This window comes from Balaenoptera musculus, chromosome 17 (assembly GCF_009873245.2).
Source record: "Balaenoptera musculus isolate JJ_BM4_2016_0621 chromosome 17, mBalMus1.pri.v3, whole genome shotgun sequence".
NCBI lineage: Eukaryota > Metazoa > Chordata > Mammalia > Artiodactyla > Balaenopteridae > Balaenoptera > Balaenoptera musculus.
In genome coordinates, this window is record NC_045801.1 from 4073016 (window position 1) to 4145104 (window position 72089).

Consider the following 72089-nt stretch of genomic DNA (forward strand, 5'->3'; position numbering starts at 1 on the left):
GCCCTTGGTTTCCCTTTAGCTTAGGATGAATCCAAGGTGAGCACCTCGGTGACAAGACCCCACGTGGCCTAGCCTCTGTCAGTGTCCTCTTACCTGGGCCCCTTCCTCCATGCACTCTCTGTTCTGGGACCCATGGAGGCCCTTACTGGTCCTTCTGCCTTGGACATTCTTATCCTGCAGGCTCGTTTCCGTCCTAGCGTCTCTGTTCACAAGCCACCTCCCCGCAGGGCTGCCCCAGTGTGTGGCCTCTGCCCCAAGCCCGCCCCTGCATCACTCTCCTTAGTTCCCAACAGTGGCCATCAGCTCAAGAAATGAACAAAGTCATGGGCCGATGGCAGGTCCTAGTTACGTCTGTCTCTCGCACTAGAATGTGAGCCCCACGAGGGCAGGGACCCATTTTTCTGCTCTTGTGTTGACACATAGTGAATGCAGGTTTGCAAACTTAGACTATCATCACTTAGTCACAGTGAGGGACACAGACAGGAGATGCAGCATCTCCATCCATCCAAGGCCCAGCAGCTACCCAAGTACAGTTTCCTTCCGCCCCTCACCCATTTGGGCGTGTCTGGGAAGAAAGCTGGGAGGGGGGGCGGTTCCCCCGGGCAGAGAAGCTCTGGCCTCGTTTTCTCACCAGCCTCTTACACCCTTCTGTCTAGTGTATTGGTCAAGGGTTACTGCCCAGATGCCACTCCCCGGCCTCGTGCGTTCCCTAGATCAGAGGCAAATCCAGCGCACACCCGTCCGCATTTATCAGAACTGCTTTGCGGGATTGTCGTGAGGGTTCAATAGCGTAATATGGGTATCGTGTGCGGTCCTGGGTAGCTGGCATGCGTAGCTGATTGACAACTAGAAGCTGATAATCAAGTGCTGCTCGTGGGCTTTCCAAGTCCGAGTCTGCGTGCTAAGGGACCAGAGGGTGGCTTTTAAAATGCGCTCCAGGACGCTCCTTAGAGACTGCGGTGGGCAAGACCATGCCCCAGCCCCTTGTCTGTTCTACATTTTGGACTTTGGAGAAAGGTTTTGTTTAAGGAAAATCTTTCTCTCCCCTGCAATGCCCCTCCCCATCTCCCCATCCAAAAAAAAAAAAAAAGAATGTTTAATTGTGTGCCATCACCTGTGTGGAAAGAGGTCTGCATGTGACTCAGGGGTCCTGGCTCTGATCCCAATTCTGTCTCGTCCGGGGGCTGTGACCATGGCCAACTCGCTTCCATTTTCTGGGCATCAGTTTTCCCCAAACATCAAAAAAAACTAATTATTTCATCTCCCTCTCTGGTATGTGAGGATTAAATTCAGTGTCTGCATCATTAGACAACCATTAATTAACCAGACACGTATCAGAAAGGAGCCAGCTCTAAAGCCAGGAGTCTGGTGCAAACACTCCTCTGCTGCTTCAGCTGTGTGATAGTGGATAAATGACTTCACCTCTCTGGGCCTCTCATTTCGTAGGTGGAAGATCACTCAACTTACAGAGCTGCTGTGAAAATCAGTTGAGCCAAGTGGGGGTGGGAGGGCTAAAGCACCTGAATTCGCAGCCGGCGAACCATACCTTGGTACTGAGAAATGTGACTTCTCTTCACTTTCCCTGTTTCCCAGGCTCCTACCCCAGGCTGCCTGGAGCTTTCTGAGGGCTGCCTGGGATGGCCGCCCAGAGCCCTTTTCATCCAGGGAAATGCTCTGCAACTCTCTTTTCTCTTCCTTCTCTTTTGATTCACATCAAAGGGCTTTGAGAAGCCGAAGGCACATAGTGATAATTTGGGGTCTTGACATTCTCTCTCTCAGCGGGGTGGAGTGCCGGGGCTTCATCCACTCACCAGAGAAGCGTTCGTTCTTCACGTGTCGTGTGCATCTGCAGCTGGACCACGCTGTGTACATGGGTGGGAGGAGGCGGAGCTGTCAGCAGGCAGCCCCCGCAGGGCCAGTCCTGGACCCCCTGCCTGGCCCTAACTTCCTCCCATCTCCAGGGTCCTGCTAACGGGTCTGCCATACATGCGGGCAGTGGGACATGTGATGGTCCAGCTGACGGGTTCTCCTCTGTTCCCCATGGCGGGGGCGGGGCTGTCTGCAAAACGTTTCCCCAAACCCAGGGCTCTGGTATTTGCTGCTGAGAAAATTCTGAGCTAGGATGTGGTCTCTCCTTTCTTAGCAATAGAAAGAAAGGGCATCAGAAAGCATCTGCAACAAAACCAAGCTCTGTGGCAGATCACCATGTACTTTTCCTTAATTTCCCCCAAATTTGGCAAATTGTGATCATTATGCCCATTTCTTGGGCACTTATACGTGCCAGGTTAGAAACTATGAGTAGTATACTTGTATAAGAGATTTAAGCCTGTGAGCGATGCTTTTTGAGCAAACTTGAGAATGCAGATTAGCAAAAAGAAGGTAAAAAGCACCCCAAGGGCCACCACTGTCGACATCTTCAAGTGTATTCTTCCGGACTTATTTTAGAACTTCCCTGTAAGTGGAGTGGTGTGGTGATATGCAGGAGAGTTCTGGAACTACACTGAGTTTGAATCCTGTTCCAATCACTTACTATCTGTTGACCTTGAGTAAGCCTCGCTCACAGCCTCAATTTTCTTACCTCAAAATGACAGTGTTAGTACAGTGTATCTCGGAGATATTACGGGTCCACTTCCAGACCACTGCAATAAAGCAAGTCACACAAATTTTTTTGGTTTCCCAGTGCCTATACAAGTTTTGTTTCTATTATATTGCAGTCTATTGAGTGTGCAATAGCATTATTTAAGAAAACAATGTATATACCTCAATCAAAAAATACTTTATTGCTAAAAATGCTGACCATCACCTGAGCCTTCAGTGAATTGCGGTAGAAGCAAAGATTGCTGATCACAGATCACCAGAACAAATATAATAATGAAAAAGGTTGAACTATTGAAAGAATTCCCAAAATGTGACACAGAAACATGAGGTGAGCAAATGCTATTGGAAAAATGGCACTGGTGGGCTTGCTCGACGCAGGGTTGCCACAAAACTTCAATTTGTAAAACAAAAATGCAACATCTGTGAAGTGCAATAAAACGAGGTGTGCCTGTCTGTCTGCAATATGGGGACCCTGTCAGCAAAGGAAATGGATGATACAGGTAAAGTGCTGGTTAGTGAGAGCTCAGTAAAAGCCAGCACAGATGTGCAGAGATGCATCCATTCAGAATATTGTTTGAGCCACTGTTACATGCCAGACATCGTGCTGAAGACTAGGGTGTAGGGTGTGTGTGTGCGTGTGAATTGTTTATCAAATTTGGATTTGACCCTTCACATTACTTGTCATTCTGCAGGTCTACCTGGGTGAGGGAAGCTTAGCCTGAAGAAAAGGGGACTCTTTTAATCCCTGTCAACAACCTTTGTAAGCAAAAGGGGGCAAACTTGCCCTCCCATTCTCAGTGTGGTACCCGATGCCTGGCAAGCATCCAAGAAATGTTTGTTTGGTGAAGAAATGAATGATTGAACAAATGAACAGATTAATTCTGAGAGTAGTATTAGATGAAAAACTCTAAAGGAGTGGGAGGTCAGGTTCAAGTTCTCAAAGATCTTGGTCCACGGCAGAGCTGTTCAAGGCGGGAATGGCAGGCAGACAAACTTGTGTTCAGGGGCTGCCCGTGCCCACTGTGTGACGTCAGGAAGCCCCTGTTTCGGAGCCTTGGAGCCTCTGCTTTCCCGTCTGTACTGTACTGTCAGACGGCGATCATCTCTGAGCCCCAGTCCCTGGTAGCCATCGTGTGGCTACTGTGATCATCACTTCTGACCCTCCTGCCAATCCCGGTGTTGGCTGGCTGGCCTCACAGCTGCGGAGGATCTGTGCCGTGAGTCTGCCGGGGGTCTGATTCATCTCTCTCCTCCTCCGCCTCTTCCCCTGCCCACTTGGAATGTCATCATCTCATCTGTGGTGAGCTGCACTCAGCAGCGACTGCCGGGAGGTGATGGATGGGCAGTGATTGTTTCCTGTCTGGTACCCAGCAGGGCCTTCTGGGCATCCTTCCTGAGCTTCTACTGGTCCCGTTGATCCCCTGCCTGGTCTCCAGCCTGCATGTTGAATGCACCTGAATTTTAAAATATGACTTTCCACTTGGCAGAATTTACCTAATTCTCTACTGTTTAACCTCCAAACTTTTTTTTTTTTTTTAATTTGTGCAATGAGAAAAGAAATCTACCCCTGTGATGGCTGTTGTCTGGAAAGTACCCATCCCAGTGCTCAGAGAACACCCTCTCAGTGCTGGCACTGCCATGTGACTATTAGAGGAATATCCAGGCAACTCAGAAACGGGGGCAAAGGACAGACCAGAGGCTGGGTGTGTTTGTCTGCTCTGCAGAAAGACTGTCTAAGGATGACTGAAGGTAGATGGTCTTCACAGACACCCTGTGCAATGCCATGCATCCTCCCACCTACACAACATGCACCCTCCCATTTTGCCACCAAGGAAAATGAGTCCCAGGTAAAATGGCTTGCTACAGGTCACACGGTTGACGCCAGATGCTGTAGGAGAGCCGTGCTTCACAGCTACAATAGAATTTTCCTCAGAGCAGCAGCTGTGAACAAAAGGTACCTGCCATCTGCTTGATTGCTTCTAGTAAAGGGGAGCTCACCCCTGAGTGGAGGCGTCTTTTTCTCCTCTGGGATTCCAGGAGGGTTTTAGTCATACAAGATCCGAGGGAAAATAAAGTAAGTGGGTAGAGAAAACTATGCAAGCTAAAGTAAATGGGTAGAAAACTATGGTCCTAGAAAAGGATGCTTCCTAGTGGCCAAGTTCATGGTAAGCAGATGCCTCCCTTTTATCCCTCATATTCGAAGGAGAGAATTCAACCCACCAAGAACTAATTAGATACAATCCTGAATCCTGATAACTCATCCTTCTCTCGGTAAAAGGATTATTTCTCTGATTGATCCTAAATGGTCGCCAGCTGGACCTGAGACTATTGGATGACAACAGTATTCTAGTCAGTTCCCTCCTCCTTCACCAGAAAACAAGGCATTTATTTTTACCAGACTCTCATTAACTGGTTCTAGAAATCCGGGAGGAAAGCCAGCACCCAGATCTATGCAATGGCCTTGGAGGTAAAGGGTCACGAGACTACCAAGCTGTTCAACTGCCAGAAACAGACGTCGCAACTTCAGTGATGTAAGCAAAGAGGTACTGGTAGGAAGAAAGAAAGGGGTCTATTTAAGGTGCTATAAGGTATTGGCTCACATGATTGTGGAGGCTGCGATGTCTGGAGATCGGCTCTCTGCAAGCCGTAGACCCAGGACAGCCCCGGTGGAAACTGTGTTCAGTACAGAGTTAACTTAGCAGGTGTCTGCATCCTGCACTTTCCAAAGTCAGACCTTTGCCTGCCTCCTGGGAGGTCACCTCTAAGCCCTCGGAATGTCTTGCCTAATAAGAACATTTTTGCTTACCTGGGACCCTATGGTAACAATGTGATTTATGGGGGGGCCTTAGCCACGTGATAACATCTTAGTTTCTGGAGGGGCTGGTCAGCCATGCCTACGTCTGGATTGACTCCCCAGTAAAAACCCTGGGTGTCAAAGCCAGGGCGAGCCTTGCTGGTGGGCTGTCATGCCTCGCCACTGAGAATTAAATGCTGTCCACACAACGCCACTGGGAGAAGACACCTGGAGACTAGTCCTGGAATCTCCTGGACTCTGCCCTACACGTCTTTTCCACTGCTGATTTTAATCTATATTTTTTCACCGTACCAAATTGTAACTCTGAGTTACAACTGGTAACTGTATTAAATTGTAACTCTGAGTTACAGTAATGGCTTTGCTGAAGTCGGTGAGTCCTTCTAGTGAAACACTGTGACTGAGGGTGGTCTTGGGGACCCCAAAACACAGCTAGTCTACGAGCTCCTGGTGGGTAGCCTATTCCCTGTTCACATTTTACCCCCAGAGACGCCACAGTCAATGTTTAGCAAATGCATGGAAAAGGAAGAGGATGGGTAAACATGGGCCCGTCAGCTCCCTCTGCCTTTGCTGTAGGAATAGAATGGTCCTCACACCGCATGCTGGGGGTGCCTTTCTCAAGGTGACAGTGAGTGACTTCTGTTCACTGATCTGCCGGTTTCCTCTTACTTTTCCCAGGTATGCTTTCCTCAGCATGTGGGTGGACCTCTTTCAGCATGCTGGTGGAGAAACCAAGGAAAGCACAGGTAAGAATCGACAATTCACATGTCATTTACCTCTGTATATATTTTTCCTGATTCTGACGTTAATTTTACCTGGATTTAGCATCAATAACCCTTTTCTCATCTTTGCCTTTGTCAGAAGTAATTATAAAACCATAAGTACTTTTCTGTGCGGGCTTTAACTCACTCCAGTGGACCATCTTAGGGTAAGCACAGGTCACATTTTCTGTTCAGAATTCTACAGAAGGTTTTTGTCTTAGGTTGGATTTTCCCAGGTGCCCCTACTCTGCAGGGAGCCTTGATGGTGCTTCAGGCCACTGGTATCGGGGTCAGCGTGGATTCTGTACCCAGAGCGGAGTATGGTCACCAAGCAATTGACCACAGTTCACTTTGGGAAAGGATGGAGAAATCATTACTGCAACTACTTGACCTGGCATTGCAGGACCTTTCTTCATGAGACCTGGCCTCTCCTGTAGTTGATGTGTTTTGGGTCTTTGAATTGTCTCAGTTGTAAAAACTGGGCAAGAGATTTTGACTTTCCATGGGGGTGGCTAACCCCGGTCTTATGATCATCCATCCTTGACCTTTTGTGATCAAATATATTAAACAATAGTTCTGCTAGTGGCCCATCTCTCTGGCCGCCAAGATCATATATCCTTAGAGCCATCTTCATAGCTGCCTGCAGGTTAGGCGGCCTTATACATTTCCAGCCTCACGGCCCTTTAAGGCAATGATGTCCAGCTGACTTCTGAAGGCTGATGCGGCTCCGGCCTCTGCTGCCCTGGGATTCTCTCATCTCTATTGCCACGGGAAGCCTAGCTCTGTACCAGCATCCGCTACTGTCACCCCAGCCTACAGTGGACGGCATCACCCAGGTCTTGAGCTGGGATCCTTCACGTCCCCCCTTGCCTTGCTGACGACAGGGGCCTGACGCCCCCTCAGGAAAATTGCCAGCCTGTGGATTTCCAAGTCTCGCGGGACCCATCCCTTCCATCATACCCACTTCTCCGAGCCTTTGATCTTTTCCTCTTCATCCGTCACAGCAGTTTTGGTGTCTCTGCTTCATTTAGGTGGGCTCTCGGTGCCTCCAAGCTTCCCCGTGGCACTCCAGTAGGATATTAGAATCATGTCCCAAGTCCCCCACAAGGGGGTTACATCCTGTGTTGACAAATTCTTTCTTAACTAGCCTTATTATCTGTGCCTCTCCATCCAGCACTCCCAGGCGTGTCTTCAGGGCTCCTGCTGATATGCGAGAGCCACGCTCCGCAGCCCCTTTGGAGTAATATAATTCTTCTCATCCATCAGCCCTGGTGGGCTGTGCCGTAGGCTCTACCCTAGAGGCAGGTCTGGTGGTTGGGGGCAGTGGTGGGACCAACCTGGAGAGCAAACATCGTCCCACAGGGGGCTCTGCCTTCTTTGAGTCTCTGGCACTGTTGGGCCGTTTCTTCAGGGACAGAGTGTTTAGAGGTTCTGGGAACTCAGGGTTTTCAGTACATCTGCCCAGAGGTCCCCACATCTCAATCTCAACCCTAACCCCTTCCCCATCAGGGCCCCCCGTGGTCATAGAATTGTCTAGGCTGATTATGATGGACAGAGAGAAGCTTGAATTAAATCCCGTGCCTGAGCATCAGCTCTGTCTGCCCTCCCGCTGCAAAGCGATGGATGGGTCTTCAGATGCTGCCAAGAATGCCGCTGACTCTCCCGCTCTGCTTTCAGTTGGCTGTTAACTGACCCAAGCCTGTTCCTTGCTCTTTGATGCCTCAGTTGCTCCCTGCACCAGCCATGCACTTTAACTCTTTCGTTCCTGATTATTTCTCCCAGCCGGTGCACACCTGTCCACCTACATTCCATCCCGTCTCACCACAGGCGAGGCTCTTAGCATCTGCGCCCCTACTGCACAGCATGCCAAGAACCGTACTCCTCACTGGCCTGAGGGGTCCTCGTGCCGTCTCAGTGGTGGGTGACCCCACCGCCAGAAGCCCATCTCAGTCTGCCTCTTGGGGTCTCTCCTGGTACAGCCATCCTGGGTTTCATCCTCTAGAAGCAGAGCCTGAGATAGAGATTTACGGAGGAAGAGCTCTTTAGAAAACAACTTGCAAACTCTTCAGAAAAAAACACGTAAGCAGAATATAGAATGGAATGCAGCTGGGCCAGGATATAAAAGTGGGGGATGTATTGATCCCCAGGGAAGAGTCTAGGCTTCTGACTTTTAGAAGACAAAGTCCATCCTGGTGCCCCTCACTGAGCTGGGGAAATACACAAGGACGATGGCATCGGCGAGGTAAAGGAGGGAACCTTAGTTCTGCAGTTTCTCGCCTGCAAAGCCGTTAGACCCTTCGAGCACAGCCCGCCTCCCTACCTTCCTTCTTGCAGACCTGCCACTAGAGTGGTTCTCCTCAAACCCTGATTTATCACAAAGCTCTCTCCTAACTGACCAGACCTCTTACCATCATGCTCATCATGCTTCCCAGCCCAGCAGAAAGGTCCTACCTCTGCTAAAACATCGTGTGTTTGGCAGCAGTGCAACGCCTACTGAGGCCAAAAGGAGTGATATCTGATTTTGTTTATTGTATTCTCTGTGATCTCTGTGTACTTCCTCGCCTTGTCCAGCCGGTGAACTCTTACTCATCCCTCAAAGCCCAGCTCAAATGCCACCCACTTAATAACCCTGATCCCACCATATCATGATTATTCACTTCCCCATCTGTCTCCCCATCCAGCATATAAGATGCTCAAGAGTAGCATCTACTCAGCTACATGCATTCATCTCTGAACTGGAGGCCTGGCCTGCCTGCCCTCCACAGTGAGCCCCGAGGGAACTCAGGATGAGAAAGCACAGGATACTGGCCCCAGATGGCTGAGAGGAATATCAAAGGAATGACTTCAGTGAGCCCAGACTCTTGCATCTTCCCATATATAGAAAAGCCCTAAATACCTTAAATTGAGATACCCGGTTTTCTTTCACAGTAATCTTTTGATGTTCCAACTACCTGGTCTTTGTTGCAGAAACTCCTGAAGATCCTGGCTCCCCGCCTTGCCTATCTAGAGCAATCCCTCAGAGCTCTCTGAGATGCTGGGTCCCGGCTTAAGTCCTCAGCTTTTTCTGCTGAATAAAACGTAACTCTCAACTTTTAGGTTGTGCTTTTTTTTTTTTCAGTTGACACTGGTAAGAATGAAATACATAAGCATCTACAAGCTATGCAATATCAATTGTGTCACTTTGGTGATTCTGCCTATGAGTTAAATGCTCTGATACTGGCGTTTAAAACTAGCATCGCACATTACAAAAAGAGTAAAATTCATGCTAATAGCTTACAGTTTTAGTTTTTATTTACCTGGAATGACATAAAAAGCAAGTAACAAACACCATAACAGGAGGAAACCCAGAGGGGAAAAAAGCTTCATTTTAGTATGTTGATTGGCACTTTTTTCCAGTTTTTTTTTTTTTTTTAAACAAGGGGCCCCATATTTTCTTTTTGTATTGGGCCCTGAAAATGACGTAGCTGGCCCTGCTCCTGGTACAAATAGGAGGTCAGGTTAAAAGATTCCACTCGAACTATTCACAGTTCTATGACTTCTAGTTAGTAAACATCTCATACAACTGGTCTGGAATGCTAATTATTTCAAGTTTAATTACAAATGTATATATGGTGCAAGTCTTAAACTTAACCACACACATCCTGGATCCTTCTTACCCTCAACCCTACATCCCATGGATTCTAATTCATTCTACCCTTTGATCTCTCTCCAAGCCAACTACTTGATACCACTGCCCTGGCCACTGCCCAGGAGAAAGTCACCGTTACTTCACAGGAGCTTCTTCGATGGTCTCCTAATGGTCCATTTCCAGTCTTGCCTTGCTCACGCCATACCCAGCTGGCAGAATGACATCCTACCATGTGGCTCTGGTCATGCCTCCTGCCCTCCACAAGCTTAAAATCTTCCCATGGCTCCCCACTGCCTGCAGAGGGTGGGAGTCAAACACCCCCATCTGGCCCCTCCTCCGCATCATCCCCAGGGGGTTCTGCCGGCCCTTCCACACCTGCCGTGAGTTCTTGCCATCCAGAAACAGCTGCTATTTCCAGAAGGAACCTGACCCACTCAGGCCCTGGGGCCTTTGCTCACACAGCTACGTAGCATTCCCCTTTACCTGATCAGCTTTGACCGATTCTTCCAAATTCAGATCAGGTCTTTACTCCTCCTGGAAGCCCTCCTTGATTTCTCAGCTGGGTGAGGAAAATAACCTGTGTGCTCCTACAGCATCTTGGACATCCCCAGCTAATCATTTCCCCATTACACCGAAATGATGGATTTACGTATTTGTTTTTCTCTCTAGATATTGAACTCATGGAAAACAGAGATTTTTGTCTTGTTAACTATTGGAATATGAGCGAATACAGGCACACCTCATTTTACTGCACTTCGCTTTACGGTGCTTTGCAATACTGTGGTGTTGTGTGTGTTTTTGTTTTTCATTTTGTTTTGTTTTTTACAACTTGAAAGTTTTGTGGCAACCCTGTGCTGAGCAAGTCTGCTGGCCTGATTCTCCCAACAGCATTTGCTCACTTTGTACCTCTTTGTCCCATTTTGGGAATTCTCACAATATTTCAAACTTTTGCATTATTGTATTTGCGATGGTGATCCGTGAGCAGCGATGTTTGATGTTACTTTTGCAAAAAGATTATGACTCACTGAAGGAACAAAGGATGGTTAGCATTTTTTAGCAATAATGCATTTTTAAACAACACTATTTTTAGACATAATGCTATTGCACACTTAACAGACTTCAGTATAGAGCAAACATAATTTTTATATGCACCGGGAAACCAAAACATTCATGTGACTCACTTTTTTTTTTTTTTTTTTGTCTGCATTGTGTCTTCGTTGCTGCGCGCGGGCTTTCTCTAGTTGCAGCGAGCAGGGGCTACTCTTCGTTGTGGTGAACGGGCTTCTCATTGCGGTGGCTTCTCTTGTTGTGGAGCACAGGGTCTAGACGACCAGGCTTCAGTAGTTGTGGCTCGTGGGCTCTAGAGCGCAGGCTCGGTAGTTGTGGCGCACAGGCTTAGTTGCTCCGCGGCATGTGGGATCTTCCCGGACCAGGACTCGAACCCATGTCCCCTGCATTGGCAGGCGGATTCTTAACCACTGCGCCTCCAGGGAAGTCCCATGTGACAAGCACTTGTGGTGCTTTGGAACTCGAGACAAGTTGTCTGAGGTGTGCCCGGAGTAGAAGGCATTAGTGGATGAACATCCACTGGATTCCTTTCTTCTGTCTCCACCTGCTCTCTATTCTCAATTTTCTTTGAACAAGAGTGCCTAAACAAACAAAAATGTACACTTTTAGGAGTGAATGAAACCCCCTTCCAGCTTACCATCTAGTGAGAGGGAGAGAAATGACCAGTGATGTTTCTGTACACCCTGAGTTGTTACAGATTTGAAGCAACTACCCCTGTGGGGAGTCAGGAAAGACCGTCTCCATGAGGACCTTCCAGGATGAGCGGAGAAGCACACGGTGGTGCCGGTCACAGAGGAGATGCTACCCATCAACAAGCAGTTAAACATCCCCCAGCAGGTCTCGAAGCCACGTGATTTGGTGACTTTGGGGCTTGAGTGAGACGCCTTCTCATCGTTTCTGCATTAAACAATTGCCTCTTTATCTCGCGGTGCCTCAAATCAGGAACATTTTTCATTTTCCTTCCTGGCCCTTATTTATTTCAGACAATTCATCTTTCTCTCTGTGCCCTTTGCTGCCACCTCGTTAATTGCTTGCTGTTCAAAGTTTTTCATGTTTAAGTTTACTTTTTTATTCGGTATCCAGGAAGCACAGCTTAAAAAAAATTTGTGGTAAGAGATACTAGAAATACAGCTTTTTTTTTTTAATACCTTTTCTTCTCCTCTCCATGAAAATGTTGAGGGGGAAAAAAAATCAGCCTAAGGTGGGGATTTCTAGTCCATTCACTGGGGGTGTGAAAGGAAGGGGCCCCTGTTTTGTGATTCTAGTGCCCACAGGCAGGGGCCTGGGATGTGTTTACACCCAGATCTGTAAGGAAATTAACTCAGCCCCCGTTTTGTTTTGTTTGGGGTCTCTGAAGGTCCCAAAGTTATTTAACGTGATGTAATAAGTTCCATCTGAAAAACGGAAAAATCTGGAAAAAAAAGATTATTTGAAAGGACCCCATATAGTTATTTTCAGAGAATCAGATAATAGACTGGGAGAGGCCCTACAGGCTCCAGTCTGCAATTCACCAGCAGCTTCACATCCCTCTGCCCTGAACCCTCTTCTGGGGACCATCACTTAATCTGTTCCTGAGAGGTTTAGGCCTCTGTCCAAAGCTCCCTCCCCAGTCAGGTCCACCTGACCATCTGATCATTCTCACCTGATCAATCTGCAAACCCTACTCCCACTGACTGATGTGGCTCTTGTTCCTGCTTGAAATTACATATGTATTTTTGTTTGTTTGTTTTTACCATGTTCACTACTGGTATCCCCCCCAATAAATTCTAAACATTCCATGAAAGCAGGGACTTTGTCCTGCTACCCACTTCATCTCCACAGTGGGCACTCAGAAATATCTGGTGAATAAGAAAGCAAAAGAATGATGTCTTGGTTGGAATTTAGCATCCGCAAATACTTCCCTATGTGAAAATGACAGTGATATTGAGAATAGTAAAATAATCATTTTTAAACTATGATTTATTGGCTATTAACTAAGTCTCAGGCACTACATAAAGGGATTTGTGTGTGTCATCCTACTTCAGCTTCATAACAATCCTATGAGTTTCACATCACTATTTCTCCCATTTTCCAGATGAGGAAACTGAGGCTCGGCAGAGTCTGGGGACTCACCTGAGTTAACACAGATATGAAGTAATGGGCACGGACCACAACCCACACCTGACTCCAGTGCCCCATCTTTTCACCCCGACGCTAGACACAGCCGCTGCCAGCCCCCCATTTCTCACACAGAGCGCAACGTGAGCCCTGCACCTTAGAGCAACCTCCCGGAACCGTCCACGGCAAGGGTGCATTTCACTGTAAAATAATATGTCTCAAAGGTCTCATCAAGTGCCCTCTAAACTACAAACAGCATCAGAAGGGGGTTTCGTGGGGAGGAAGCACTCAGGAGACAAAGCTGAATGAACTTCAGCTTGTTCAAGGGCAGCCTGCCCACCCCCCGCCCTGGGAAGGTCAGGACTGGTCTGGCAGATTTTGCAGCACCATCAGATGTGCAGGGAGTAATGACGATGACAGGAAGGTACAATCATAAGAAAAGCAATGCAGTTTTGACTTGTTGTGTGACGTTATGTGTTTTATGTACCTTATTTCAATGGAATCTCCCGACAGCCCTGGGAGGTAGGCATCCTCAGCCCCACATCGCAATGGTCCAGCCAGCTCGGTTGTGTTATGTAACCAGGCCACTCCCCCCAGCTAGGAGGAGACAGTGGTTGCATTCAAACTCCTTGCCACCCTCCCCAAAGACTATGCCGCTTCAATTACTCCACTCCCCCAACGCACATCATGTCCTCTGTTAAAATTATTTTTTTAATTACCTTTCATTTTATGCAGAACTGTGAGCACAGTTCTTTCTCCCGTTCCTCTGTTTAATGTAAAAGAATGACCCTTAAACTCTGCCAAATAATAAGAAAAATTCAAATGAATTTAAAAAAAAATAGAAAAAGAAAAGGAAAGTGGTAGGAAGGAAAACCACAGATTGTCATTTTGCTCCTATGGCCAATTCTCGTGCGCAAATAAATGTTAACAGGAGACTCCCTGACAGAGTAGCATGGCCTTGACCCTGACCCATGACCTCCACCAGTGGCTGCCCAAAATTTGTTGGCAAGCTCAACTTCTTCATTTCCCCCTCATGGTTTCCTAGAGAGAAATGGAAGTTACGTGGCTTCTTACAGTGTCATTTACTTTTCTCACTGAATGTGCCTTTGAACATGTCTATTTTCTTTATATATTTACAGCTTAATTGATATCTGTAGAACTGCACACATTAAATATGTACAATCTGAGTCTGAGCAAGTATAAATATCCATGATACTGTCATGACAATCAAGGTAATACACATCCTAACACCTCCCCAAGTTTCCTTGCATCCTTTTCTATTGTTTGTTTGGTTGGTTTTTTGGAAGCACACGTAACAGATCTACCCACTTAATTTTGAGATGCACAGAATTGTGTTATTAACTGCAGGCACTGCGTTGGCAAGTCTCTGGAACTTATTTATCTTGCACGAATGAAACTTTATACCCATTGGACAGCAACTCCTCCTGCCCCCAGCCGCTGGTCACCACCACTGTATTCTCTGCTTCTACGACTCTACTTTAGATTCCTCTTGTAAGTGGAATCATGCATTTTTGTCCTTGTGTGCCTGGCTTATTTCACGCAGCGTCACATGTTCCAGATTCACCCACGTTGTCACTAATGGCAGGATTTCCTTCTTTTTCAAGGCCGAATTCTTGTAATTGCCAAATTTCAGGTTTATTCTTTTTATTCCGTCTAATTGTCTGGTGAAGTCCCCCACCTTGTCGTGTGTTTTCTTACCCATAATGATTACAGTTCCTTTGAAGACCTTGTCCCCGGGGATTCCAACAAAGTCACCAGAGTCTGTTCCTATTGTCCTTCTTTTCCCTTTTGATGCTGTTTGTTGACACGCCTGGTGATGTTTCACAGTAACTGTCTGCCTGTGCGTACGGAATGTCATGGGCCTCCGAGGGTGTCACCTTTACCAGGTAGACCAAGTGAGGTCAAATCACCTGACATTTCTCTCTAGTGCTTGTAAGGCTAGTTCAACCTTAGATTCATCCTGACTCATGGGTTTCAGCTGATGGCCTGGTGATTTTATTAGGACCCATCCTCCTTCGTGGGCTGTGAACTCCAAGTTTTGTCTTCTCAGCACCTTGAGATCATGCTTAATGTTATCCCATTTCTTCAGTGGCTTATTCTGCACTTCGTAGACCCTTTTGCCTGTTCGCTTTAAGAACATCAACACCTTTAGAGAAACCAGATGAGTGTTGGGCCCACTGCTCTCTGGATCCTAAGTCCTGGCTGCCTCGACAGCCCCAAATTCCATTTTTTCTTTTGTCTCTCCTGCCCCGTGAGATTTCCCTTTCTGCTGGCTTCTCTGCCTTCTAGCAGCAACCCTCTGCCGGTTCTTGCATATGGGATTCTCATCTGCTCACCCTGAAGTATGAATCAGCAAATACACAGATGGAGAGGCAGGTACAGAAGGTGGGCTTATTTTTCTGCAGTTCCCTGCTTGCAAAAATCTTGCTCTTCAATCCTGAATGCTGCCGTAGCTGTCTGCCACCTTTGAGCAGATCTTTCAGCATCCTATCTGGATTTTCTATTTGTTCTTGGCTCGTTCACTGCTCTGTTTCCAGCCACTCCTTCATGGCTGGAAGCAGAAGTTCTCAGGAGAGATTTCAGTACAGCAGGTGGCATTTCTGATGAAGTCCAGAAACAGAGCTGATACAGGCAGGTCATTGGGCAGCTCCACAAAAGGAGCTACAAGAGGTATGTGGAGTAAAAAGCATAAATCAAATAAGGAGAGGAGAAATGGTGAGAACTGAGTTGGGAACAGGATAGTTCAAAATGAATGGAGAAGCTGGTACTTCCCAATGGCACTTGTAAGGAGCAGGAAATTACACTGGAGAAGTGGTCCATCATCCACATTGAACCATGTGATTCATGGTTCATGAACAACATGAACCATGGACCATGAACAACAAGGCAGCGTCTGGGCTTTTCCCCCATAATCAGAAGCAACCAAAGGAGTTTGACCAAAACTGGAATTTCTGGGAATAGTTCTTTTAGCAGAGAGACCCACTGGGCACTTCACCATCAGAACTGAGATGGGAGAGGCTGGAAGAATTTGGGAAAGTCAGGAGGTTAACACAGGGTTTCGAGAGTTTGCAAAGATGTATTTCAGGGGGTGACAGCAGGACTGGGTAGGAAGGGAGAAGTGGATGGGACCTTGGGGCTCCTGTAAGTTTTTCCTGAGCTTCACGCCGCACCATCCGTGAGTCATGTGGGTCTTAGGATGCACGTAACTCCTCCTGCGAGGGAAGGAACTGCCTGGATTTGTGTCCATGGAGTTTATAAAAGGCAGAGGCACACTCAGAAGGCCATTTCTCCTTTCTCATCAATCAGCAATTGCTTTCCTTTGAGACAATGGTTCGAGTGTGAAAGCAATTGCCTGATGAATGTGCATCTTCTCAGGAGAGACTGGCAGGCAGGAAGCCTTGCGAGGGAGCAGTCACGTGATTAATTCTCCAGCCTCCAGGGACTTGCAGGTTCACAGAGACGGTTTCAACAGCCCACAGGGGCTGTGTTTTGTCTCAGAGGGGCGCTCACATTAGCTAACCGCACAGGAGCGGGTACGTGAACCAAATCCACTTTATTACATTTCAGTGAAAAACAGCCCTTCACACTGGCAGACTCATGTTAGTGTGACAAGCCCATTTTCTCCCTGTAGGTGGAGAGGGAGAAAGCTGCCGAAATACCGAGAACCTTTGAACAAATCCATAGAAGTAGAATTATGAATTCAGGAAACAATCAGATACGTGCACACAAATATTTGCAGGCGCAAATGTTTCTTACGGTGTAATTTGTGAGTGAAACTGGAGACCATGAAAATGTCTTGCAGTGGGGGAAGTGGTAAAATTGTGGTCTAACCAAATAGTGGTTATAGCCTGCAATGATTTCAATTTATATTTGGTAAAATAGGTCATGATAGATAAAATGCAGACAATATTTTCATCTTACAAAGCAGACTGGAAAGTCTGTATCAGCATTGAATGTGTGAGGGCGGGCAGGGGAGACAGAGAAACTGGGGGAAAATAACTGACATTTTTAACATTATTTATCCCAGAGCGACGGTCCTTATATTATTTTAATTTTCTACTTATTCCACAATGAACATATATTATGTTTATACTTATAGGAAGTATATGTTTATATGTTTATACTTTTATACTTTATAAAATGCATGTTTACACATTTCATATTAAAATATGACAAAAGGATATTGAAAAAATTTGAGACAGCAGAGTATCCTAGAAAAAACACTTAAAACGAGGTAGACCTTGTTTAAATCAACACTCTGCCAATTTCTAACTCTCAGATCTTAGATTTTAAAAGGCAGTTCACCATTCTTTGAGTTCTGTTTATTCAAAAATGGGGAATCATGAGAACTCCCTTACACAATTTTCGTGAGATAAAGTGCAAAAGCCCTTAGCACATCATTAATGCTCAAATAGGGAGCTGTTATTATTACTGTTAGAGAACCATGATAATATTCCAGTTTTCTTCTCTGCAGGGACTCATGCAGATGTGACTTGTGACTCATAGCAAAGGATGCTGATTGGTGGCCTGGCCCCAGGGTGTGAGGCTGCTGGGGTCCCAGGGCTTGGGACGCCGAGGCCCGGGGCAGCACCCGCTGGCAGGGCCACCGTGTTGGCCTCTACAGCTCTGCTTTCCCTGTGTGCTCCGTGGACCAGCCTCTCCTGCTCTGAAAGTTCTTTCTTGTGCACGATGATGATGACGATGATGACCTGAGTCGAGATAGGCGGGCATCGTTTCTCCTTCAGCCGGAAGGGTGGTCTCTGTTCTCATCCATTCTCCATTCCTGGGGACAACTCCCCGAGGACCGAGGACCTTACCTTATCACCACATGCAAAACCCAGAAACGCAAACATGGCGCCACCTCTGAAACCCCCGCACAGGAAGCACATATTCTGATCCAGGTCCTGGCAGGACTGGCATTTGGACTCCGACTTCCAGTCCAGTCCTCAGCAACCCTCTCTCGCAGCTGGGCATCTATTTAATCAACATTTAAACTCAAGCTCTGCCTAGTCTTCGCTGATGATTTGGGGTGAGTCACTTCCCTGGGCTTGGCCTTTGCCGAGTCTCAGATCTCCCCACCTGGCAGGGCCTTTATGCATCATCTTGTCTAAACTCCTCGTCTCATCAGGTGAACAGTCACTCTGCCCCCGGCCCCATCGCTCTGCAGCCCCATTGATCAGCCTTGGCCCGCCCTCACCCCTCTGCCAGGGAAGTGGGGGCTGGAGCATCCGAGGCCGGGAGAGGTAGTGGTGACTCATGAGTATGGAGGGGGCCTCCCTTTGCTGAAGAGTCAGAAGTTCTCTCTGCCGAGGAAATTCATCAGCGTGGAGTCTGACTCCCCAAGAAATTATATTTCTGATTTTAGTTTTCTGTTATCAACCTTTATTTTGCTAATTTCAGCTATGAGTATCATGCATGGGATCCCCACTCTATGCTAACCAAGGGCAAAGTATGCTACTATTTTTATCTAATTCCTACGTCAATGCTTCAGGAATATTAATGTTATCCTCATTTCAAGGAAGAGGATATTTACTTTAGAGATGGGATTGAGAGATTTAGAGATGGCCAGCTGTCAATGCAGCTAGTAAGTGGGCTGTAAAGTGCAGTTGATGATTATTACTGAAATAAGCTGGAACTCTTTCTAAAGCCCATTTTTTTCCTATTACAAGTGAGGAAACTGAGGTTTCAAGATGGTGAGTAAGAGGTCTGAGGGTCTCACATTTGAGACCTGCTCTTCCAGATCCAGGAAGGATGCTGCCTTTCCTTGGCATCTTGGCATCTTTCATCACGTGCTCCGAGGCTATTCCTTGAGGCCATGTCACTGGGCCTCTGCCCCTCATTTTAGAAACTAGCCTCCACTATGTTCAGTGGTGTCCACAGATCTAGGCGTGTCCATCCATCATTACAAGGTTTCATAGGAGAAATCTGCCTCAATAGCAAGATCAGGGAGTGGTCCCCAAAGAGAGACCTGCAGCCTGAGCTGGGGATGTGGAAGCAGAGAAGAGGATGGTGTGGATCCAGGTGGCCTTGGTGAGAGGGAGGAAGCAGAGGCAGGCTGCTTTCCTGAGTACCTGCAAAGCAAGCTCCAGGTGTTTCTTTTGTTTGTTTGTTTTTTCGTATCTTGTTATTACTGGTCACCTCCCTTGCCCTCATTGCCTGTCTGTGGGAGTTACTCTCTGTCTTCTTGGTTCCCGACTAGAGTACTTGGAACAAACTTGGTGTGAGATTCGCCATAGTTCAGATCAGACTCCACGTCAGATTATATTGTCTGTATACTCAGAGTAAATGGGCATACAGTAGGTGCTAACAAAAGCAGTACTAAGAGGAAAGTTATAGCCATAAAGGCCTACATTAAGAAATATATCACATAAACAAGCTAACTTTATACCTCAAGGAACTAGAGAAAGAACAAACTAAGCCCAAAGTTAGCAGAAGGAAGAAATAAGATTAGAGCAGAAATAAATGAAATAAAGGCTAGAACAATAGAAGAGATCAATGAAAATAAGAGCTGGTTTTTTAAAAAATGATAAAATCAAGAAAAAATTGATTCACATAAATAAATTTAGAAATGAAACAGGAGACATTAGAACAGATGCCACAGAAATACAAAGGACGCTAAGAGAACACTATGAGAATAGAGTGGTGGGGGGAGGGGGGATTGTTTTTCAATGGGTATAAAGTTTTTGTTATGTGAGATGAATAAATCCTAGAGACCCACTGTACAGCATAGTAACTTTAGTTAACAATAACCACAGGTTAAAAGTAGGTGCACTTTAAAAATATGTATGCTTTAAAATATGTTTAGAGGAGAGATCTCATATTAAGTGTTCTCACCAGAACAAAACCAAAACGTGCAAAAGAACACAAGGACATCTTTGGAAGTGAGGAACATGTTAGTACTTTGGTCATGGTGAGGGTATCACAGGTGTAACCATATGTCCAAACTCATCAAGATGTACACATTAGACGTACGCAGTTTTTTGTATATCAGGCATACCTCAATAAAGCAAATAAACAATTTGTTGAATAAATGAGCAAATGAAAAAGAATCCCAACTTCCATATATCCAGATTGTGAGCTGAGGACCAAAAGGCAGCTCCATTCAGTATAAAGACCGCAGATTAGCACCAGACAGACTTGACTTCAAATGCTGGCTTTGACTCATGTTAGCGGCTCAACTCTTTTGAGTTTGTTTCCTTTTCTCTAAAAGAGGATAATAATCGTTCTTATCAATATGATTGTTGGGAAGATAAACGTTAGCTCTTGTGTATGTTATTCTGTGACTAGGATTTTCAGTATCATGACGACAGTGATTAAATCTGGTCAACAGTCCTGGCCTGAGTCAGCTGAGTCTGTCAGAGGGGCTGGGAGAGGGGCCAGGGGCTGCACTGGCCTGCACTAGACCCTCTCCAGACGTCTAGTCTTTGACCTTCAGAAATGCAACCGCATAAGCAGAGGCGGACGTTGGTGGAAGCCTGCCTTCTGGGGGCAGCTGACTCATCAGGGTTACAGCGATGTGGAGGGAGGATTCCACCAGGCTATGCAATCTGTGAGTAGACAAGGACGTGGGTGGTTTTGTTGCCTTTTCTAAATTGTGCTATTTCCACTGAGTTCTATTTCAGTGAATCCTGAGAGACCCTCTGCTCTAGAGACCAGAGCCAGACCTGATGGAAGAACGCCGGAGGGGAACGCCCGTGGCTGCTGCTTCCTGGGCATGCAGCGCCCTCTGGTGGCTTAGAGCCCAAGCGTTCACTCCGCTTCCTTTGTGCAGGTGTTGCGGCTGAGGGGAGGCTCCTGAGATTTCCTCCATCCTCTGGCCTGTCTTGCTTCCCTTGGGAGCCTGGAGATCTATGAGGGAAGGAGGACAAGGGGAGCCCTCTCGTTGTACTCAAATGTGGCCTCATGTAATCGATCTGGGCTGTACCATGAACTTGTTGGATGATTGATCCACAATTATTTGCCTAGGCTCTTTGAGTCTCAGTTTCCTCGGAATTGCGTTGTGAGATTAAAGAGGACAGATAATGCATGTGGAAGCACCCTGAGCAATTCCTAACACCCAGTAGATTCACATCAAACAATTAGTTACCTTGACTTCAACATTTTCCTTTCTCGGCTAGATGAAATTGCTAAGGTCCAGAAAAAAGTCTCAATCTTTCCACAGATGTTAGCTAAGTGCTGAAGAGTGATGGGTTCACAGATCTCTAAAACCTGCCCCCACAGGAGCTCATAAACCTGATGGAGAGAAAGAGCTGTGCAAGAAAATAACTTTGTTTTTAAGATGGTTGCGTGGAAGTTAATCTTAATGTATCGTTAAGCTAGCTAGGCTGTGTTCTCATTATAGTCCCATCCTTGCTTCAGAGATGGAAGAGGAGTTAATAGTTCTAATAACCACACCCGGTCCATAGGGTACCTATGGGAGGTAGGTGGCAGCAATAATCACACGAGCAAAATCCCTTAGGGGTTAACTTGAATCTCCTGCATCTCGAAAAGAACAATTAGGGAATTAAATTAAGTATGCCATGGGCTTTGACCCAGTATTACACTCCCAAGAAATTATTCTAAGCAAATAATTTTGATAAAAATTTTAAAAAGAAATTAAAGTCACATACAGACGATGTTGTTAACAGGACTTGGTAAAGAACACAAAAAGATGGACATAATCTAATGGTGAATAGAATTACATCAGTCAGAGGGACTATTACGCAGCCATACAAAGTTAGAATTAGGAAGACACTGAAAGAAATATGTATGCAATTAAATACAAATAAGAGCAGAGTATAAAGTTGCACATATTTACACCTAAAAAGCATGTATATACAAATAAAGAAACTAATATATTAGGATAATGTGATTTGGGACATGGTCTTGTACTAACGTTATAAAAAATGAGGATCGTACTTTTATATAAAGATGCATACAAATTTTATGTAAAGATCCTAATCCTAATACAAAGTGAATAATTTAAAACTACAGTTTATTCTCAATTGTGCAAGAGTGAGGACAGAATGTGATGTAACTTCAGAATGGTGACAGACCCCTTCTGGGTTGGGCGGTTTGTGCTGCCATCTCAGAGCTGGTGACACGTTCCCTGAATAATGAAAGTAGAAAAGCTGTAGTCATCCCTGGAGATGGAACAGCCCACGGATTAAGAACGTAGGCTTTGGAGCCCAAATGCCTAGATTCAAGTCCACACCTGGTTTGCTGTTCAACTTTCAGCAATACTTAAACCCTTGTGACTCAGCGTCCTTCTTGGTACTGTTAGATCATAATAGGACTTGACTTAAATGGTTCTTGTGAAGCTTACAGAAGTTAATATTACATACGGAAAGAGCTTATTATGTAGAGTTAGCGTTATTTGATGTCTTAGTATCATCACCATAATTTTCTCATCACCATCATCATGTAGTTTGAGTCGAGTGAGGGCTAGGAGAGGCTTTACAGACTGAAAAGGCTTGGATATGGGACTGCGTTAGCTTTTAACCAGTCCCAATTTCCATGGAGTAGACAGTAATAGGTGATGTTACAGAGCAGGTCTGGGGGGGGGTGTAAGTACCCGAGTGCCTGGATTTTATCCCATAGAGACCTTTGAGATTCACAGGGAAGTTGTGGGGACAGAAGGCAGCATGTCCCCTAGAGACATGCTTATGTAAGCCATCAGAAACTCAGATGTGGCTGGGAGCAGCATTACCAAGAAGCCACTTCTTCAGCATCTTCACTGAACTGCATGGAGCAATAAATAAAACCCCATATGGATTTTATGCTCCAATTTCACGCTTGTGAGGCTGGAAAAAGTTCAGTAAGCAAATAAAAGAAATTCAGCTGAATTTTATTGAGTTAGTTGACTCAGCAACTAACTGAGTTAGTTGGATCGCACATCCCTAAGTTCATTTTCCTTTATAGGACCATAAACATGGCAGGGGATGAGAGTGGGGAAAGGGGCGTCTCCAAGCTGAGACAACAGACAAGGATGTTCTACGTTCAGAGGGCAGCTACTTTCCTATGGCTTTTCCGAGTGCTCCAAAACAGAGTCCCAGATGTCTGGTGCATCAGGAATCAGCATATGTGTGTTCTACAAGCAAGCACCAAGGCCCAGTGCAATGGCTCGCCACACAGGTAAGGGGCTACGTATGGGCTGGCCAAAAAGTTCATTCCGGTTTTTCTGTATGATGTTATGGACCAACCTGAACGAACTTTTTGGCCAACCCAATAGATGATCAGGAAAGAGAACCCAAGGCTCTAATTAGGAAGGCTGTGCAAGACATGGATTCATATCCACCAACTGAGCATGTGTGGGGCCACCACCGGGACCTCAGGCAATTCTGGTTCTAAATCCAGGTCTCCCGAGGTCTCTAAAACTGCTTTGTCCATCTCAAGTGTTGCTTCGAAATCTTCAAGTTATGAGAAGCAAAAAAGGATCCCTCCCACGCTGTCACAGACTTCGAGGCAGGTGATCTTGCAGAGGTGTGGTGACCCAAGTTCAGCCACTGGTTTAAGTGGAAGCCAGTACCTGAGAGCCTGAACCAGTACCTGCCTCAGCCCTGCCCCAAATCCATGCCCCACAGCAGGGGAGAGTCCTGCAGGTTTCAGGGCACCAGATGTCTTTTTGAACATTGTTTTTCATGCCAAGTAGTTGCAACAGGAAAACAAGTGTTACAATCTTCGGAGTTACAATCTCCAGATGTATCATTGATTGGATGAATATTGTCTACTTGGTGCCAAACCTTTGTTAGATGCTGTGTAGACCAAGGACGATAAGTTCTATTAACTAGTTGATATGATTAACTCAACACTCTGCACCTGAGGTTAAAAAAAAAAAAAAAAAGGAAAATGACCTGATCCTAGTTCTTTCCTGGAAGGACCTCCCCATCTATAAGAGGAAACAGTGACCAAGAGCTACAGTTTAATGGATGTAACAGGGTGAGTGCTCTGATAGTCTCAATGGAAGCCCAGAGCAAGAGCACGTAGATCCCCTTGGGGAAGTAGAGGCAGGCCCAGATTCTTCCTGGAAGAGGCAACACTTTAGCTCAGTAGAAGTTAAGCTCAGGGTTTCTCAATTTCAGCAGTATTGACATTTTCGACTGGATAAATCTTTGTTGCAGGGGGCCGTCCTGTGCATTGTAGGATGTTTAGAGCATCCCTGGCCTCTACCCAGTTGTGAAAACCAAAAATGTCTTTAGACATTGCCCAGTGTCTCCCCTCCCACTGAGAACCACTGATGGAGCTCCATGAAAGCAGGTGGGAAAGTGTCTAGAAAACAGAACTCAGTTTTATTTGTAGGGAGTCCTTGTGAGGTTTTAGAGGTCATCCTGCCATGAGGCTCACCTGGCAGAGGCAGTAGCTAGCGGTGATGTCCCCACTCAACTCAGCATCTGATCAGGCAGGAGGTCTCGGGCCAGTCACTGGTCTGATCCTGCCTGAGGTGGCTTTCCTCCAGAACAGCCGTAGCGACCCCTGGGGCTTCCTGCCAAGTCCCACGTGGCTACATGGCTCTATGACATCAACATCTCTGATTTCAATGTGACATGGGCTTCCACTTACAGTGTAAACAGCATGTGAGCAAAGGGACTTTGAAAAACAGAAAAATCCAGGTTCTGGTTCAAAGTGAAGTTATGTTTGAAATTCTGAGATTCAAAGAAGTTTGGGAGCCAGAAGTCGACCGTGGAGGCTATCTGGTCCATTATATGGGTGGGTGGTGGAGGGAAGGGAGGAGCTCAGACAACAGTCTTTTCCTCAAAGACCCTCTGCCCCTCAGCGGTGAATTTGTTTGGGCTCCAGACACCAGAAGAGGACTTATACTTCCCTGGGTAACAGTACAGGCAAAATAAATGGTATGACAGGGACAAGTGACACATCCTGTTTCTCCCATTCTTTCTGAAGGCACACAACGGAGGCATTGGCAACAGCAGGACAAAGACTTGCAGACCATCAAGAATTGGTTGGCCAACACTTTGATGTTACGTGGTAGAAAACAGTGATTTCTTGCTTAAAAGGCGGCAGTGCATGGAGACAGTAACTGTCATGGAGCTATTACTACATGACATTCCGACCTGAGCATCAGCAGAGCTTCTCCTGAGCTCCCAACGACTCTAGACAAGATGTGACTTGCCCAAGGCCACACAACTAGCAGGTGACATGAGTGGGACTGTCTTGACCCCAAATCTCCCACCCCTAACCCCTGTGCTAGCCAATACTGTTTCCTCCCATTCCCCAGGTATTTTAAGGTCTGGTGAAATTGCTGACATGTGAAGTCAGCATTTGAAATAAAACCGTGACTCTTAGAGCATCAGAATCTCCTGGAGGACTTGGTAAAGCTGACTGCTGGGCTTCCCCACCCCCCCCACCCCCACCCCCACCCACCCCACCCCGAAGTTCACTCCAGGTGATGGCGCTGGTCCAGCCTATTGGATGTGTTATGTGGCATCAGCATCTGAAGATACGGGTGACGTGTGTTCAGATAAATATCGTAGAAGTCCCACACAAACAGTTTACCCCGATCCTGGTTGCTCATGGCTGGCTTAATCGGCGCCCCCGACTCCTATCCTTAGCCTATGCATTAATGTACATTATCCATGGTTATCAAGTTGGATGACTGTGGTTGAGAGCCTTCTATTTTTATCAGAATTAAAGGGTTTAGGGGAAAATAAGTTTAGCTGCTACGTGCCTTCACATAGCCTTTCAGGGTTGGGGCAAAACTGGCTGGGAATTAAAGTTTCACAGGTGCCCTAGGCCTGTCCACCGTGATGAAGGCCATGGAGTTTTCAGTTCAGGATCTCACGGCCCCAGGCAGAGGAGGAATAGGACAGTCTGCATTTTTCCTCCAGCTCTGTCTGATGCTCAGGTGCTTTTGCCAAGGGACTGGGGCCAGGCCCCCAGAGTCAGCTAGGCTCCATGCTTGTTTCAAGTGCAGGGCACAGAGGGATGACCCAGAGGTGCCCAGGGCTGAGGCCAGGTCAAGGTCACTGGCCATCACACCCCAGTACGCAGGCCCCTCTCCTTCCCTCGTGGTTGTCAGGGTGCTGAACCAGGAGGCACAGCAGGGCAGCCTGAGCCTGTGGACTTTGAACATATTTATCCAAACCCAGCTGTGGAGCCCACGAGACCATAACCCCGTAAGCCTTGCTTTCACCATCTGTAGGTTGGCCATTATAATTGTTCCTGCCTTGGTGTTAATGTGAGGATTAAATAAAGGACTATCCCATATGGAAACACTCAAGATGAGCTCTAGTTGTGCTGACCCTGGAGAACTACTGACATTTATGTACACCTAATGACATCGTCTGTACCCTCCGAGTCAACGTATTTTATTCCCAGAGGCTGGCCCACAGCTGACCAAGTCCTAGCTCTTAGAGTCACCCTAAGGATTCCTTCTAGTATAATGCCCACAGCTTCTTGAGATGTAGCACAGAGCTTCTCAACGGGCATACAAACTGCATGGGTCTCTTGTTAAGATGCCCTCACTATTCAAAGTATGGGCCATGGACCAGGAGCCTTGGCATCACCTGGGAGCTTATTAGAACTGCAGCATCTCAGGATCCACCTCAGATCTATCGAATCAGAATCTGCCTTTTAACTAGTTCCCGCAGGTAATTTGCATGTTCACTAAAGCTTGAGAAATCCCAGTTCAGAAAATCCTGTTAGAAAATACGCTTTACTCGGGGTGTTTTAGAAGCACATCACTCCTTGGCTCATTGTACGTATGTCTAATCCTCTTTCCTCCACAGTCATTTACTTTACAACTATACTATTAGAAATACTATTTCTATACTATTTCTTAGCATTTACTGTCTGATTACATACATATACATATATTCATGACTTTAATCTTCGTACGACTCCAGAAGGTAGATATTGCATTCTACAGATGACCAAGCTAGGAATTGGTAACTAGGTGACCCGAGGCAAGTAGTATTAGCTCTCCAGATAGTAAGAAAGATCTGGGGTCAGATCCTGACCTGGCTGTCAGTGCTGTGTTGTCAAAGCTTCGTTACCCAGAACTTACCAAGTGGAGGACCTTCACATCTGCACAAATTGCCACTCAAGACTGTTTGTATCTTCTTCCAAATAGATGAAACAGATTCTAGCATAATAATGTAACTGCATACCAATAACAAAGCAATTTCTTCATGAAAATTCAATAATGAAAACTGATAAACTGAAAGACACCAAGAAGTCTTCATCTGACTTTTCTAGGTCTTGCCCCTTTGGTGCAGGCAATCCTTGGACCCCCAGGTGCTGAGAAGTGGGGTGGCTGGTGAATTTCTTCCTTGATGTAAGCCCTCCACAGGGGGAACAGTGGGGGGAATTTTTGGATGGCATCTCAGAACCAGAAGGTGCCTGGAAAGGCCAGGCAATCCCAATGAAGAGGCTATGTGAGCCTCCATTACCCCTGGAATTAATGGAAGTGTTTTCCTATACACTTACCCAACTCTTTAGTTTTCAGAGCATTTCACATTCATTATCTGGTTCCATCCTCTTAACCTCAGTAGTAAGCTACATTCGAAATACTGATTTCTGTTTTACAGAAGAGAAAATGCGGGCCCAGAATCCTCCCCTTAAGAGTGATGCCCAGTGTCACTTATGTCAGTATCCAAAACATTTTCACAAGCAAAATCTGGAAACATCACTAACTCCCTTGTTACAGGTATAAACCTGAGATTTGGGAGGCCGAGTGACTTATTCCACTCACCTAATCTCTTCAGATTCAGAGCAGTTAGGTACTTTTTAAATTAACCACACCGTGAGTCAGTCAGACAACACCCTTAAGTGAAAGGTTTGCGTTCAAAATATCTGTCTAAGCCACAATCCTTGCTATCAGCCATGACTAACGTGGTCATGCAGCACCGCCCGAGGCCCTTCCTTCTGCCCCCAGCTGAAGGGGTCTGTTCAGACCCGTTTCCAACAGGGAGATGGAACCATGACTCACCCTCTAAGGAAACAGCTAACATTTTTACAATGTGCTTTACAGTCCCTAATAATGATCGTTTGAAAACAATGGTAAACCAAGTTTTATTGAGTCTGAAACTCAGAGACCTTAAGCGACCTGGCCAGGGGCACGGAGGTGGAAGGTTAGAGCTCCAGAATGAACACAGTTGTTCTGAGTGCACATGTCTCCGCCAGGATTTCTCGGAGGATAGTCTATAGGCTCATCATCTCCAAAGAATGATTTCAGATGCTTACGAAACTACTGATTCGCTGGTACATACAAGATACTTGAGAATCTCTGGAGTGGAGCCTGGGATCTGCTTTTTAAAAGCTCGCCAGCATCTTCCTGCACTCTCAGTTTTGAAACACCATCAGTTCTATTTAGAGCTTCTGAGTAAATACAGCCCATCACGTCGGGTTTTTCTCAAACGTCCTTCCTCTCAACGCCTTCTCCCTGCAACAACTTTCAGGAAGACCAATGTCCTTTATTCTACTTGATTACTTCCTAGTACTTGCTGTGCCACTCATACGCGGCTGGCCTGAGATGACGTGTCACCCTAGTCTCATTTGAGGCATCAGTGTCCCCAATGAACAGAGGTGACAACAAAGGCTTAGGAAGATGAAGGAACTCCCACTAGGCATTACAGCAAGTAAGAGGTGGGCGAAGCCTGAATTCGAATGCAGGAGGATCTGATTTCTAAGTCCAGTGTTTCAGTTAAACTGTCCCAGTGACAGTACAGAAGAGTATTTAGCACGTGGTGTATGCTCGATGTTTACTGAATGACTGAGTCACGGCATCCCTGGTGAACTCACTTGTTCTCTGAGCTCCCTCATCCCCACGTTAGAACACGGGGAGGATAATACCTGCAGTGGGGCCGGGAGTAGAAAATGCCACATGGTGAGGAGGGTAGTGCAGGGCAGCTGCCCACTAAGTGTTCATTCCCTTTCATCTCCCGGTCAGGGGCCGCATCGGCTGTTTCAAAAGGTGTTTAAGCTGAGCCGAATCGCACTCGAGAGTGACAGAAAAACCTGAAACCTCGGGATACAAGCATCATCTCCTGGAGCCAAGAAGCAGGCCTGGGCAGGCTCTGCCTCCTTTTTTAAGACACTGCCCCCCACCCCGATACACAGGGGAAGCGGGAGGGTGAGGATGTCCGCTTTCCCCCCCCAACCCCGAGCTCACCACAGCCGGTGGTGTTCACACCTCTCCCGCAGGGTCGGCACCTGCTGGCAGCCCGGCCTGTGGGCACCTGCCTGGGAGGAGCTGTGAGCCACGGCTGTGTCGACTGCTTGTCAGAGCACCTCCCGTGTGTGTGTCTTGCATCCTTGCCTTGCAGGCCAGGAGGGATGTGGGTTCCTGATGTCCTGTACTTAGGTCCCGGGCAGCAGGCTCCAGGCGGAGCTGCTCAAGGCCCCGTGCTGGAGAATAGAGTCAGGGGACACCAGACCAGACACCAGCGTGAGGAAGGGGGGTGAGGGCCCAGTGGGGCTGAGGCTCCCCAGTGGCTGCTGGAAAGGATGTCCGAGAATGTGGAGGAGGGTGTCCGCAGAGCCCAGGCTGGGGCCCAGGGGTGTCTCTGCGGCCGACTTCCCACTGGACGTGGACAAAGTTCTTGACTAACTGTGCCTTGGTTTCCTCAATTCTCAACACAAGCAGACGCAGACAAGGCATAGACCAGAAGCTCCCTAAAAGCCTTGGGTGGTAAGAACTGCTGGAAGAATTACATTATTACAAAAGTGACTTTAAAATATATTATTTTCTTATTTCTTAAGGACTAATATTGCTATAAAAGTTTTTATATGGAATTTATGTCAAATGTTGATAAAAGTTTTCTTCAAACCTGATTCAACAATTTTGTACAGAAATAAACATCCTTTGTTTCTTCTGGTTAAAAAAAAAAAAAAAGCCTTGGGGACCTGAGCTTCCTGGTTACTAGCTCACAGAAACAGCCGGGTGGCCACTGTCACTGCCAGCCCATCGCTGAAGCCACCGCTAGGCTCTCTAGTGCAGTGGGTGGCTTGGACACGTGTGTGCTGGGTGGCCCTAGTTGTTCGTCGTGTTAACGGATCCAGCCATGCCTTGCGTGAAAGGTTAACTGGAAGTCAAAACAATATTCCGGAAATAGACCTATGTTACCCTTTTGGCCAGCAACAGACAGTGAGAATTCTTCTACCCCACACCAGACACAGGGTCATTGCATTAGTTCTTGAAGGTGCCATAACAAATTGCCACAAACCGGGTGACTCAAAAAATTGAATCACGGTTCTGGAGGCTGGAAGTTGGAAATCAAGGTGTCAGCAGACTTGGCTCCTTCCAGAGGCCCCGAGGAAGGGTCTCTTCCATGCCCTTCTCCCAGCTGCTGGTAGCTGTTGCCGGTCCTTGGCTTTTACATGATTCCCTCCGATCTCTGCAGCCATCTTCACATGGTTTTCGTCCCGATGTATCTCAGGGTCTGTGTCCAAGTTCCCTTCTTCTGAAAGGAAAACGGCCATTGAACTAAAACCTTGAACCCTAGTTCACTGAATCCAACAGGCCCTCATCCTAACGCGATTGCATTTGAAGAGATCTTATTTCCAAATAGGGTTACATTCACAAGTACTAGAGATTAGGATTTGAACATGTATTTTCAGGGCCTTAAATCAACCCTTGACAGTCACTTAGGGATCAAACTTTAGTTGCCCTCCCTAAGGATTCAAGCTAGAGAGTGTTTTAAGTTCTTTAACTGGGCTTGTGCAGCGCGGATAACTATTTAGAACATCTTTGGCTATACATCACGGATCCCACCGATTTCACAAGAGGGTCTGTTTCCCATATCCAACACATTAATTAGAAAAACACTTAGTATTGATCAAAGGTAAAGCTTCCCAAGTACCCACACCTGGAGGTGTTTTCTGATTGGAATGCTTCTCGACCAACTCTGAGATGTGATTTCCTTAAAGCAATAATTTCCCTTCGAATTTCAGTGTAAACTCACCAGTGCACATATTTATGACTGTTTATGATGAAGTATAAGTGAACTAAAGATGCTGTAACATCAACTGACAGTCCTATATACATCGCCTGGTTGCCAAGATAAAAATGAAGAAATACATTCTATTATCTCTGGTTAATAAACAGACAACCTGAGGAAGAGAGATGAAGCCACTAATTTAACAAACACACAGTTAATACATTGTAGAGGGGAAGTGAAAATATAGTCTACTCACCCCAATTTCTCACTGAACTTAGGCTCACTTTTCATTCCTTCTTAACTTACTCACTTGAAAGTTGAGTGACCTTGGATGGGTCACTTGCTCTCTCACAGTTGTAGTGTCCCCAGTAGTATAAAGACTGAGAAACTGTTTTCTCTGACAGAATATTTGTAGGTCATTGGAGGTAAAAGTGCTCTGTGGACTCTAAGCTGATAGACATGTACCAGGAGGGTCGTGATGGGAATTTTCTGCTTCCAGAGTGGTCTGCTGTCTTAGCTCTTTTAACAAGCACTGAAACAGGTATGCAAGATCAGGCATCTAGCTCTAAAAATAGCTTCTCGCTATTGCTCAAGGAAATACAATGGAAGTTACTTTTTTAAACAACTTTCCGGCCGAGTCTTACCACAAGGAGGTTAGGCAGGACTTTTTCTTAGAGACAAATTTTAGCCAAGACATGGGTCTTCCTGCGTAGCTAACGCCAAATCTTCTCTAAGAAGGATGGTCATTGAAATGTCCAGATGTTTCTCCAGGGAGTAAAACCTTCCTCTTATTCCCTTAACTCAGCCATCCCTCAATACGCATTTCTAAATTTAATTACAAGGATTTTTATCATTTTAAAGTAATACAGCTGCACGTTAGATACTTGAAAACCAGAGAATAGCCTACAACATCTTTCCCTCTTCCCCCCCGCCATCACAACGCTTATATTCTTTGCAGTGGCCTCAGGACATTCTTATATATTTCAACTTTTACATAGATAAAATCATACTGTATATTTTTTTATCCCATTTTTTCCTGCTTACATCATGGTATAAGTATCTTTCCATGTTACTTTAGAGTTTTCTTAACTCATTTAAAGGAGCTGAGTGTATATACTATAATTTATATACCTATTTCCCTGTTATTGATTATTTAAGGCTCTTTCTAGTTTCTCCCCATTAAAAATGCCTCAGGGAATATATTTATACATAGATGTTGCTTTCTTTCTCAGACAAGGAATTACATCCTTAGGCTCAGTTCCCAGAGGTGAATTATTGGGTCAAAGAATATGAATATTTCTTTGTGTCTGGAAGTCTTTGCCAAATTGCTTTCCAAAATAGTCATTACAATAAAAGAGGGACAAGGAGAGTTTTACCCTAACTCCAGCAATTTTGTGTTTTATTTTCTCCTTCAGCCACCGATACTTTAACAAGCAGAAAACCCTCCTTGTTTGGATTTGGATTTCTCTGTATGGGAGACTGGCCACCTTTATGTATACATTTGCTTCCTAGTTATCATTCCCTAAGTCCTATGTTCTTCTTTACATGTGGAGACCTCCACGTGGTATCAGGCGTCACTGGAGATTCAGGCACAAGGCAGCCTCGACTGACTGCACAGACGTGGGGTCCAAGTAGTCGGGAAGGGATTCAAGCCTCGTGTTCCGTCGTGACCCGGGTTTGGGGAACCGGTGGGTTACGGAGAGTCAAGAGGAGGGCTGAGATCCAGGGTCTACAGGTGTGGTGCTCAGGTGTGATTCACGTACCAGGTGGAAGAGAAAGGCTGGGAACGAGGAGTTAGATGGCGGCCACCGTCCGAAGGTTCAGGCTCAGCCCCTAGCCTGGTGTGTGTCACCGGGGCCGAATCACTCAGTCTGGGACGTGTCTGCTGAGCACCTGGCCCCAGTGGTCAGTACCCGGTCACAAGTAGCCCCTGTTCCTGAGGCACAAGCCCTGCCATCAGGGCCTAATGACTCAGTGGGAGCAACTGACATCCTCAAAGGAACGAGGAATGTCACAAAGGAAATGTCACAAACGCTTGTAGGGGCCACGTCTGAAGTCCCCAGAGCTCAGCACAGGGCTTGCCACACGGCAACCCTTGCTAAGTGTCATCATATTAATAAGTGGGTAACTAACAGTTGAATGGTTAGCACGTGTGCGATGTTTAACATCTTGGAACCAGACCCATATGGCAAGGAGGAGGAACCAAAGGTGTCAGGATTAGGGAAGAGGCCTGTAACGTGACAGACCATTTGGGTTTCAGCAGCTCAAGAAAATCCTGAAGGAGATGACAGCTGAAGGCTTTTGCTGGCAGGATTTCTAGGAGCTGAAGTCACCAGTTCCTCACTGAAGGAAGAGCTGGGTGACACCTGCATTTGTCTAGTACATGATGACAGTTCAATATATATTCCTTCTATTTCCCCTCTTGTCCTTCAGCAGGAATTGAGTCTATGCATATGTAATTAATTGGCAAAGCCAAAATTTTACCTTGAAGCCACACATCGGAGCATGATAGACCTGATAGGGATGTTAAAGACAATCCAATAAGAATCCCACATTTTAGAGATGGAGGAACTGAAGCCCAGAACGTCCTGCTCACCTTCTATGGCCAGAGCATGAAGCGTTAGATCGGCCCCAAGGTCATCTGTCCCCTCGGACCCGTGTACCTCCTCTGCCGTCCCCAAATGCACTTGAGAAGCCCAGGATGTTTATTTTCTACATTTGGCCTCAGGCCCCACAGTGGTTCTAGGGAAGCCCAGACTCCCTCTGGGAGTGGGGAAGCCAGGAAATGGGCGCAGTAGAACACCATGCCTGTTTGTGGTCCACTGAGGGGGACCTGGTCAGTGGCCCCGACTGCACGTGGGCATCTCCAGGTTAGGACACTCCCAGCCTGCACCTTGGGCAGCAGGGTTAGGGTGAGACACATCATAGTGACACAGGGCAGGAGCTCTGGCTGCATCAGATCTGCACACACCCTCAGCTGTGCACTTGGTGTGCCCTGTGATCCAAGGAGAGCCATTCCCCACTCTACCTCAGTTTCCCCATCTGTCAAATGAGGAGACCAGAATAGGGAGGATCTATTTCACGTGTGATTTTCTTGCTCTGAAGAAAAAGTCAGTATTTTTCTTGCATGTGCTTCCTCAAGCGCCTTTAACTCCAAACACTCAACGTGCCAGAGAGACATATTTTGGGATGGCGGGCTCTGAACTCCTACAGCATTTCCAGATGTTTGTAGCAAAGGGAACAGAGCCCAGCTCATGTGTCAGGCTCTTTAAAAAGATGCAGCCCTGGACACAGCTAGAGGGGTAGGGGGTTCTTTGGAACAGGTGATCCTGATTTGAGGGACTAGAGCATGGCAGGTGGCCTAGAGGACAATAGACTGCGTCAGCTGATAGACTTGAAATACCGCAAAAGCTAACTTTGTGAATTCAAGTGTGGCTGGTATCACAACGAACAGTCTATTCATTAGTCGGGCGAGAAGTTGTATGCTCAAGTCTCTACTCTGTCTAGGAAAATACGTTCTGTCCAAAATAGTTTTGCTGGTTGGTGAGTAGTCAGTTTTACAAGAAACGAGATTTTCCAAAGTGTTCTGCATCTGACTTGGTGATAGGAAGCTCGGGTAATAGGAATCAGGTTTTGGGAAGTTCCTTCCTATACTTGACAGGAAGTTCCAGGAAAACGCTAAGAGCATTGGCTTTCAAGTCCAAACCTGGACTCCTGCCTTGACTTTACCGCTTACTAGATCTTAGATTGTTCAAACATTCTTAATATGTCTAGTCTCCCACCTCAAAATTAGGGTGAATACTAACCTCTTAAGAGATGTTCTGAGGATTACATAAATGAATGAAAATAACAGTTGGCACCTGGTAGACGCGTCATAAGAATTCAACAAGCAGCAGTCAGGTTTGAAGGGACTGCACTCATGGTCCATCCGACCGGTGTGGGGTCACCCGCATCTTTCCCATTTTGATTCTAACTGTCATATCTCGTCAGAAGGGCCTTCACATCCAAACAACAATTCTGAGTCTTGGCAGGGATTTCAAATGAGTCTTAGCTCAATTAGCATTTATTAAGCAACCTTTCCTGGGTGAGGGGCTGGGTGCTGGGGAGACACATTCACTCATCCATTTATTAAATACTTGCTGACCCAGAACCCACCATCGTAAACAATGGGGAGAGTCTAGGGAGATCTCCCCTCTTCAGCTGTGGATTTCACATCTCAAGAACCAAGAGAGTGTTTACAACTTGAGCTCTCAAATGCCGAGTTGTGAAATTCTGGCTATATATTCATGAAAGATTACTTTTATAAAGTGGCTTGTTTACAACTTCCGCTGAGAATATCAAAGCTTTTCCTATGACACCATGCCATTATTTGGAGGGCGTTGGTCCTGGACATGGATTTTTGGTGACATTTGGAGAGCAAGACTAACCCCTTGGTAACTTTAGGTAACACAACTACTTCTTCCGAAAGAACCCTTTGGGTTCATCCTTAGACCACCTGGAAAGAGCACAGATTTCTTGTTTTGTAGTGTGGGATTGTAATTGGGTCTGTGTGGGCTCTGCTGATTGAGCTGTCTCTGAGTCATTATTGTAACCCCAGAGAATTCTGAGCAGAATTGTTGCTCAAGCTATGCTTGTGGAATGACAATCCCATAGTTGTAATGGAATCAGCCAAAGCAATCCATTTATTTGTTCATCTCTTGAGTGTTCATTGAGCCTTTCCTGTCTGCCAAGCCCTCTGGAGAATATAAAATTGAATTAAATGAGAATTGTGCTCACAGTCTAATAGAGAAGGCCAGACATGCCAAGTGCAGGGTAGAGAGAACTGAGACCTGGGGGAAGAATGGATAAAGTTATTGGGTTTTAAGAGAGATTATTTTGGATGAGATGAGAGATAGAATAGGAGATCTGGACCATCTTCATAATGGCAGTTGAATTGGGTTATAATAATTATATACACATACCATGCACTGTTATCTATTACACACCTGGCAATTTTCCTATGGTAGCTTATAAATTCTGACCCCCAAACTCTCACGTAGCTACACACATGACTCTCATTTTACGAGTAAAAATAGCTCAAGATGTTAGCAGTTTGTCCAATATCACTATGGACCTCATAGAATTTGAAACAAGGTTAATCTGTCCCCACCTCAAACTCTCCTCCCAGTACTGTGCTGCCTACCAGTTATGGTTGGCTGTTGTTAACACTGAACATGGACATGGCCAGGCAGGGAGGCAGGATGTGTCTGATGGATGGAAGGCACCAACATCTGATGGAGGCATAGTGGGTGAGGAGGAGAAGGTGTGTACGGAGCCCAAGAGGACCCTCACTGCCAGCTGAAGGGTCTGGACTTTATCTTGTAGGCAAGTGGGGAGCCACTGATTGTAGAAGAGGAATAGCTGAAACAGAAGATGGAGAGACCACTGGAGGTAAAGAGACATAGCAGCAATGATTTAAGCTGGATTGTCAGACCTTATAAAGAGAAGCAAGAGGACCAGACGTGCTTTCCTGTGCCATAAAGCCTCAGTTAGGATGAGGGTGAGTGCAGCTGATTTCTGGTGAAGGGGTTCAGAATATGCCACCCCAACATATGCCGCCTTAGCATATTATTTTGAGCTGCAAGCACTTGAGAAATAGCAGATGCAGGAAGGGCTACTGACCTACCCCTTTCTGCCCTAAATGCAGGTCACAAAGCTTTCCGGAGAAAGGTACCTGTACTACAGCAGGAAAAGAACATTCTTATCACCAGAGATAGGGTGACAACACCAAAATGAGCCTATATAAACCAACCTACTAAGATAACCCTCATCTTCCATTTCTTTCCCCCGTATATTTCTTGCCTGTTGCCCACATTTTGCTGCCCTAAGACCAAGCCCCTTTGTCTGCTCACATCCCCACAATCATTCTGTGTGTAAAAAGATGTGAAAGGTTTCTGGACTAACAGCTTCTTCGGGTGTTCATTTTCCTTCTGAAGACTCCCATGTATGTGTAAAGATATTAAATTTGCATGTTTTTCTCCTGTTACTCTGTCTTAGGTTCTAAGAATTAAACTGACATAAGAGGGTAGAAGAAGTTCTTCCCAACCCACAGTGGGGAAGATGTAAGGCATGTCTTCACTAACATGCTGACGGCTGTCAAATTCGTGAGTTTTATTAACACGGGCTTGTATGTGGTAGGGAAGGTGGAGAAACAGGCACACAGACCCCCTCACGCATGCTGCTCACGTACAGGCATGACCCTTGCTCGTACACGCACAGGAGGCTCACACAATAGATGTTCAGATCATAGGACGCATCCCAAATTCAGAAACATGGGAAAAAATGCAGCCATGTGCATCTTGCATGCAGGTACCAAAGCTGATTGCTCCACGTGACCTGTGAGCTCCCTCTACTGAGGGAGTCAAAGATTCAGCCAGCAGACTTACTGGACCTCTGCTGGCGGACAGCACTAGAACCATCACTCACTGGCCTCCAGTCTGAGGCTCAGAAGGGTTAAGAAGTGCGTTCAAGTCCACACAGTTGGGAAGAGGCAGAGCCAGGATCGATCGTTCCAATTCTGTCAGTTTCCTTTTTCTGTAAAAATAGGACTTATTCTTCACAAGACTGCTGTAAGAATTAAATAATGCATGCACACTGCTAGTTTAGGAGCTGGCACCTGGCAGGTGCTCAAGGCACAGGAATTCATTTTAGTTTACTGCACAAATACCGAGCTTCCTATCAATCATAAGATGTTAGAATCAGTGATACCATAGCAATCTTACAACCCAACTTCCTTGCTGTGCAAAGAGGAAGCCGAGGCTCAGAGGTGGGGGACTGCTCTGGCGGGGCCAGGGACTGACCCAACTAGAGCGAATACTGAGGTCTCCCAACTCTAGGCCAAGAGATCAGCATTTGAATTGGTGGAGCAAAGACTTGGCCGATTGACATAAGCCACCCCCTGTCACTGGCCCCCCCATTGCTGACATGAAGAGCACACGAACCAAATGACCATGGAGACAGGGATGGAAGTTCCGCACCGGCCAAACAGCATGGGCTCCCACTTACCAAGGTTGATTTAACTACTCTGAACCTCTGACAGGGACCAAAGCCGAGGCCCTGGAATAACGCCATTACTCTAGGAGCCCAACTTGGAGGTAAGCGGGCTACGCTGGGCTCCGTCCACCGTAGAAGGGGCAGTGACTTATCCTGATAGGCCAACCTCTCATCTATGAAAAAACTAAACTCAGAAAGTAAATTGTTCAGCTAGTAGGTGAGGACCGCAATGGAAGACCAGCTCTGGCTCCCGCGGAATGTATACTCCCATCCAATTATTTTTTTGCATGTTGAGTGAATGGCTAACTGTTGGCTAATAAGCCTTTGACTGTGCGTAGAATTTTACAAATCATAAATCTGACTCATGGGTTACTTCCTTTGATCCATACAAAAATCCACGAGGCAAGCAAGACTCTTTCAAGCTCACGTTACAAATGAGGAAATGGCAGCGCATTCTCTCCTATTCCTCCTCCACCTCCTGCCAGACTAGGGTTTGAAAAGTGATCGCCCAGGATGTTAACTCTAAAACCCTACTCACTCCTTAGTGAACTCAAGAAAATATTCATACTGTTCATATATTTTAGCACATTTCATTTAAGAGATAAGTTAATGAATTAGCTACCTAAAGGTTCTGAACCTCGGCTAAGATAACTGCATGTAAAAATCGTTCGCACCCTGTAAAGGACCACGCCAGTGGGTTGACAATGAACACCTGAAAATACAGGGGCATTCGTAAGCATTCTGGAATTCCTAAGTAATCCTGATTTTCAAGAGAACGGGGCAATAAGAAGGTATAATATCGTGCTCAGTATCATAACGGGAATGGGTGGTGAGATGCAGACCTGTGTCTGAGTACAAAAGAATGATTTTCACCCAGGTTCATAGGCACTTTAGGAGAGATTCAGCACCGTAGGTTAGAGGATAGTTGGATAGTCAACTAAGACAGGTGAGACCAGCAGCACATCACTGTTACTCAGCATCACAATGCAGAGCTCAGGTGAAGGTCACTGCCTGACTCAGACTAATCCCAGCACATCCTGAAAGTAAAGGAAAAAGAAAAGGCTGCTTCTGACACTTTCTGGAAGGAGACAGGATATACATTATAAATAAATATTGTCTGTACCTGCTGAAAACCTCAGCTCAGGACTGAGGACTGAAGGATGTTATCCTCCTAATAAACTCCCTCCCTCCCACTCATCTCTGGGGGAGCAATGCTTCTCTCTCCTGGGTTTCCGTTGCTGTTTTATGTTACTGTTTTAAAAATAGCTCTTAAACCGGAAGACACAGGATATGCCTGCAAACTTGTGTCAGGATTATGATGTACTCCACCTATTAACCGACAGGGCAAGGTGGTGGTAAATCCAGACAGGGTTTCACTTGAAGCTAGATTTCCTGTTACTGCTGTTGAGGGTGTGCGCGTGCCTGTGTATTTCGTGCATGTGTCTAAATACAATCTAACCACTTTCCCTCACTTATTTCACATCGCTCCTACTATTTAGGAAACAAATGAATCAATGCATCATAAAAAACGGGCAAGGATGGGAGTGTGGGTAAGTGAGGCTTATTTTCCTGGGAGAGTTATTAAAATAAGTAGTTTTAGAAATGCTCCTGTTAACTCCTTTTGAGAGAAGGGAAACATCTTAAAGGCCACAAAATATAGAAAAATGGTAGGCACCTTACAGCCCATCTATCCAAATTCCCTCCATTTTTACAGGTGAGAAGGCTGAGGCATAGAAGGCCCAGGTGACTGACCCCAGGCTGCCCAGTGGATGACTTTACAGACAAGGGCACAGGACTCAGGTTTTTACCTGGATGAGGTGGGAAGCACAGATCCAAATACTGGGCTGCCCACGATTTTGTGCAGCGTTAGATTACCTCCACAGATACATCTTCATAGTGATCAGTTATCTCCTACATAACGGGAATGAAAGTATTCAAGAAAAAATATTCTGGCCTCACAACTGACTAGCGATGGGACTTTGAGTAGGTCACTTAGCTTCTCTGCACCTTGGTTTCCTTATCTCCTTATCTCTAAGTAGGAGATCCCATTGCTCCATTCCAGAATCAAGTGAGCTCATCAATGTGTATTGGACTCTTCTCTTTCCCATCCTGGGGGCAGGAAAGCCCCTTTGCAGAAAGCTGAGATTGCCACACAATGGCTAGAGCAAAACTGGCCAAGAGGACGTGACACCCTCCTGAAAGTGAGGGGGCTTTCAACCTCCAGCACAAGTTAGTCACTGGCTATGAGCACCCCAGGGAGATGTAAACTTCCAGGCACTTCTAGCTACCTGTGATATCATCAGAGCAGCCCAGGTAGCCCAGCATTCACGGTGAGGATGCCCACCATCATATGTAGTGACCCACTTGGCTTTTGAAGAGGTCAATCTGGAGCTGTGATGGACCCAGCAACTCCTCCATCTCTGAGTGCACCAATCACCTCTTCCATTCCACAGGAGGCTTGGCTAGGAGTGGGGACTATCTTATGCTTTCCACTGGGCCTTTCCTGCTGTGATAGCTTCTAACCCACTGGTCAAGAAACTAGTAAGCATTTGGCCAGTTGCTTTGTTCATCCTGATTATGCATTTAGTAACTGGGGACATGACTAACAGATGGGGCAGTGGACCATTCAACTCTATTACTGGTCAGAGCTGGGTCAGATCCATTCATCCCCTGACCTCCAGAAGTCCTTACTCTCATGGGGGGCTTTGGGACCCCTGGAATCATGTCAGTTCACTCTTACATCCAGAATCCCTAGAAGTAAGTAGGTCTTTCCCCACTGTCCAATTATTTGTAAAGATTACAGGATCCTCCGAGGAAGAACTGAAAAATCACTATAGGTGACCTCAGATTTTGTTTAACTCCAGGTGTTATGCATTGCTAGATCCATTCTGAAGGTGAACCTATTTCTCCCTCAATAAATATGTCCTCAGAACTGGCTCGGTTCTGAAAACTGAGGGATCAAGACTTTCCATGGGCCTCTGCTCACTCTCCCTTTCTCTTGATGCACACATGTGCATTTTCACACATACATACATATACAGTTATTTGTTGGCTGCCTATCTTGTATTATATTTATATATATTTACACACAATTCCTTTGTCGGCTGCCTATTCATCTTGTCCTAATGAACTCCGTGGCCCGCTGGATTCCTATGGGTAAAGGCCCCCGGTTGTCATTATGATCGTGCCATCTACTCAATTATCTGATCCTTGATTTTGCTCACTGGTCGCGGTCCCTCCATGGCCTGTGCTCTTCTGTAATCCTATCAGCTCACTGACACTAGGGGACCCAGCATCTCCTAACATCACCCTCCTCTGAGAACGGACTGCACGGCTTAATGCCAGGGCCCTCCCCCAGCACAGTCAACTGAAACCTGTTCTCTGGGAGGGTCCAGAGAAAGCTACGGGCAGAGGGGCTCTCTGGTCTCATACAGTAGATTCTTCCTAGTATGCCTTCTTGCCCGAGCCTTTCCATCGCTTCCTGAAGACAGTTTTAGCAACTCTTCATTTGAGAATTTTTTCCTCATAGCTTTCATAATCCCTCCTAGCACGTAGTAGAACTGTCTCCAAGGACCCTTGCCAAGGCATTAAATCCCAAGCCATGGGAGAATGCCCCATGTCAACACTCATTCATCTTTTCACCTTTCTCCTCTCGAGGACCCTGAAGATCTGTTCTCAGGTATACTCTCCCAGTTCCTAACAGTACATTTGGGTCATATCTTTACAGCTGCTTTGATAAATAATTCTGCTATTCTTTGAACATTGTTAGCATTACCCCAGTCTGGTCATAATGCAACTGACCCTAGTTAGTTGTTACCGTGTACAACTCATGGCTAACAACTTTATCAACTAGAGCACAGTGCTTACGTACATTTCCTTTTGCCTTTAGCCCTACAGACTCCACTCAGTTACTTAGTTTGGGCTTTTATTCCCCTGCCCCCTCTTGGTGAAATTCATACTTGTGTAATACATTTATATTCTTTCATCACATTCTGAACTGAATTTGATCCTGGGATCTCCCAAACTCCTAAATATTTTTTTCTAAGTCTTGAACATTAAGGTTTAGTCTTTTATGCATTTTTCAAATGCCCAAAAGAAACTTAAAGCATAATATCTTATATTCACCAGTCCATACAATACAGAATAATTGCTATTGCACCATATCCCCAGAGCTTCCTCTATTCTGCCTTTCTCTGGTTTTGATATTATCTGGCCAGTAATTCTAGCCTTATAGCATGAATTAAGTGTTACCTCTGCTTCTAATTTCTGGAATAGACTGGTGAATCAATACCATTTCTCCCTGAAATGTTTACAAGAATTCAAAGCAATCTGGGTCTGGTACACTTAGGTTTTAATTATTGGTTCTATTTAATAGATGTAGGGCTATTCAGGTTATCAATTTTTCCTTTTCTGAGTTTTAGTAGTTTGTCTTTCAAGGAATTTGGTAAACTTCATCTAAGTTACCGTAACTGTGGGCCTAGCATTGTTAGTCATTTTTATATTATCCTTTTAGCGTCTATGGGTTCAGTAGTGATGACCCCTGTTTCATCTGATACTGATAATTTTTGTCTTGTCTCCTTTATTAGTCTGGCTAGAAGTTCACTTTTCAAATAACCTGCTTTGGGTTTGAATTTCTGCTTTCCTAATTTCAATTTGTTGATTTTTGCTGTATTATTTTAGTTTTAATTTGATCTTATTCCTCTAGTTTAACATATAAGTTCAGGTTATTGACTTTAGACTCTTATTCTTTTCTAATATGTTTATTTAATGCTATAAGTTTTCCTCTAAGCATGGCTTTTGCTTCATCCCACGTTGATATGTAGGACTTAGTTCAAGATTTTAAAGCTTATCTTGATACTTCTTTGAACCATGTGTTTAGAAGTATGTTTAATTTGCAAGTGTTTGGAGATTCTCTATGTATCTTTGTTATTGATTTCTAGCTTAATTTTGTCATGGTGTGAGAACATTCTTTTATGATTTGTTCTTTTAAATTTAAGGTGTATTCTATACCCAGAATGTGGTCTATTCTGGTGAATGTACCATGCAAGCTTGAGAAAAGTGTATTCTTTTGCTGTTGGAATATTCCATAGATGTCGATTAGACAAGTTGATTCATAGTGCTGTTCAGGCCAACTTTAAACTTACTGGCTTTCTGCTGCTTTGTTTTTCCTTTCAGTTCCTTGTCTGAGGAATGTCCAGGTTCTCTTCATTAGGCAAATGTATTTAAAATTATGACTTCATGAAGAATTGACCTTTTATCATTGTGTAATGCCCGCTTTTATCCCTGCTAAATTTTTCTTGTTCTGAAATCTGCTTTGACTGAAATATAGCTATTCTAGCTTTCTTTTGAGTAGTGTTAGCATGGTTTTTCTTCATCCCTTTACTTTTAGCCTTTCAGTATCTTTATATGTAAAATGTTGGCTTCATGTAGACCACTTACTTGGACCTTTCTTTAAATCCACTGAAAATTTCTATCTTTTAATTGGTGTCTTTACAGCATTTACATTTAAGTTAATAGATATATCTCAGTGTCTCTTAGTCTGCATAGGCTGCTATATAACAAGATGGTGTACACCGGAGGATGGGAAGTCCAAGTCTAAGCCCAAGGTGCCAGCTGATTTGGTTCTTGGTGAAGGTGTTCTACCTGGCTTGCAGACACCCAAACTTTTCACTGTGTCCTCACATAAGAGAGCAGAAGTGAGCTCTCTGGTGTCTCTTATAAGAACACTAATCATACGGGATTCGGATGTATCTCAAGGGTCTTTGTTCTTTATACTATTGTGTTTTTATACTACCCTTATAACCATTCAGGGTGTGTTATTATCCCCCAGTTTATACATGAGAACTGAAGCTGGCTCTTCAATGTTTTAAAGTGTTTAAAAATTTTTAAGTTCCCCCAAAGTTGCCCTGTTTAAATAGAACCTACCTATATAGTACAGAGCCAATAAGAATTAAGGACCCTAACATCTGAGTGTGTCATACTCTGCAAGCTGGTTTTTGCAACATCATCTCACGGACTCCAAGGGTGCTATGAAGTGGGCATTACTGATCCAGCTCTGCTGGCGAGGAGACAGAATCAGGGAAGTAAAGCAATCGCTCTGTTTCATCTACAATGGGTAAGTGGAGGTGTTGACGTTAAAACTTGGCTCTGCTGGACCGAAAACCTTTCTGCTATGGGCCACCAGCTCCGTTAGAGTGTGTTTCTTGCACACCCAAACTCTAGCTGGAGGGGATCGGCGGTGCTTGGATTCCCTGGAGGGATCTGAGACTGGCTGGTCACTGGCAAGGCCCTGTGGCACCCTAGGTTCATGCTGGTTTCATCTCTACCTCACGCCCCCCTGTGCACTAACAGGGAGAGCCGCTAGGGCTGGTGGCTTCCAGCAATGGGACCCTCCACACCCAGGGAGGGTCATGGGAGTCTTGCCAGTGGCAGCCTCGGCTGAGATGGTTTCACTTCTTCAGTGTTTAGCCCTCTGCTTTCTTTTCCTGCTCCAGACGGTAACAGCATAGCCTGGAATGTGTAGGTCTGAGGCACTTGGTGATACGGCGCTGGACTTTATGTCAGGATGCCCCATGAGTCTGCATGCCTGGATTCTGCTCTAACTAGCGGAACGCAATGCTTTTTGACTTTTAAAGCATGAAGAACGGGGGCCAAGCAAAAGATGAGGCAGCTCAGACTCTCTCATGCAAGCGATTTGCTAACATGCCCCCTCTCTCGACCACGTGAACTCCCCCGGCTTAGGAGATGCTGCTTTGAATTTCCAGGCCTCCATTTTCTGCATGCAGACAGGCTGCTTCTGAACTATCAACTCCATTTAGCACGCCATCAGGCTGGTATGATAAAGCATACCCTCATAAGAAGTCACAGATTAAGCTGCTACCCCACAAAATGTTTGGTTAAACAAGAAGAAAAGGCAAGGAATATATTCCTCAGCCTCAAAACAGTTATTTTTGCAAAGCTTGCTTTAAGGAACACATAACAGATCACCACAGCCAACTCTAGGAATCCAAGGAGACCAAAATTAACACATTCCATCATTAATGTTATGACTTCCACAAGTAGGGTTACTATCCTTACAATTTTTTGTTATGTGCCCAAACAGCTAAGCACTTTGCATGCTGTCTTAGCCAGTCTGGGATGCTATAATGAAATGCCACAGCCTGCATGGCTGAAACAGGAATTTCTCACAGCTCCAAGATCAAGGTGCCAGCATGGTCAGGTTCTGGTGAGAGCCCTCTCCTGGCTGGCGGAGGGCCTCTTCCTTGCTGTATCCTCACATGGTGGCTCTTCCTCTTCTAAGGGCACTAATCCCATCATGAGGTCCCACCCTCATGACCTCGTCTAAACCTAATCACCTCTCCAAAGCCCCATTCTCCTAACACTATGACATTGGAGGTTAGGGCTTCAACGTGAGTTTGGGGGATGAGGACACAGATATTCAGTCCATAACACACGCATTACCTTTTCATTGAATCTTCACAATAATCCTGAGATTAAACTTGTCCCTATCATTCCCATTTTACTGATGAAACTCAAACTTAGAAATTTAAAAATTCATCTCAGTTTATACAAGTAAGAGGCTGACCAGAGTTTCAGATCCAGGTAATGAGTGATACCAAGTCTGTGCTGGGTTACACTACAGGAACCCAAAGGGGCCAAAATAACACTACAATCCTTTCTTTGTCTGTCATTATGATGCTCCTTTTCATTGTTGTCTATTTGTATAACCATTTATTATCATTTACAGGTGGCTCTCACAGCATTTTTCCCTTTATTTCTACTTTTAGAAACAAAGTAACTCCACCTGAATTATAATTCAAAGACTCAGCGAGATTAAGTGGCTTTCTCTTCCTCGTCTCACCAAAATGTCAATCTTGAACTTGGAAACTTGTATTACTCATGTTACACAGGAAAGTAGAGAAGCATGCACTGATAATTGCTTAGGTTTCCATGAAACTCTATAGCCATATAAGTATTTACTCAGAACTTTAAGATTACTGCACCCGATGACTGCACTTTCCTTTCACATCTTCTGGAAAAGAATCTTAAATGTAACTTGTATCGGGACTTGAGCAGACTGATTAACTGATTCCATCTGGCACCACGGACTGAGCATCTCCTTTGTGCCAGGTGTGGGTGGCGTCCTTGGGGAAGAGGGCAGGAAGTGCTCATCTGTCAGGAGCTGAGAAGCCAGGGAGAGCAGAGGTGCGTACATGTCCACAGTGCAAAGCAGAACGGGGCAGGTCCTGTGGGGTCCCTGAGGACAGGCTATGTCCCCCTGGACAGGCAGGGTGAGGATTTGGGAGGAACAGAGACCTTGGGGTCAGGCACTCCTGGGTTCAATTCGCCTTGACATCCACAGTGAGGTCTGAGGCATGTCACTTAGACACTTTACTGCCTCTCCCGGTGGGTTAATCCCACCATAACCATTTACTCATGTGCCAGGTTTGACACTGGTCTCTAATTTACCTGCGATCTAAGATCACTGTTTCTGCAATCATGCCAATTATCACAGTCACCTGGGGAGATTTAAAATTCGTATCAGAGGTTCCCAACATTTTTGGCTCCAGGGACCAGTTTTGTGGCAGACAATTTTTCCACGGACCAGAGAGGGGGGGATGCTTTCGGGATGATTCAAGTGCATTACATTTATTGTGCACTTTATTTGTATTATTATTACATCAGCTCCACCTCAGATCATCAGGCATTAGATTCCGGAGGTTGGGGACCCCTGCCATAGATCTATATAGCTTCTCACGCCTCATTCCTGGCAGCTCTGACTTCGTGGCACCTGGGAATCAGCAATTTTAGCTTGTTTTGTTACTGAGGCTTCCTGGGAGAGGAACACTCCATTTGGGAAGTAGCATCATGCAGGAAAATGAATAGGCAAAGCCTCAGAAGCAAAGTTGAAGCAGAGAGACAGAAAGCCATCACTACAACCCAGGCAAGATAACACGGTAACTTGCGCTGGAAGAGTAGGCAAGGGTCGGAAGTGGTTTGCTTGACAGTGGAAGGGAGGATGTTCTACAAGGGTTAGGATAGAACCAGCTTCCTAAAACAGAAGTTAGAACAGGTTATCTGACCAATAAACGTTTTACTGGCCCAGTGACTCCCATGACTGAGAGATGCCCAAGGCTGTGTGTGACCACACACCCCCACCATCACCCAAACTTTCCTGCCTCATTTTCAGAAACTCTGAATGGGATATAGTTCCTTACATATGCAGACATCTTAGTCCTCTGAGCATTTGCACATGCTGTTCCCACTTTGTGGAACACCCAGAAATCCACATCTAACTAATGTCTTCAGTGATCTAAACATTCAGAGAATTCAGATTCAGAGCTGTAATAGCACATGTTATGGACTGGATGTTTGTGTCCCACTAAAATTAATATGTTGAGAACCAGTGTGGCTGTATTTGGAGATGGGACCTTGAAGGAAGTAATAGGGTTATATTAGGTTATAATGGTGGACCTCTGGTCTGATAAAGTGAGAGTCCCTATAAGAAGGGACACCAGAGAGCTCATTCTGTCATGTGAGGACAGAGTGAGCAGGCGACCATCTGTGAACCAGGAAGAGTCTTACCAGAAACCAAATTAGCCAGAACCGTGAACTTGGCTTCTAGCCTCTAGAACTGAGAAAATACATTTGTTGTTTAAGCCACCCAATTTGTGGTATTTTGTATGTGGTATTTGGTATTTTGTATGTGGTATTTTTACTCTGAGCAGAGTAATAGAGCACATAAGTCAGGAGGGAGGTAAGGAGTTAGTGCTCTAGGACTCTTACATTCCCACTCATGAAAGAAAATGCTTATATTAGACCTTAGTATTCCAAGAATGCAGGTTATAGTCGTCCTAAGATATTCTTTCACTGTTCAGTGGTTTATCCAACAAGGTAAGAGAGGAGATGGGAAGAAATGAGTGATATGAATTATTTAGTTAACTCAGAAGAACAAAAGGAACACAAAATATGAGAGTAGAAAGAATACTCCATAAAGCACTAGGAGTAGCAGAAAGATGCCCTGAAGCCAAAGGCATTTTAGGCAGAAGTGGAAAATCCTCAGAAGGCAGCCACACAACAGCATTCTTCAGGGTTCAATATAATCAGTGTATTTCTAGAGACAACTCTTTTCGCTTTGGAAACTACTTACATTGCCCCTCAAATAACTAGTTCTGACCCTGGGGTGTGGACCGTCTATTTGGACAGAGGAACCCCCAACACCCTGGTCAACGTAGGATTTGGAAAAGTAGAAGCAGGACACTTCTGTTGGCTGAGAGAGGCCCTGAAATTAATTTCATTGGTTTATGCATGTCCAGTCTGGTGGTTAAGCTATAAAGGTATGGCTTAACCACTTTATTGCCATTCACATACCCTGTTTCCAATTCTACAGTTCTGATCTGTGATAGGGCTTGAGGCGGCAGTTAAACCCTTGGGCAGCTTTTATGACAGTCACAATGTAGAATCCATGACAGGGCAGACATTTAGAGATGGGGGCCCTCCAAGGCCATATCAATAAGAAGGGTCCTTTCATTATATTTTCCTGAAGGCAGGTAAGTAGCATGGCACAGTGACCGAGCTTTCAACACCCATGAGTGTCAAGTTCCTGAGCAAATCTCTACTGCACAGCCTGACACCTGGACAGACTCCCAATTTCTAGTGACAAGGCTCCTGGCTACTAAGGCAAGGCACTGAGGTCATAGATTCTCCTTGGAACAGTCAAATAGAAGCCAGAGAAATGCTATGTAGTCTTTCTGCTTGAGCGGGAGACCCTCAGCCATGCCTAGAGTCCCTATTTTTAAGAGGTGCCCTGACATTTTTCCTCTCAATCTTGGTCATGTAGAAAGTTTCACGCCTGGGTCTCCTGTGAACTATGGGGCTCCTCCTCTAACTATCCTCAGGTTGGGATCATCATGGCTGAGGAATATCTTAAAACACCAATTTCCTAACAGCTGGCCTCTGACAGGCAGGGAGGAAAGGGTCCCGTGTTTGCTAGCTGCTCTCCTCTCTTGGGATCATTTCTTTCAGGGAAGCACCTGGCCATGCTGCCACCACCTATGAGAGCATCGTTACCAAAATGTCAAGGTCATCACGTTCAGCCAGGGCTTCCTGATAAAGTCCTGTGGGAACTCACAGGTTGGGAAGAGAGGGGAAATTTTCAAAACGAAGGAAACAGAATACTGTACAACCCCAAACAAATGGAAACAAGTGAACAGCTTTGGTACCTGTGAGAGCTCCATCTTTTAGGATGGAATACAGATTTTTAAAAGTTCCTGGAAGGAAGCCCAGGAGAATGACTCTACATTTTCGGAAGAAATAATCATGAATGATCAACTAACAATTTTAAGTCTTGTGCAGAGGAAATGAGGCAAAAGTTAACTTGTCTACGATTGATTCCCTGCAGTCTGGCCTCCCAGAAAGAGAGGTCCCCTGTAAGACTTCATGGAAACCATCCGCCTCTCAGCTTAAGGCAATCAATCCTCAAATACAAGTATTATATTCTAGCCCCCAAAAAAGTCACACAGGAGGAGGGGCAGTTTCTTCTCAACCATGACCACTGAGATGGCAATTCCTGCTGTGAGGTTTTACAACTGCGATGGCTAGGTTAGGACCTATCTCCTGGGCACATTTGGGGAAAGTCTAAATGTCCCCTAGCCCATGAATACTTCACAGGTGGGATAGTTTTGAAGATTCTGTGATGAGACTCCGATCACCAGATGAGGGATTCGTTTTCCCCTCATCATATGGCTTAAAATCCCCAAATCGCAAAAACAAGGACCCTCCTCCAGAGTCTGTCCATCCTGCCAGACTGCTACACACTACCCCAGAATACAATGGGCACCACATATACGCCTCACAGTGGCAGAGGCCAGGGAGAGCTCTTTTCATTTTCTTACTATGGAAAAACTTCAAGTGATATTTCCAAATTCAGGCGAGTTATGCCAACCTTGTGGTTCAACTGGCAGAGGATGGAGGGTGGGGGGAGTCAAGGCAGCCCTTGGGCGCCTCCAAACCTCGGGCCCCTCTGAAGTGTTATACCTGGTTAGTCTGCCTTCTGTAGGTGCCCATGTGACTCCAGATTTGAAAGCTGGGAGTTTCCTGAAGCCACTTTGAGGAATAAGTGTGCAATTAAGCTGCAACTCAGTCACCAAAAGCCACAGCTGGGCCCATATCCTCACTGTCATTTCTTTGGTGAACTCAGGACTCCTGGTGTTCTCCAAGGACTGGTCCAGCTAGAGACCCTTCAGGAGACCCACTGAAAGGCTGCAGCTGTCGCAAAATCATCAGAAGGGATATAAATGCAGGACCAGACAGGAACCTGCATTCTTCCTAGCACGCTGCTACCCCTCCTGCTGCAGGAATCTGAGCCTAGATGGAGCAAAGACAGGCCAGGCTCTCCTACCCTTAGGCACCTGGAGGGAGAAAGGATGCTAAGCCAGTCCTGACCTCTGTATCTAATCAGGGGCAAGTGAAGACTGATCACATGGCCAGAACCTCTGATACAGGAAATGCGATAACTTCCACCAGCTGCCCTCCCCGTCCTGGGATGGGGATCTTACACCAGCACAACTGTGGTGAAAGAGTCAAATTGGCCACTCAAGACATAACAGGCTTTAAACTAATACTTTATGTGGCTTCGTAGGAGGATCGTAACAAAAGATGCATCTACGATGTCTTCATCTCATTAGGGACCCAAGAGTTTCCCAAGCACGCGGCTTCCTTTGGCCTCACGTGCATGGGACACAGGACTGCGGTGGCGTGCACACCGAGCTCTACACTGAGCTGAACTCTGCAGCTTGGAGAAGCACACTGAGAGCGGGTAGAGTCCAAGGTGTTTTGTGAGGAAGGTCTGGTCAACCCGGACCTAAGGAGTATCTTACCAGAACTTTATATGGAGGAAATCCCATGTTAAAGGCTTAAACTTGCAGAGACCTGTCCTGGACGATGCGGCGTCACCACTTTTGCGTTTCTTCACGTTACTAGCACTTAGTCCAATATGCCTGGTTTCCACAAAGGCTGCCAGGCGGCGCCCCTCCCCACGCTCGCCCAGCGGCAGAGCAGCTGGTGCACATTCCTGCTTAGGCAGATGCGACTCAACCATCTCATCCCTTCCTGAAGTTTCTCTCCCCACGCTGTCTGCAGTTCCCGCATTCTGGTCCCTGTGTAGTCAGGAAAGGGCCTCTTTGCCCTCTGACCTCATTCTGCCCATCGGGAAGAAGCACATCAGAGTGGAGGGGAGAGCTGGCCCCTGAGCCTTTAGACCTGAACATGCAAACCTGAGTGAGCCCTAAAAAGGAAGTGCTGGATTCAACATCCCACTCTTAAAGTGACCACAGCGGATAAACATCTTATTTGTCCGGAGAAAGTGATGTTGTGGGCATCCTTCCTCTGCAACTATAGTTTTAGCCTATGATGTAGTCTCTCTCAGGGAGGCTCGTTCCTCACTCCCAAGGGTCTCAGTTCCAGAAAGAAAGCAGATTCTATAGACTTGTGTCGGTGGCCTGCAGTTACATGAACCCCTGCTTGTCTAAGACTGATTGAAAGCATCTTGCTTGTGCTTATGGGCAGAGATTTCCCTCCAGACTTCAATCCTGCTCCTTCTCAATCACAGTTCTGCTCTGCTCGTCTGTCCCTGATCTGTCTGCTAAGCACTGAGATCCCCAGAAACAAGGCAGCATGGAGGCCAGGCCCGGCTGCCCTCTCTGGACCACTCCGGGGGCTACAACTGGCCGTGGTGGCTATCAGGGAAAGGAAGTGTCTACTACCAGCCAGGACTTCCGTCATCATGGATACCCGAGACCCATCCTCAGCCATCCTGGTTTTCATGGCCTTAAGAAGTTAACAAAATTCATCCCCATCAGAACAGACATCCAGTGGGTGACTCACCCAAATCCCTTCTGGAAAACGAGACCTTGTTAAGCTGTCCTTGATCTCCGTCCTCCTGTCCCATCACTTTTATTACGTGGCAAAATAGGACCTAGGTGAGAACAAATCATTCCCTCAATCTTGCAAAGAAACCAGGACTCACATGAATAAAACATTCTAGTCAACATTAATAGCTTTTGAAAGTGAAGCCAGGAGCAAAGGCTCACAGGCTTCTCCACAGGGCATATTCTATAACTCAGAAGTCTTAGAGGCTATGAGAAAATTTAATCGTTTAAGGCATCATTAATGCATCACCTGTACTTAGCCCAGAGCGTGCCTGCTGTTCTGGAATGAGTCTATGCATGTAGGAGCCGGGGGCTTTAGGTAACATGGGGCATGGCTCATGTACACTGCAGTGTACCCACAGAGCCTGTAGGACAGTTTGCACCCCACAGTGACAAGGACCTGGCTGACCCTCTAGTCACAACACTGTAACAAGAATTCCATAGATGTGCTGAATGTCCAGCACAGCGAGGAAAACCTCAGCCACGTCTCAGCTAATTCACCTTCCAGTTGGTGTCATGGGTGAGACAAGGCCCCTGTGCAACAGGCCCATCCTCCAGTGATGGAGTTTGCTCTGCCAGGGAAGAGACTAAGGTGGGAGAGAGTTCTCTTGCCTTCTGGCCTCCAGAACCTCAAATGCTCTCCTACTCAAGACTCACTCCTGCTGACACAACTCAAATTGTAAATCTGCAGCAGAACCTGGTTTTTATGACCCAAAAGAAGCTAAATGTTAATAAGGAAAGGGGAGAAATTCTGGGCCAGCCCTCTAGACCGCCATTTCCATAACTCCAGTTTTCGTCTTTTCAACAAGGTGGTTTGATCAAATCACCTCAAGACCATTAGACATTGACCCCGAGCACAAGCGTTCATTCGTTGAGGGCACAAGGTGGGCTCCCCACTGTGGTACCCAGCCTCCCGAGTCCATGAAGTCAGAAAGGCCAAGCTCCATATGGATAAAAAACAAGGCTTCCTGTGACTCTCCCCTCCCACTTTTCTTGTCTCATACTCAGACATCCTCAAACAGTCGAGGAAGGTCAAAGGCATGCCAGTGCAGATCACAGAGAACGAGGACAAGATCTGAAGTCTGAAGGTTCTAGAAACCAGTTTACACACATTGTACATGAGAACCAGGGAAGTGGGGCCTATACAACTTGACTAAGATGAAAAAAATCATTCACTGTTTCTAAGTGACCAGGAAGGATGACAAAAAAGGCATTTTCTCGAAAGGAACAAAGGCTTCTAGGAGCAGAGACTGCACACTTCTAGACTTTTAAACTTTCTGGCTTCAAATCTCCTGACCTGCATGTGTACACGCAACCTCAGTGCCCTGTCCTGTCCTCAGAGCCAGTGAACTTTCTTCTTGACTTTACAATTAGTCCTAGGTGTCTCTAGCCACAGGCCACCTTGCATCTAGACCCTATTTCCAGCTCTTCCTTATTAAAAACTAACAGATAGCCTGAAATTCTAAGTTAATAGAAAAAGGTATTTGTTTTTCTCTTTCTGACTTACTTCATTCTTTATGACAGACTCTAACTCCATCCACCTCACTACAAATAGTTCAATTTCATTTCTCTTTATGGCTGAGTAATATTCCATTGTGCATGTGCCGCATCTTCTTTATCCATTCATCTGTTGATAGACAACTAGGTTGCTTCTATGTCTTGGCTATTGTAAATAGTGCTGCAATGAACACTGTGGTACATGACTCTTTTTGAATTATGGTTTTCTCTGGGTATATGCCCAGTAGTGGGATTGCTGGGTCATATGGTAGTTCTATTTTTAGTTTTATAAGGAACCTCCATATTGTTCTCCATAGTGGCTGTATCAATTTACGTTCTCACCAACAGTGCAAGAGGGTTCCCTTTTCTCCACACCCTCTCCAGCATTTATTGTTTGTAGACTTTTTGATGATGGCCATTCTGACAGGTGTGAGATGATACCTCGCTGTAGTTTTCATTTGCATTTCTCTAATGATTATTGATGTTGAGCATCCTTTCATGTGTTTGTTGGCAATCTGTACATCTTCTTTGCAGAAATGTCTATTTAGGTCTTCTGCTCATTTTTGGATTGGGTTGTTTGTTTTGATATTGAGCTGCATGAGCTGCTTCTATATTTTGGAGATTAATCCTTTGTCAGTTGCTTCTCTTGCAAATATTTTCTCCCATTCTGAGGGTTGTCTTTTCGCCTTGTTTATGTTTTCCTTTGCTGTGCAAAAGCTTTGAAGTTTCATTAGGTCCCATTTGTTTATTTTTGTTTTTATTTCCATTTCTCTAGGAGGTGGGTCAAAAAGGATCTTGCTGTGATTTATGTCATAGAGTGTTCTGCCTATGTTTTCCTCTAAGAGTTTTATAGTGTCTGATCTTAAATTTAGGTCTCTAATCCATTTTGAGTTTATTTTTGTGTATGGTGTTAGGGAATGTTCTAATTTCATTCTTTTACATGTAGCTGTCCAGCTTTCCCAGCACCACTTATTGAAGAGGCTGTCTTTCCTCCATTTTATATTCTTGCCTCCTTTATCAAAGATAAGGTGACCATATGTGCGTGGGTTTATCTCTGGGCTTTCTATCCTGTTCCATTGATCTATATTTCTATTTTTGTGCCAGGACCATACTGTCTTGATTACTGGAGCTTTGTACTATATAGTCTGAAGTCAGGGAGCCTGATTCCTCCAGCTCCGTTTTTCTTTCTCAAGATTGCTTTGGCTATTCAGGTCTTTTGTGTTTCCATACAAATTGTGAAATTTTTTGTTCTAGTTCTGTGAAAAATGCCATTGGTAGTTTGATAGGGATTGCACTGAATCTGTAGATTGCTTTGGGTAGTACAGTCATTTTCACAATGTTGATTCCTCCAATCCAAGAACATGGTATATCTCTCCATCTGTTTGTATTGTCTTTAATTTCTTTCATCAGTGTCTTCCGCATACAGGTCTTTTGTCTCCTTAGGTAGGTTTACTCCTAGGTATTTTATTCTTTTTGTTGCAGTGGTAAATGGGAGTGTTTCCTTAATTTCCCTTTCAGTTTTTTCATCACTAGTGTATAGGAATGCAAGAGATTTCTGTGCATTAATTTTGTATCCTGCAACTTTACCAAATTCATTGATTAGCTCTAGTAGATTTCTGGTAGAGTTTTTAGGATTCTCTATGTATAGTATCATTACATCTGCAAACAGTGACAGTTTTACTTCTTTTCCGATTTGGATTCCTTTTATTTCTTTTTCTTTGATTGCTGTGGCTAAAACTTCCAAAACTATGTTGAACAGTGGTGAGAGTGGGCATCCTTGTCTTGTTCCTGATTTTAGAGGAAGTGGTTTCAGTTTTTCACCATTGAGAATGATGTTGGCTGTGGGTTTGTCATATATGGCCTTTATTATGTTGAGGTAAGTTCCCTCTATGTCTACTTTCTGGAGAGTTTTTATCATAAATGGGTGTTGACTTTTGTCAAAAGCTTTTTCTGTATTTTCTGCATCTATTGAGATGATCATATGGTTTTTATCCTTCAGTTTGTTAATATGGTGTATCACATTGATCGATTTGTGTATGTTGAAAACTCCTTGCATTCCTGGGATAAACCCCATTGATCATGGTGTACGATCCCTTTACTGTGCTGTTGGATTCTGTTTCCTAGTATTTTGTTGAGGATTTTTGCATCTATATTCAGTGATATTGGTCTGTAATATTCTTTTTTTGTGACATCTTTGCCTGGTTTTGGTATCAGGGTGATTGATGGTGGACTCATACAATGAGTTTGGGAGTGTTCCTCCCTCTGCGATATTTTGGAAGAGTTTGAGAAGAATAGGTGTTAGCTCTTCTCTAAATGTTTAATAGAATACGCCTGTGAAGCCATCTGGTCCTGGGCTTTTGTTTGTTGGAAGATTTTTAATCACAGTTTCAATTTCAGTGCTTGTGATTGGTCTGTTTATATTTTCTATTTCTTCCTGGTTCAGTCTCGGAAGGTTCTGCTTTCCTAAGAATGTGTCCATTTCTTCCAGGTTGTCCATTTTATTGGCATAGAGTTGCTTGTAGTAATCTCTCATGATCCTCTGTACTTCTGCAGTGTCAGTTGTTACTTCTCCTTTTTCATTTCTAATTCTGTTGATTTGAATCTTCTCCCTTTTTTTCTTGATGAGTCTGGCTAGTGGTTTATCAATTTTGTTTATCTTCTCAGAGAACCATCTTTTAGTTTCATTGATCTTTGCTATTGTTTCCTTCATTTCTTTTTCATTTATTTCTGATCTGATCTTTATGATTTCTTTCCTTCTGCTAACTTTGGGGTTTTTTTGTTCATCTTTCTCTAATTGCTTTAGGTGTAAGGTTAGGTTGTTTGAGATTTTTCTTGTTTCTTGAGGTAGGATTGTATTGCTATAAACTTCCCTCTTAGAACTGATCTTGCTGCATCCCATAGGTTTTGGGTCGTTGTGTTTTCGTTGTCATTTGTTTCTAGGTATTTTTTCATTTCCTCTTTAATTTCTTCAGTAATCTCTTGGTTATTTAGTAGCATATTGTTTAGCCTCCATGTGTTTGCATTTTTTACAGTTTTTTTTTTCTGTAATTGATATCTAGTCTCATAGCATTGTGGTCAGAAAAGATACTTGATATGATTTCAATTTTCTTAAATTTACCAAGGCTTGATTTGTGACCCAAGATATGATCTATCCTAGAGAATGTTCCATGAGCAATTGAGAAGTGTATTCTCTTTTGTTTTTGGATGGAATGTCCTATAAATATCAAGTCCATCTTGTTTAATGAGTCATTTAAAGCTTGTGTTTCCTTATTTATTTTCATTTTGGATGATCTGTCCATTGGTGAAAGTGGGGTGTTAAAGTCCCCAACTATTATTGTGTTACTGTCGATTTCCCCTTTTATGGCTGTTAACATTTGCCTTATGTATTGACGTGCTCCTATGTTGGGTGCATAAATATTTACCATTGTTATATATTCTTGGATTGATCCCTTGATCGTTATGTAGTGTCCTTCTTTGTCTCTTATAATAGTCTTTATTTTAAAGTCTATTTTGTCTGATAAGAGAATTGCTACTCCAGCTTTCTTTTGATTTCCATGTGCATGGAATATCTTTTTCCATCCCCTCACTTTCAGTCTGTATGTATCCCTAGGTCTGAAGTGGGTCTCTTGTAGATAGCATATATACAGGTCTTGTTTTTGTATCCATTCAGCCAGTCTTTGTCTTTTGGATGGAGTCTGTGTCTTTTTAATCCGTTTACATTTAAGGTAACTAAATATCGACACATATGTTCCTATTTTCTTAATTGTTTTGGGTTTGTTTTTGTAGGTCTTTTCCTTCTTTTGTGTTTCCTGCCTAGGGAAGTTCCTTTAGCATTTGTTGTAAAGCTGGTTTGGTGGTGCTGAATTCTCTTAACTTTTGCTTGTCTGTAAAGGTTTTAATTTCTCTGTCAAATCTGAATGAGATCCTTGCTGGGTAGAGTCATCTTGGTTGGTTTTTCCCTTTCATCACTTTATATATGTCCTGCCACTCCCTTCTGGCTTGCAGAGTTTCTGCTGAAAGACCAGCTGTTAACCTTATGGGAATTCCCTTGTATGTTATTTGTTGCTTTTCCCTTGTTGCTTTTAATATTTTCTTTGTATTTAATTTTTGATAGTTTGATTAATATGTGTCTTGGCATGTTTCTCCTTGGATTTATCCTGTATGGGACTCTGTGCTTCCTGGACTTGACTGTCCATTTCCTTTCCCATGTTTGGTAAGTTTTCAACTATAATCTCTTCAAATATTTTCTCAGACCCTTTTTTTCTCTTCTTCTTCTGGGACCCCTATAATTCAAATGTTGGTGCATTTAGTGTTGTTCCAGAGGTCTCTGAGACTGTCCTCAATTCTTTTCATTCTTTTTTCTTTATTCTGGTCTGCGGTAGTTATTTCCCCTATTTTATCTTCCAGGTCACTTATCCATTCTTCTGCCTCAGTTATTGTGCTATTGATTCCTTCTAGAGAATTTTTAATTTCATTTATTGTGTTGTTCATCACTGTTTGTTTGCTCTTTAGTTCTTCTAGGTCCTTGTTAAACATTTTATTTTCTCCATTCTATTTCCACGATTTCGGATCATCTTTACTATCATTACTCTGAATTCTTTTTCAGGTAGGCTGCCTATTTCCTCTTCATTTGTTTGGTCTGGTGGGTTTTTACCTTGCTCCTTCATCTGCTGTATATTTCTCTGTTTTCTCATTTTGCTTAACTTACTGTGTTTGGGGTCTCCTTTTTGCAGCTGCAGGTTCATAGTCCCCATTGTTTTTGGTGTCTTCCCCCAGTGGGTCAAGTTGGTTCAGTGGCTTGTGTAGGCTTCCTGGTGGAGGGGTACCTATGTTCTGGTTGGTGGGGCTGGATCTTGTCTTTCTGGTGGGCAGAAACTTCATTATCTTTACAGGTTCCCTCCCAAGAACTGTGGCCAACGAGATGCTTTCCATGCATCTGTCCTCTAAGATAGAGCCTCCTAAGTAGTTTCTGGCAGCAATAAGTTCAGGTCAGGGCTCCAGAGTCCCTAGTTACTTTGCAGATCTTGTGCCATACCTTTATCGGCGGAAGCCCAGTTTCTTGCTCCCTACTTGGTTTGTGGGAAACATCTTGACCACCAATTAGACCTGCAGGGTTTTAGGTAGAACTATTTTCCTGCTTTGAACTCCCAGGACGACTCACGAGCTCCCCTCTGCTGACTCTCCCCTGCTCTATACATGCTGCGGATGTACTGCCCCTGAGGGCTGTTGGTCCTGCAACTTTGTAGCTTTAAGTGTTTAACGGCACTTGGACTTACACCTGCCCCAGTGGCAATCACGAGCTGTTGGGGTGTTATTTCCTCCTAGGGTGTGTGTGTGGATCTGGTCTAGTTTCTGGGGTTCTGTAAGCTTCCAACATCTCCCATCCCTTTGACCTGGCACCACCTTTGTCCTGGAGGTGGGCTGTACCATGTTGCTAGCCAGGATCCAAGAAACTTCCTGCCAACTTACTAACTCAGTGAATTGAATTAAAGCAGGAGATGCAATCAGTGAGGTAAGTGTCAAGAGAAAAACAGAAGATCCAGAAGTAGCACAGGCAATGTGGGATGCAGGTGTGTCTAAACTGCATGCAATTGTGGTTTCAGAAGGAAGAGGTTAGGATAGACGCAATATTCAATGTAACAGCAGCAGTTTCTTGAAGCTAAGATGCATATTAACTTTTGCCTTCAGCAAGAACTATTTGCATTTTACTTTAAATGAAGTCTACTACAAATAAGCCTCATGCCCTGGTCTAGATTCATCATATTCAACCCCAATCAACCAATTCCTAAAAGTATATACCTGGTGTCACCAGAAGCCAGGACTTGATATTAAAAGTTCGGCTTCTTCTAAGGTACTGTGATGTAGCCAGGGGAGTTCTGGGGCTCTACTGTGCTCTCGTCTGGCACCAGGTCCAACACAACCCACAGAACTGGAGGACACCCAGCCTTTGTTCATGTCGAGAGAATCTACACCTTTGGGTAGAACAAATTCCTGGGCAGCCAGGCCTCTTGGCATTGAATTGGGACAATATTGCCTGAGGAGATTCGAGTCAGTCCGTGTTTTAGAAAGACTGCAGGAGATGACCGTTACATTTAAATGCATGCATAAAAAAGTGCACAAGTATAGGTCACCCCAAATCATGCCCTAGAATAATCTGAAGACAGATTTGTAAAACTGAAGATCAACTGTGAGGTTCAATTCCAGACACACGATTCTCAGGAATTTTCTTGGAGGAACCTCATGGTACTGCTGGGAGAAGCAAGTAACTGGAGTTTCAGGAAGAATTCTTAGAATTTGGGATTAAGACAGTAGGATAGATGCTTCCAGGAAAGATTATCCCTCAAGATGATACGCCCTGCCACTACCCAGGATGTGTTGTTCCCTTCTCCATCTCTCTTCATCAGAAGCAATTATCTCCTAACCCAACACAGCACGTGGTCGAAAACTTTTTACAGGACTTTACACTTGTAACCATCCTGGTAAACCCCATCACCAACTTCATCCGTCTATCCCTCATTCTCCGCCTGCTAACACATCCCTGTGAGGTGTAGCAGAGAGGGGAGAGCAAGGTTGGACCACTGACCTCAATTCCCTCACTTATTTTTAATGCAAACATGAGCCTTTTCTAACCCTCTGCGATCACGAGATGAGTGAAGACAGTTTCCAGAGTTGGGATACCTCAGATCGTTTGAGTAGACTTAATGCAAGTCAACCTGAGGGCACGTTATGGGGTAGGCAGGGTCCGCCTGTTAAAATAAGGCAAGGTGACCTTTTCTAGGACTAATGGAAAGGGCTTATCTCATCCTTGAGGCTTGGATTCATAGTTTGATGACCTGGCTCATCTTTTTAAGTCTAGAAAATGAAGACACTTAACATCACATTTCTTCTAACATTTCTTCTAATTGCCATTATCACAAAGACTGGGAGGGGAGGAATGCAGCAAGTTTAGACACCTACCAGGTACTCCCAATGTCTATCTCACTGGGTCTTGGAATTCAGGCTGTCTAGACTTGAGTTCAAGTATATGGCCCAGATATCAGAAGGGTCCCACTAGAGATGTAGGTCAGAGGGCAATATGCGATTGCAAGGGGCCGTTGATGCCGTGGCAACGGGTACCACGAAGGGCGCGAGTTACCCCTGACAGGGACCGAGGAGACCAGGGAAAGCAGGGCTTATAAAAGACTGCTGACGCAGCCGCCTTCTGTTCCCTGCATCCTGCTGCATTTTTATAGGCAAATTACCTCGAGAACATTTTCACATCAGGCAGTCAATGGAAAGTCTGGGAGATGGTATTCAAACTCTACTTTTATACAGAATGCAGGGTAGCTACAAGACAAAACACGTAGAAAGCCTGAAGTCACAATAACCGAGCCCTCCAGTTACAGGATAGGAGAAGAAGCCATACATCTGTAGGTCAGAGTGTGACTCACTGGGATGACGTCTAGGTGAGAACATCTGAGGACTGGACATAGGTGACCATCCTCCCAGGGCAAATTCGTCCCAAGATTGCAGAGGACGCCAAGTTCTGAGGCCAGAAAGACACACCCTAGGATCTGTGGGATGAGGGAGATGGGAGACCTTGAAGCTATCCTTTCAATGATTTTAGTACTTCAGGCTGTATACCAGGGGCCTCAGTGATGCTCACCTGGAAGGCCGCCTTTCAGGGGAGCATTAAATAGGATATTCCAGTTACCCTGACCTGCAGGGTCATAAATCCTTCCAGAAAAATCTAGGGAGATGTTTCATAGATGCCAGAGAAGGGGAGAAAATTCCATGTAAGGATATTATGGTGAGTAGAGGGTGTATCTTAGGTGTAGACCGCCCAGTAAGGGGGATGAACCCAGGGAACCCTGAGGAGAGTATTTAGGTCATTCAGGTCCAAAAGGTACAGGGACCACCTTTACTTAAAGCCTAAAGTCAGAAAAGGTGGATTAGGCCTCCAGGAACTACAGGACACTAGCCACCAGAATGGCAGAAAGGATGTCAGGGGAAGCCCCTAAATAAAGGACTGTAAGAGGTCAAGAAAATTCTATTAGGTCTTTGGAACAAAAAATGTTGGTGGCTTTAGCTACTGAGGCCCCATACCTAGGCTTTTTACATTAAGATGGTGGGAGTCAGCACCCAGAAGGGCACAGGCGAGAAGCCCGCACCGTTGTCCAGCAGGGGAAATACTAGAAGAGCTGGCCCCCGGCGCCCCCCACAGTGGGGCAGCTCGCCTCTGCTGGGCCCACAGAAAGCACAGGCTGAGTCTTTGTCATTGCTCCCTCTGTCCTCTTCCACCCCTTGGCTTTTTCTCTGGGGCTCCTGTGATTCTGGAGCCCACCCAGATAATCCTGGGTCACCTTCCTAACCTGAAACCCATAGCTCCCTGCAATAATCACGGTTGTTAGACAGGAAAGGGGGGGTGGGAATCAAGGAGATTTCAAGCTGACCCAGGACAGCCCCACAGGCCCTCTGGACCCCATGACTCAGGGTTGTCACAGGTGCCAAACCAAGTATGTTCACCCCATCCTCAAGTCCAAGTTGTCACAACATTAATTTATCAGCTCAGGTCTAGAGGGGAGCCTTGTCTCCCCTGCCCGGACGCTCCTGGGCCCTAACCGTCCCTCCGTCAGCAGCCGGACCTCACAGCTTCCCCAGGACCTTGGGGACAGCTGCTCCCCCGCTGCAGAGGGAAGCAGGGCGTCAGGGAGAAGCAATGCCCCTCACCCACACAGAGGCCACGGTCCTCACGCAACATGTGCCCCAAATGTAGTGTACTCCACGGTCTCATAGGAGTAAGAAGCGTTACTAAAATTACAGGATGAAATGCTGGCCAACTCTAACATTAAAATGAATTTGGCAGTGGGACTGTGGGAATTTGGGTCCCAGGCTGAGCTGGAGTGACAGTGAATTTACCATTCTTCTTAATGCTTTGTGGAAGACTTTCGTTGCGAGAGTCTGAGGGAATAGCAAACTCTAGACACCACCCACACACCCACAGGTGGCCCTCGGAACTTGCCCCCGTTGGTAGTTTGTGTGCTCTCATCTGCAAGGAGATACTTAAGGCGCCTGTTTTGAATTAAGGAGCACCATCCTCAAAGAACCCTGCAGCTGCCACATTAAAGGCCCGTTCAGTCCTCACAGCTGATTGGCTGCCCCTTTGATGGCCGCCCCTCATCTCACAGCTGATTGGCTGCCCCTTTGATGGCTGCCCCTCATCTCACAGCTGATTGGCTGCCCCTTTGATGGCTGCCCCTCATCTCACAGCTGATTGGCTGCCCCTTTGATGGCTGCCCCTCATCTCCCCGGGCCTTATTAACACACGACTTTGTAAGGGGTTAGAGAAAGTTCCAGTGCCCCAGCTTTCAATCCTCAACTTCAAACAGGTGCCACTTAAAGACAGACCACACCTGGGTGCTGGGATGGCAACTACCACCTCACCATGCGGAAAAGGAGAAGGTGAAGTAAGAGTCTGGTTAAGGAGGTCAGCGTTACTGGTTTCCTTCTAGGTCTAGTTTTTAGGGACAGCCCAGCCCTGCTTGCTTCTTCGCTATAAAGAAAAGGAGAGAAGAGCTCCTCCGGAGCGTCCTTCCCTGGAACTCCCTGCACACTTGTTTCACAAGCTCTGGGGCAGCCTTTTGTGCCCCCTCCGCATCCACCATCCCCCCTCCTTTGTTTCCACAGCGAACTGAGGCTTCTGGAGACCTTAGCCTGTTGCCCTAGAAGGTTAGGAGGGACTGGCTCCTCTCTGCCTTGTTCTTTTCTGTAAAGCAACGTAAGCCTCACCCTGGCCCTCTGAGGACGTGCGCTTCTCAAGGTCCTTTTGCTTAAGATAGAGGGGGGCTTCAGAAGAAAGGAGGCTTTCTGTGAGGAGGCCAGCAGCAGACCCTCCAGAACCAGAACCAGGCACCTCGGAGAGGCCAGCGAGAAGCCTCTGCATCACCCCCCCCTCCCCCCCCTCCCCCCCTTCCCCCCCTTCCCCCCCCTCCCCCCCCTCCCCCCCTTCCCCCCCACCGCCCAGAGGGAGATGGGAGAGCAAGGGAGTCTGGTAGTGAGAACGGGCTTAGGGAGGAGAGAGCCAGAGAAAGAAGAAAAAGCAGGGACTTTGCCCTAAAGAGAAAGTCCTACCCCCCACCCCAGCCCCATCTCCCTGGAAACCCATTCAAAGCAAACACAACCCCAGCAGCAGAGCCCAGCCCAGCCCACATCAGCAACGCAGCCGCCCTCACAGCCCCGGACCAGCGAAATGGGCAGGGAGGCGCCTCCCGCTTCCCCTTATGTACCCTCTGCTCCTCCCCCACAATTAACAGTAACAATACCTGCCTGGGCCGGGGCGTGGTCCTCGCCCTCCCTCTGCTGCGGGCAGCGCAGCGGGGGCCTTCCAGAAGCTCAGAGGATCTTGCTTCCAGCACCTGGGTCCATGTGGAGAGGGAGGCGGGGGAACAGGTCTCAATAGTCGAGCAGTTTATCTCAGTATGAAAACCTTGCCATTGGTGGCTCATGTATAGAACCGATGAAGAGAGGGTCATCCTTTGCATAGCACCTGGGGACTAAAAGGGCAAAGAATATCACCTCAATTTCACAGGAAAAACCTTAATTTGTGGAGTTGTGTATGAACTTGACCTCACTGAGCTGACAGCATTTGATGGTGTTATACGGTCACACTCTACAGTGATTAAATTCTCTGAGTGGTCCTAAAACGTCTATCGCTGTTGGAGAATTACCTTTAAAATATGCTCTAACTCTTCAAAACTATTAACAAAATCCTACGCTTTTCAATTCACATCACGTGCACCTTGTTAGTAAAAGAAATATACCCATGAAACTTAAATTTAACAATTTCTTGTGAGAAATTGGCTTGATATGTTTGTGGTTTTGTGTAACACCACTGATGATGAATTTTATTTTTAATTTGCTTTTATTAAGGTGTTGAAATTATGCTACTTCTTCATCTTTTACCATAATATTCACTATGTGACAGTTGACACTGAAAGCTGTTTTCTTTGGCTGTATGATTTCACTGATCCAAAGGATTCACTACCCAAGAGCATAGGTCCATCCAGGAAATCGTACGATCACCGGTTACCTACCCTAGAATTCGTTTCTCTACCTGGACACCTAGGATATGCTCCCACTGATACTTCTCACCCCCTGTTGGATGTGTATGTTTGTTCTGTTGAAAGGAGGTGAATGGTCACACCTCATTGGCCATGCCAGTTCTGCTAGTATTTGGCCCCTGAAACACTGCAACCTTACTTCACCCAGATATCACATCTCACATGATCTGTCCTGCTGTCTAGGCTATGAGGAGGGTGTTTTAAGTCTCCACGAGACTTGGAAGACAGAACTGAGGACGCAGAGGACATAACTGCTGGGAGAGGGCTCTGCAGCACCTTCCCTGGGCTGCCATGATGGCCCTGGCATCATCGCAAGACAGGCCACATGTATGTTTAAGGACATAAGACACAAGGGAAGAAGCCGCTACCAAAACTCCAGGAAATGTTGCTTCCTGCTCTTGAAAGCCATCACCAAACAGAGTTGATGTGCGTTTAACGTATTCTATCTAGCCTCTATTCCTCCTAACACGTAGGGATGTCTTAAAATTATGAGGGCTTGTCCTCACAATTTAGCCTGAATCCCGTCAGAATAGGATGTGGGCATATGAATCCATTGCTCTCTCAGGAGATTTAGGAATGGACTGAGGGCATCTGTGGAGCACAAGGGACAAACATATATTCCCACAGGAGAGAAGGGTACGCATGTAATTAACGTTTCAGTTGAGAAGGCATCCATAAAGTATCAATCTCAACATGGTTCATGAGCACAGCACCCACTCACGAGCACACTGAGTCCTTGGCTCCAACCTCCAGGTACAGCATGACTCACCTTGGAAACCACAAGCCCAAATAATGGCGTCCACCAGATGCTTTTATTACTGGATGCTCTAGGGCGAATTCCACACTGGACCATTCATCTGAGCCTCACCTCCCAGTGACTGCCCCTTGGACCCCTCTGGCCTTCTTGGTACTTAAGCTAGACAGTCATGTGACCTTCACTATGTTGGTCAGAACCTGCGAGAGAGCAAGAGCGAGAAGTGAGATACAATGGCTCGAGGTTACTTGCATAGTTCAAGTTTCTTCTTTGTTAATTACCATCGTCCATTCTCCTCGTCCTTTCGGATGTACTGTATTTGTCCCAGCTCAAAAATGTATTCTTGTAAAGGTGAGTAATTATAGAAGATTACTTTGAGGGTTGTAAGTACATGTCTGTGGAGGGTGATACACAGTACATTTGAAATAATAACAGCGTTGTGGATCTTAATATTCCATCCTTTTGTTTAAGCTCATCTGCCTAGTGTCCCCAGAATTTAAAAATGACTCATTCAGAATTTTAAGGGTCACTCTACACTTGGCAAAATGATTTTGTAAAGAAACCTTCAGGATAATTTAGGTTGAATGTGATGTGGTACATTTTGACCAAAGTCATTCATTCAGGAACATTTTGATCTTATTACCCTTCCTTCTGCCCTACACTCCAGTCATACTAAAGTAGCTGAATTTTCATAAGCTGTTTTTTCCTTTGGGGCATTTGATTCAAGCAGTTTATTCTGGATGGGATATCCTTTCTCTCTAACCTCATACTTATTGACACACATATTTCAAGCCTTTGCTTAACTTGACTTCCTTTACGAAGTTTTCCATGCTTACCAAATCCAGGCTGGAATCTCTGGATTAGCCCATGAGGGTCCTGGATTAAGAAGTGACTTGGAGTGTCAGTTGGAGAAGCTAAAATGTCACAGGGTCTCTGGCTGACGGTGTGAATCCAGTGCAATATAAGAGGAGGTGACTACAGTCCTGGACTGAGAATCAGGAAACACCGATTCTAGTCTTGGCTCCTAGAGTGAGTAGCATTGCATTTTCATAAGTTACTCAGACTCACTGACCTCAGATTCCTCATGCGTAGAATGAAAATCTGGGCTATATGATTTCGAAGGTTCCCTAATTCCTGCTGTTAAATCCTATGAGTATTTGAAATTTCATAATCACAGATGATTAATGTCAATTTCACTCTCCTTCATAAATATAAATAAAAAATGAGAGTAATGAGGAATGTTTCTTGCTCATTGTTTGGAAAATGAGGAATTAGTAGGACAGAGGGATTGCCCAGATGAACGATAACCCTAGGTACTAGGACTGTAGACCATATGCTTTATAAAATTGTACATTTTTTGTTTGTTTTAAAGAGCTTTACTGAGATATAATTTACTTACCATAAAGCTCATCTATTGAAAGTGTACAATTTGATGGTTTTTAGTATATTTACAGAATTGTGCAATCATCATCATAATCTAATTTTAGAATATTTTCATCATTCCAAATAGAAACATTGAACTCCCTGGCAGTCCAGTAGTTAAGACTCCCCACTTCCACTACAGGGGGCACAGGTTTGATCCCTGATCAGGGAACTAAGATCCTGCAAGCCGCGCGGCATGGCCAATAAAAAAAATTTTTTAAAGGGCCAAATAGAAACATTTATTTCTTAAAGAAGGTGAGAAACCCTTACAGATGGGCTACTTGCTTGAAGCATGGGCATTATTTATAGCCCTGCCCAGGCTAGAGACCCAAACATGACTGAGAGGCACATGACCTTGGATGGGGCCCATTCTAACCCCGCCCCTTCCCCAGCTCCTGCTGGGCCAGCTCCTTGTCTTTCTCCCTGCCATCTGGGTCACCCTGCGCTCTGCTCTCCTGATTTCCCACCCTCACGGTTACACCCTTTGTCTTATTGGCTTGCAACTTCCCCAGTGGAGAGGGAAATGCTCTCTTTTGCTAGGAACCCCAGAAGGAACGGCACAGGGAGTAGGTAAGGTTCCAACTGAGCCACAGGCACCTCAAAACCAACTGAGAGTGGCCCACTATTTATCTAGTGCCAGCCCGTAGATGGAGCCTTAAATGTGTGGTCTCCTACACCCCTGGGGTATGCAGAGTCATGCATTGCAGACTGGTAATTGAGAATAATCTTTGAGGCAGTTAAAGCCAGTAGTTTCCTAACTTAAATATTTTTTTCAATAGAACTTTTTTTTTCCCAAATGAAACCTGATGTGGATACACCTACACACTACCTCACTAACTCACATACTTGCATGTGAATTGTAGGTAAACTGCCCATCAATGACTCAGCCTGAGCTAATGGCAAAGTTCCTTGGTGGGAGGTTAATCCCATGCTGTCTTCAGGGAGTTGACTAGTTCATATAGGGAGGGTGGATGGAGGCTTCTGGGGAAAGTTTCTTTTTTAAATTTAGTTATTTTATTTTTGGCTGTGTTGGGTCTTCCTTGCTGCGCACGGGCTTTCTCTAGTTGGGGCGAGCAAGGGCTACTCTTTGTTGCGGTGCGCGGGCTTCTCATTGCGGTGGCTTTTCTTGTTGTGGAGCACAGGCTCTAGGCACGTGGGCTTCAGTAGTTGTGGCATGCGGGCTTCAGTAGTTGTGGCCCGTGGGCTCTAGAGCACAGGCAGTAGTTGTGGCGCACGGGCTTAGTTGCTCCGCGGCATGTGGGATCTTCCTGGTCCAGGGCTCGAACCCATGTCCCCTGCATTGACAGGCGGATTCTTAACCACTGCGCCACCAGGGAAGCCCCTGGGGAAAGTTTCTTTCCTTCTAGGAGAGAAACCTAATAAGAGGCACTATCCCTTCTTCCGCTGGACCTAGTGCTCGTATGTGACCCATGGAACTGTTGCAGCAGATTTTCTCTGAGGCTAAGAGTGAAGCCATGGAGCCCATGGCAACGTGAAGAGAGAAAAAAAATATACACTAGTTTTCTATGATCTCACTGAGTCACTGAATCAAGCAACTATCAAGTCCCACATTACCTTTGGACTTAAAATTATAGTATATACAGTAGTACATTTCTTTGATGTTAAATTTAGGAGTTAGGAGTCTACTTACATGAAATCCAGATCATCCTCACTGAGGAGGAACTCTCTTGGGCACCTGCCTGCTGCTGCCCCTCCTGTGGGCCCCCAAGGCACCTTTGAAGAACATCAGGGCTCCAAGAAATAAAGTTTGAAAGCTTCTGAGATGTTCCAAATCTTCTTATAAATGTGACAAGCTGAAAAAATGTTATTTACAATAATTCATAAATTAGGTGAATTGACCACACACCATCTTCAGTAAGTTATTTTAAAAAAAGAAGCACTGATTAACTTTCGGTTTCTTTATCGTATGATTAGCATAGGTGTGAATATTGCTTAAACTTCTAAGTCATTTAGTTGTGAGTAGTTTTGCCTTGTTTTATCTCTACAGGTTATTTTGTTCCTTTATATTTTATTACTGGTGTTTGATTTAATTCATTGTGATCAGAACCTATAAGCTGTATCTTGGATATTTCAAACTTGTTGAGATTTATTTGTGATCTAGTACCTGGTCAAAATTCCAAACGTTTCATATGCATATAAAAAATAATTTTTAGATTAGGTATACTAATGCACTATCCTTTCTGTATATTTTATTAAGTTGTGTCAGTCTGAGAGAAGAATTTAAAACTCTGAATGAGAGGACCTTCAAGATGGCAGAGGAATAAGACATGGAGATCACCTTCCTCCCCACAAATACAACAAAAATACATCTACACGTGGACAACTCCTACAGAACACCTACTGAACGCTGGCAGAAGACCTCAGACTTCCCAAAAGGCAAGAAAATCCCCATGTACCTGGCAATGGGGCTGGCAGGGTCTTGGTGCTCTGGCCTGGTGTCAGGCCTGAGCCTCTGAGGTGGGAGAGCCGAGTTCAGGATATTAGACCACCAGAGACCTCCCAGCTCCATGTAATATCAATCGACGAGAGCTCTCCCAGAGATTTCCGTCTCAACGCCAAGACCCAGGTCCACCCAATGGCCAGCAAGCTCCAGTGCTGGATGCCCCAGGCCAGTCAACTAGCAAGACAAGAACACAACCCCCCCATTAGCAGAGAGGCTGCCTAAAATCATGCTAAGTTCACAGACACCCCAAAACACACCATTGGACACGGCCCTGCCCACAAGAAAGACAAGATACAGCCCCACCAACCAGAACACAGGTACCAGTCCCCTCCACCAGGAAGCCTACACAAGCCACTGAACCAACCTCACCCACTGGGGGCAGACACCAAAAACAACAGGAACTATGAACCTGCAGCCTGGAAAAAGGAGACCCCAAACACAGTAAGTTAAACAAAATGAGAAGACAGAGAAATACACAGCAGATGAAGGAGCAAGGTTAAAACCCACCAGACCAAACAAATGAAGAGGAAATAGGCAGCCTACCTGAAAAAGAATTCAGAGTAATGATAGTAAAGACGATGCAAAATTTTGGAAACAGAATGGAGAAAATAACAGAAACATTTAACAAGGACCTAGAAGAACTAAAGAGCAAACAAACAGTGATGAACAACACAATAAATGAAATTTAAAATTCTCTAGAAGGAATCAATAGCAGGATAACTGAGGCAGAAGAATGGATAAGTGACCTGGAAGATAAAATAGGGGAAGTAACTACTGCAGACCAGAAAAAAGAAAAAAGAATGAAAAGAATCGAGTACAGTCTCAGAGACCTCTGGAACAACACTAAATGCACCAAAATTCAAATTATAGGGGTCCCAGAAGAAGAAGAGAAAAAGAAAGGGTCTGAGAAAATATTTGAAGAGATTATAGTTGAAAACTTCTCTAACATGGGAAATGAAATAGTCAATCAAGTCCCAGAAGTGCAGAGAGTCCCATACAGGGTAAATCCAAGGAGAAACATGCCAAGACACATATTAATCAAACTATCAAAAATTAAATACAAAGAAAAAATATTAAAACCAGCAAGGGAAAAACAACAAATAACATACAAGGGAATCCCCATAAGGTTAACAGCTGATCTTTTTAGCAGAAACTCGGCAAGCCAGAAGGGAGTGGCAAGACATATATAAAGTAATGAAAGGGAAAAACCTACAACCAAGATGACTCTACCCAGCAAGGATCTCATTCAGATTTGACAGAGAAATTAAAACCTTACAGACAAGCAAAAGAATTCAGCACCACCAAACCAGCTTTACAACAAATGCTAAAGGAACTTCTCTAGGCAGGAAACACAAGAGAAGGAAAAGACCTACAAAAACAAACCCAAAACAATTAAGAAAATGGTAATAGGAACATACATATCGATATTTAGTTACCTTAAATGTAAACGGATTAAATGCTCCATCCAAAAGACACAGACTGGCTGAATGGATACAAAAACAAGACCCGTATATATGCTGTCTACAAGAGACCCACTTCAGACCCTGGGACACATACAGACTGAAAGTGAAGGGATGGACAAAGATATTCCATGCAAATGGAAATCAAAAGAAAGCTGCAGTAGCAATTGTCATATCAGACAAAACAGACTTTAAAATAAAGACTATTACAAGAGACAAAGAAGGACACTATGTAACGATCAAGGGATCAATCCAAGAATATATAACAATTGTACATATTTATGCACCCAACATAGGAGCACCTCAATACATAAGGCAAATGCTAACAGCCATAAAAGGGGAAATCGACAGTAACACAATAATAGTTGGGGACTTTAACACCCCACTTTCACCAAACGACAGATCATCCAAAATGAAAATAAATAAGGAAACACAAGCTTTAAATGACACTTTAAACAAGATGGACTTGATATTTATAGGACATTCCATCCCAAAACAACAGAATACTCTTCTCAAGTGTTCATGGAACATTCTCTAGGATAGATCATATCTTGGGTCACAAATCAAGCCTTGGTAAATTTAAGAAAATTGAAATCATATCAAGTATCTTTTCTGACTACAATGCTATGAGACAACATATCAATGACAGGAAAAAAACGTAAAAAATACAAACACATGGAGGCTAAACAATATGCTACTAAATAACCAAGAGATCACTGAAGAAATCAAAGAGGAAATCAAAAAATACCTAGAAACAAATGACAACGAAAGCACAATGACCCAAAACCTATGGGATGCAGCAAAAGCAGTTCTAAGAGGGAAGTTTATAGCAAGAAACAAGAAAAATCTCAAATAAACAACCTAACCTTACACCTAAAGCAATTAGAGAAAGAAGAAGAAAAAAACCCCAAAGTTAGCAGAAGGAAAGAAATCACAAAGATCAGATCAGAAATAAATGAAAATAAATGAAGGAAACAATAGCAAAGATCAATGAAACTAAAAGCTGGTTCTCTGAGAAGATAAACAAAATTGATAAACCACTAGCCAGACTCATCAAGAAAAAAAGGGAGAAGACTCAGATCAACAGAATTAGAAATGAAAAAGGAGGAGTAACAACTGACACTGCAGAAGTACAGAGGATCATGAGAGATTACTACAAGCAACTCTATGCCAATAAAATGGACAACCTGGAAGAAATGGACACATTCTTAGAAAAGCACAACCTTCCGAGACTGAACCAGGAAGAAATAGAAACTATAAACAGACCAATCACAAGCACTGAAATTGAAACTGTGATTAAAAATCTTCCAACAAACAAAAGCCCAGGACCAGATGGCTTCACAGGCGAATTCTATCAAACACTTAGAGAAGAGTTAACACGTATTCTTCTCAAACTCTTCCAAAATATAGCAGAGGGAAGAACAATCCCAAACTCATTCTACGAGGCCACCGTCACCCTGATACCAAAACCAGACAGAGATGTCACAAAAAAAGAAAACTACAGGCCAATATCACTGATGAACATAGATGCAAAATCCTCAACAAAATACCAGCAAACAGAATCCAACAGCACAT